Source organism: Cygnus olor, chromosome 1 (genome assembly GCF_009769625.2).
Source record: "Cygnus olor isolate bCygOlo1 chromosome 1, bCygOlo1.pri.v2, whole genome shotgun sequence".
Taxonomy (NCBI): Eukaryota; Metazoa; Chordata; class Aves; order Anseriformes; family Anatidae; genus Cygnus; species Cygnus olor.
In genome coordinates, this window is record NC_049169.1 from 116011304 (window position 1) to 116072251 (window position 60948).

The window sequence follows — 60948 nt, forward strand, 5'->3', positions numbered from 1 at the left end:
CAGACCAGACCTTTCTAAACTGTACTGATGCTTCCCAAACTCCCCTGGGGTGTCCTTAAAAGTGGCCTATATTCTGTTATATTAGGATGGGGATAATTGTGAGGAAAGAAATTCAAACTATAGAAAACAGAAGGCTAATGTAGCAGCTGGGAGCAAGGATGGCCCTTATGGCTCGGGTGTGGGGCTGGCTCTAGGTTCCTTTGCGAGACCCCTGGCTGCCTGTGTAACCTTTGGCAAGTCGCATCAGTTCTTGGGTTCTTGGCATCATTTTATAGATGAAGAGTTAGTGGTCCCAGCTTTCTCTTTGTTCCTCATGTCTATTTACAGAACAACTCAGACTAAAAACTCGTAAGAAAATAAAGATTTTTTCCTACATCTCCTATGTCGAGCATGCATATTGTTTAGAAACCCTGAGCTAATTCAGGTTCTCCCAGGAGACGCAGTGCTTGTTAACACATTGACAAAAATATGCTTCAGATAGCCTACACAGAAATGCCAGCAATTCTGAAATTGCATTCAAGCAATGGCAAGGCCGTTTAGATACAAAAAAAAAAAAAAAAAAAAAGCTTTATGACTGTTCCAAATACAACTTCCAAATAGTGGAAGACTGTTAACAGACGGGAAAAATTGGGGAGGTATCCAAAACCAGCAATCCACCCTGGTGAGAAATCCAGCTGCTGGGAAGTGGAATGGTGCTGGAATTCATACCAGGTTGTTGTCTCTGGACACCAGTCAATGGCCTCCATCTTTTATATCGCCCTCCCATTAGCAATAAGGATCCAGTGGTTTTAAACTCTTTTTCTCTTGGTGGCTGGGCAAGCAGAAGGAGCTTTTTCTCTCGGGTCCTGAGGAACCTTTCCAAAGCTGTTGTCCAGGGGACAAATACCACGGCTCTGCCCCGCTCCTGAAGATGGCTGTGGGGCAGAGACAAACCCACCAGCCTGCCCTTCCTCCAGCTGGTTGCACACTGCTGGGCCCTCAGCTGCTCACCTTCACAGCCTCCCTCTGCTCTGAGCATCCTTAGGACTTACCCCGAGAGTGCTTTCTTTGGCACAACGCTGGGGAAGCAGCCTGTTTGAAAACCTCAAGAAAGACACCCCGTCCCCCCCTGCAAATTTAAGGCAACTATGAAAAAAAAAGAGAACTAAAGAAAAAAAATAATTGGGAACGCTTTTCCTTGATGTTAGTAGTACATTTACGATTGTGGGGTGGTTTTTGGTTGTTGGTTTTTTTGTTTTGGTTTTTTTTTTGAGATTTTCTACATAGCCTTAAGGAACGGGGAAGCGCTTTTTCTGGATGTTAAGACTTCAGGTAACAACTGCACAGCTCCAGCTGCTCGGGCCTCGGGCTTTCTGATATTTCCCGGTGTACGCGCGCAAACGTTCAGAGACCTGGCAGCACTTCAAGCGACCGAGTGCAAGCACCGTGCTTGCTCCAAGCGTCCCCCTTGCCCTTTGGCTCCGTGGCGGCCGTGCCGCTGACCCCTCTGCTCCTCTTCCCTCTGCCGCGGCACGGGACGGGCCCCAGCAGCAGCGAGGAGGCGGCCGGCCGGAGGCTGACTTAGAAAGGCATCATTGCGTCGCGTCACGTCACGCTGGGTAAGTGATCTTTGCCGTCCGAAGGGCCAGGATTTTCCTTTTTTTTTTTTTTCTTGGACGGGGATGTAGATGCCGTGCAAACTGACTGCAGAGATTCTGCTGTATCAGCAAGCAAATCTTCCCCTTCATCAGTGGCGAGGTAGTTTTTCAGCCCTGAAACATAACGCACACTAAAAAAGATCTCTGCTGGACGCCTTTCAAATCCCCTTTAAATGAACTGTTTGTAACCTTGTTAGGATTTTTTTTTTTCATTTCTAATGTTTATATCATTCAAATGGAAATATTAAAACCAGCACAAGCAATAAAGACGGTTGCCAGTAAAATAAATAGTTTGGCCTCTGACTGCACAGAGGAAGCAGACCGACTCAAGAAAACATTTTCTAAAAGTCACTTTTCTAACCGTGAGACTACCAGAATATAGCTGTTTCATATTTAAAACCTGCACTATTTTGTAGCTTATTAATCCACACATCTAACTTAATGTGGAAGAGCATGTTAACTGACACTCCACTTCCTCAGCGACACTGAGGAAGGACACTAGACTGATATGTGAACTACAAAGTAAAAGTGAATAGGAAGCAATAAAGAGGTATTTCTGAGGCTCCAAAAAGAGTTTGCAAGCAACAGATAACGAACTAACATGAAATAATAGTTACATGTATATGGGATGCTGGTAAAATTCTGGCTCTGGATGAATCACATGGAAAAATTAGGATAGGCTTCTCTAATGTCAGACTTTTGCCTTGTCTCTTTAAAACTCTTTTGGTGAAACTCATAGGGAGGTATGTCTTGCCCAGTATGCATTTACTGTTGTAAAAGTATACGTATGTAGAAGACTCACTGGTAGGGGATCACATATGGGACTCTATCCTTGAAGTCACTAAGCCGGTGAGTGTATTTTACACCTATTTATGTTGAGCGTGCTCAGCAACTTGCATGAGGAATGCAATGTCCTGAAGGGCTGACTTTGTAATTTGTGGCTCTGTATATATTTCTTTCATGAACCCACACTTGTGTTTCTTTATTATCATTATTATTTTAAACGTTTCAAAACTCTTCACAACTCCCGTTCCTTGTTCCGTAAGCCCCGCTACCCTGTCTTTGACATTCTGACTTTCTAGATTTCAGATCTTGGCTATGGTGTTGAGGATCAGGTTGCCGGCTGGGGACATCTGGATAGGTTTGAGATCCGTGCATATCATAATCAAATCTCTTAGCTATACATTTTGAGTCCATGTTTTCATTCCTCCTCTGTATTTCTCGTTGTCTTGTATCCTCTGTGTTTGTACGAGTGTATCCAGTCTCACGCTATTATTATAGAAATGCTTTCCTCATGCACGGTATGATTTTTTATAGTTTTAAATTTGTTTTCTTTCTTTCTTTCCATCATATTTAAATAGGTAGAATAAGTTAGGTAATATGTACACAGGGACTGCTCCACCATGGAACGGAGCTTTAAGTATCTCTGTTAACACATGCTGCAGCCAAAGAAGTTTACAGCATGCAGAGGGAAAAGGTTATTGTTAGTGTAACTGAATAAGTATTAGGGTTAATATATAATGTATAGGTCTATGTAATGGATAGTTTTTATTCATCATAAAATGTTCAAATGACTTGCAGATGTATGACTGCTGCAGCTGTTGCAGACCTTGTAATGGCATTAGGCTGTGACTCAGAGCGCAGCCCGTTTGCCAAGAGATTCTGGCAGCGGCCACAGTTGTGATATTCCCATTGAAAAAAGTATTGTCAGCTGTGGAGACAGTGATACAAAACCGAACTGGTGTATGAGAAAGGGGCAAGGCTGGGTCTAGGTACGATGGGAAAACGAGGACTCTGAAGGTTACCGTTGTCTTGACGTTTTATTGTACCAGCAGTGTCCCGCTGCTACGTGGGGAGCAGCTGGAATTTATAGTCACTACAGGTTGTGGCTACAGGCAGCTTCTGTTACACTAATTGGGGGAAAACATAGAAAATACCAAACCTTTGATAATATGAAATGTTGTTCCTGGGTTTTAAAAAGAAAGCTACTGTTCCTAGGAGTAGGTAGAATTGCATCTCACTGTGCAAATGCAGTCTGTTGCACCAACTTTGCAGGACGAAAGCTAGGCTGCTTTCTGTCTTTGGAGATCGTATGGTCAGGGAATACACTTATTAGCTGTCAAAAGAATGCCATCATCCTGTGGATGCATGCAGTACTGTGAAACAGTACTGAGAAAGAAAAAAAAATGCATGTTTTGTGTTCGTTTTTGTAGGTCTGATTGAAATAACGAAAATGAGGAAGAATAACCTCTGAAATTGGCACATATTTTATACGTGGGATGTCATACTGAAATAAACATACCAGCCTGATCCAGCTTTTTGATCCCTGCACAACTGAAAAAGCAGAAGCAAGATCACTTTTAGAAGGCAGTGCCAGGGTGCAGTGACAATACCCAAAAAGTAGGAACAAGAGAAGCAAGCCCTAGGGACAAAGCTGAACTCTAAGTCTCTGAAACGGTGAGGGAACATAACCTATCCATTCAGAGCATATTTTATTGCTGCCTTTTCTGATGCTTTAAACTACTGATGGAGCATATTGGTTAAATACGAAGTGGACTGCAGTGCTGATTCCTGCTTTCCACCGACAGGTACAAAGTCATAAGCAGTAGTGTTTCTGGCACTTTCTGAAAGGCATCTGCAGTGCCGTATCTTTGAAGCTAATGCCACCAAAATATGCAGAATATTATAAAACTGATGCAATGTGTATGAACTTCACTTACTACGTTTCACAGAAGAAAATCCATCCCCTATGCCTTATACGTTAGTAAAAGAGAATGAGTTGCTAATACTTCTTCTCCAGGGCCTGAAATTCCCTGGATAAGACAGAAAAAGCTAGGCAGCACGACTGTGTAGGCTACTGGTTGGGGCTAGGAGCTGAGAGCTAGCTCTCCCCTATCCAGAGTAACTCATTTGGTCCTCACCAAGGTCTTCTGTGGAGAACTTTGCTGGGGTCTGGTCATCGGGAAGCCGTGCATGGCAGCAGCAGGCTGTTGGGCATGCCAAAAAATTCACCCTGCTGCAGGGCTGGGGATTGTAACAGCGAACCTCAGCTGCTTCCTAAGGGAATGATGTGAAGTGTGGGGCTTTCTGGTGGGTGCAGGATGCGGTTGGGCTTGGGTATGGGGAAGGAGAGCAATCAGGGCATGGTACGGGCAAATTTTGTTTCTGGTACGGTGCTGGATCAGACCTGCTTAAATAATCCTACAGAGCATTGCTTCATCATCACCTGCGCTGTTTAGTAAATATTGACTGCAATGAGGAAGAATCGCAGTAACGGATGGGTGCAGGTCCCGACCCTATAGCCGTGGTATGGAGCATGTGGTCTGCAGATCTGTGGGACTTCGTGCACCCCTTCTATGGCCTACAGTTTGGAGGTTTTAAGTCTCTCATTGCGAATCTGCACCCGCTCTGGGAGGTAAAAGTCACTGCCCTGCAGCCTCCAGGTGAGATCCTGCATGGATCACGGAGGTGGGTCAGTGTCCTGGGGCAGCTCAGAGCTTTGGGAGCAGGCCTCTTGGGACGAGCCCGTGTGGCACCAAGCAGCTCGGCACTGCAGATGCCCAGCCCAGGTCTGAACAGGCCAGTATTTCTCAGAGGAAGGAGCAGACCTTGGCAGGGGTACAAGCATGGATCCCACAAGCAGCAGTGCTGGCCTAGTGTAGCGCTCGGTCTCCCGCTGCCTCGCCTTGCCGCTCAGCCCACCAGCTGACCTGGGCACAGCATGAGGCTGGTATTACTCCTGCTGCTTCCAGAGCCAAAGCTATGTCATGCAGAGCCGGGGCAGGGATCTCTGTACCTTATTGCTCTGCAAGCTGTTGATATGTCCCTTCTTTCCTGGAATGCCTTCTCGCTAATAAACCTGGGTAAAAATGTCCGGGAAGTCTCCTGTACCTCCTCTTTCTTGTGAGGAGGGGCAGGCTTAGGAGTCTAACTCCCAGCTGGCAAAAGGACATTATAGAAACGCAGTCTGTAAGGGGGTTCAAAAAAGGGAATGGAGGAGTTAATGGTGAAGAATACTGTCAGTAGCTATTGAATGTGATGGCCTGATTGCAACTTAGGTTTCAGAAAAGGGCTGAACTGTTGATCCCCAGGAGCAACTAAGAGGCACAAGGGGAAGGCTGATCCCGTTGTTTCCATGTTTCTTACACTCATTCACCAAGCGTTTACTGTTGGACTCAAGGCATTTTGGCCCACGTGGTTGTTGTGATGTGAAGGTAGAAGGAAGCATTGACCTGCAGTTGAGAATCAGTTGCCAACGAGGTCAACCTGGTTTGTCACGCGCCCATGTGTCAGCCTTGTACCCCAGTGATAACAGTCCTCTGTGTGGAGGAAGAGCCTGAAATCTCTCTGTTAGTGGGAATGCTGCCCCAAACAACAACAGCCAGCTGATCCAGAGCCTGGTCCAGGTGCGTGACTGCTCCAGAGGAAGGGCTGTGGCTCCACGTGGCGGTAGGACCGCATGACACACCTGGACTGGTGGTGTGGGCCTGCAGGAGCTGGTGGTGTAATTTCTGCAGCATGGACCATGGCAGCCAGGCTTGTCTGCTTTCAGCCCAGGGGTGGGTGTGCGTGGCAGCTTCCCCTAACCCAGGCTTGGCAGGGAGGACGGGGAGCACTTGTGGATCGCTTCTGCCCTTGGCATTTCCTATTTGCTTCTAGCTCAGCGCGGACGTGTGTGTGGAGCTCGGCTTCTTTCGCTTTGTGCTAGGAGCTCAGGTATCTGGCTAGACGGTTGCATTAGGCAGCAAGGCACCTAATCCTCACTGAAGCCGCCTAATCCTCTCAGATTAATGGCCTTCTACTCCTTCAGATACTCCCGTCTTTATTTTTTTCTCTGTTTGCTAAGCAATTGCTTTCTTTCCTCTTCCACTTGCAAAAGAGTGTTGGGAGCAGGCTGGCCGGCCGGCCATTCTCCCTCCCCACTACTAACGCCTCTCAGTTCTTCTGGCCTCCAAAATGCAGAAACCCGTAAAAGCAGCTGGAAGTAAATGAGTAATGGAGAGGAAAGACAGGTCTCGATGGACTGGAGAAAGTGCTCTGTAGACCACTCCTTGAGAACCTCTCATTAATGCTTCCTGGTTATTTTTTCTGCATTTCGCTTTGCCGAATCCAAATCCTGCTCAAGCCAGTGGGAATTGTTCCACTGACTTCTGTGAGAGTTGGATCTAGCCCCTGGTCTGGAAGGTAAAACTAGTCTCACTGGTTTTCTTTTATTTCAGTTGGTTTCACTCTCTCCCTCTCAACTCCCAGAATAATGTGAATGCATTCATAGTCCTCCATGGTGGGATTCATATAACGTGTCCTTTTTACATTTTTCTTAAAAATAAAACAAATAAGGTGCGTATCAGCAATTCCACCTCATTCCACCTCTGTCCTTCTGCTTTTCTGCTCCTCAGTCCTTTTTTTTTTTTTTTTTGCCCCTTCCACAGTGACGTAAATGAAAATATATCTTCCTAAGTATAACACATATTTTGGAAGAAACTTTGCAGTCCAACGACAAGATGCTCTCAACTTTTGGCATCATTAAAAGCAGACCGTTTGCCCTCAGAAGGTAATCTGTTCATGGTATCTCAAGTGGAAAAAAGACACGTTGAGTTGTGAAAGATGTTTGTTCCATCACCATGGAACCCCCGGTGCAATTCCCAGGGCAAGGCATCGCACGAGGGGCGGCAATAGCGTTTTCCTACATCACAGTTCAGTCTTCAGCTTTTAAGCATACACTGTGCTTCAGTGATAAGCTTTTTTTCCTTAAAATAGAAGTTTGTTCAAATTAACATCTCTGGTAGCCAAAAGTGAGCGGTGAAGAGCGTGGCATTACAGAATGTACAGAAGGGAGCTTTATCTTAGAGAGCTTTGCGGTTTTATCCTCCAGATCTCCTAAAATTCTTTCCAAGCAACGTGTTAGATATTGGTAATGCAGTGACTCAACCATATAAACAGATGGAGTGAGTAGTATGCAGCCAGTGATTCAGCTAATGTACAGCTCTGGAAATTGCAATTTGATTTAACGAGAGGAGAAATGTTGAATAAGATATAGGATTTATCATTTTTCCTTTTCTGAAGGAGGTTCTCAGTAGTTTGCCTTTTCTTGTGAACAAAGAAGAAGGGGAAAACAATACAATAATAACTCATCAGAAAGGATGGCATCTTGATCCTGACGCAGAAACTCCTTGGAGTAGTACTGCACTGCAGTGCCAGCTCTTGGTCCAAGCCCAAAACCTGCTGTGGGACATGAGCTCTTAATTTCTCCAGAGGGAGCGTTCCCAGCTGAGTTACACAGATCTCCATGATCTAGCTGAAGCAAAGCTTGACATTTATTTCGACTGAGTTAACTCGTTAATTTCAGCTTTAAAATCTTAAAAGCCATATCCATCATAAAATAAGTCACACATTTTTCCCAGGCTCCTCCTATACCACGTAAAGTTGCGGCCGCAGATGTGAACGTGCTGTGCATGCAAACCGGGCACACAAAGGTTGCTTTTTGGAATGCTCTCCAAGCAGCCAGAGGACTACATCTAAGTCGTTGACACGTCTGGTTGCAAACTTTCTCCCTAAGAGTGATGAAAGAAGAAACTGGTTTGCTGTAGAGGCCTCCCATTGTTACGAGATCGTCGCTTAAAAACTCACCTGATTCGTATGGAAATCTGGGGAAAACCCTGCTCTGCTTAGATTATTCCAATCTCCTTGCTGCAATTACAGTCTTTAGTCAATAAATTAGGAGGGCAGATTACCGCCACCCGCATAGGAGCCCATCCCTTCTCTTCTACGTAAATGTTTCCTTTGAAAGCTTAATTATGAAAGAGTTGCAAAGCGCACCGTCAAGAGTAATGCTATGTATCTAAAATGAGAAATCTCCTCTTTCTGAATAGGTTGAATGCATATGAATGTTGTATTATGCACACAGTTGTAACATTTAGAACTTGGAAATTACTAAAAGGTGCCACAGTAATCCTAACCCGCCTAGCAACTGTACGTAGGATCCAGTTTTGCCCTCTGATACTTTTATGCAGTCCTGCTATCAGTAAATTGCAACTGAAAGGGTGTTCAAGAGAAGAGATCTGGGAGCGTGCTTTTCTCATTTGGTGAGACGGGACCTTAATAGCTTAGTGTTTGCAAATATTTGGTCCAACTGTGGGGAATGCTCTTATCTATCTGGGACAGTTCTCAGTAACCAGCTAAGGCCCTGACTCTACAAACATATCTGTGCTTGCTTTAAGGAATGAGCTGTACTTAATGAGCGTATTTAATATGCACAATGCGTAGAAGTAACAGCAGTTTGAGAATCTGAGTATTCTGTTATTTGCAGTTGCCAGCCTAAATATTACTGAACCTAATTTTTACGTGCTTGTAGTTTGCAAATACAAAGGATTAAAATGGCATTTTATTCAGCCTTCTGTGTAGCTTGTGCGTTTTCAGAAAAAAGCAGCAGTCTCACCATCGAACTGAAGCGAGTACGCCTAGACCAGTGGAAGTTCAGAGCACAAAACTCCATCAATTATGCAACAATCCTCACAAAATGGGTAGTGTGGAGAATTCCCTCCCGATAGCTGCCTTCAGTCTTGTGTATTGGACCCTCATCCTTCTGCAAAACCGATGAGGGACAACACACTATGTTTGGATGTTCAGAAATAAATAAAGAAAAGGATACCTATCCTTTCCTCTGGTCCATTTTTTTTTCTCTCTCTCTATTGTTGTTGTTGTTGTTTGCTTGTTTTTGTTTGTCTTTGAATTACTCTTCTCAATTACTTCATTCCTTTCCTCTGCTCCTCTCCTTCCAGTTCTTTCTGTTTTCCAAATGTTGCATGCTTCCCTCAAAAGCCTTGCCATTTGTAGTGCCCCTCTTAAATCTGCATCTTCTGGAGTCATTTCAGCTGGTGTATTTTTTAAAAGTAAGCTTCTTAGCTTTCAAGCCTGCAGAGGCTGTATCAGAGAGACTGGAAGATAAAATGAAAAACAGGGAACCTCTCATCAGTGGCTGTGAACAGTGAATTCAGGGGGCTTAGAGATGGGGGGTGGGAAGGTGCAAGTTAGATCAAGGGTCATTTTTGGGTTACTTGCCTATGGGAATGAGGTTTATGTGTCTATGTCATGTGGGTACAGGTGTATTTGGAGAGGTACCCATGCCATTTAGTTACATTTGGACCTCGCGATTTACTTCAGCACCGTAGGGGATAGGATTAAAGCTATCAGAATAATGTAGCTCCTGTAGCTTTAACAAAAATGAGTTATCGAGGAGAGATAAATAGGAATCATCATCCAGAATACTAGCTGGATGATGGGAAGTCTGCAGCGGAGCTTTTAGGCAACAGAGTGCACTGATGGAAAGAACCCTTATGTACAACACAGCTTCGGATGAGATTTCGGTCAAAGCTTGCATCTGCTTAGACCCTAAAGTTACCCAGTCGGGAAGCACACAGGTAGGGACGTAGGCTTTCTTTGTGCTGGTGCTTGGGAAATCACGTGAGTTAGGATCAAGGGAGTTAGAACGTGTATTTGTGCTACAGGAAGTGTAAGGGATTGAGAAGAAAAAAACATGGAATAAGCTTAATTACAAAGGAGACCACTAAACGGGATTACTGGGGTAAGGGGAAGAGAGCAGTGAGGAATTTCTACACCTGCTGTGTGTGAGGGGGGAGCTGGGGAAGAGAAAGTGGCAGGCAGGAAAAGAAGGACAAGTGAAGGGAAGCAGGAGAAAGGAAAATTAAAGTTGGGAAAGGCATCAAAAAAGGCTTTGAAGATACCTGGGAGAAGGGATTAAACAGAAATTAAATTAGTTCGAATTTAATCTGTTCTTTCTCAGAAGGAATCAGTGAACTCCTGTCCAAAGATGCATGGGCAAAGCAGATGGAGAACAAAGGGTTTGCAGGGTGAATCAAATTTGAGGAGAAGGCAGGTCCGGGCATGGGAACCAGTTAATGTGAAGCACTGTTTAGTGAATGTGTCACTAATGAACGTGTCAGGGATGGTGAGGGAGGAAAGTTGTGGTAGAAGAAGTCAGCTTGGCCACAGGAATCCTATTAGAGATGTTGCATGGTGCAAGACCAGGAATAGAGAACGAGGCTTTTGTGAGTAAGAGAAACTGAGGTGGCTTTTTTTTTTTTTTTTATAATCTTGTTTCTTTAAATGATTCACATGAACTTTTGAGCACCTTGGATTAGCCTGGTTCATTTTCTTTCCCACTTTCTCTGCGTGACGTACAAGTTCCTTCTGCGTTCGCCAGCCTAACGCTGCATGGTTTGGCCTGTACCAGGAGAAAAATTTCTCAAAACAAATGCCTGTGAGGGCTCTGGGCGGCCTGGGGAGAGGACGAAACACCCGCTTTGTCAGCAGACAAGTGGTGGCAGTGTGCGCAGCGATGGGATTCCTCAAGACCCAGAACAACTGTTGTCAGCTGGGCAGGGTCTTGACACAGTCAGAGAGGACTGAAGGTGGAGCGGGCTCGCAGGATCATTTAAGTAGATATTTCTACTGCCAGACTATTAGCCAGAAAGCCTGTTAGGCAGGCAGCCTGCTAGCCAGATCTCCAAGCACGTTGGACTAGCATAAGGAGCGGCGCAGGCTTCGAAAGCCATGGGGCAATCCCAGTTTGCAGGGGAATAGGTTTGAAGGGGAATAGGGGAAGGGTAATAAGTGGGAAGGGGAATAGGGTAAGTGGGTAGCTGCTGTGGCAGTCCCAGTTTGAAGGGGAGTAAGCGGGTAGCTGCTGTGCTGCAGGGGGACCACAAAGCCTGGCATTGAGCCTGTTTTGCTGTGGAGCAGTTTCCTAAAATGAGATTTTCTCCTTCCCCTGACCAGTCGTGCCTTAAAAGCAGGGCTTAGACACCCCGGGACATTTCTCCAGGCAGAGCTGGGAGCCCCCTCAGCCCTCCTGCCCGAGGACTCGTGAGGCGATGAGCCCCACAGGGCCCCAGAGGCCTCCGCCCTCACAGATCCCCCAGCCCCATCCTCCCGGCGGCTCGGGGCGAGCCCCCCCCCAGCGCCCAGCCCTCTTGGTATCTCCCTGCCCCCCCCCCCCCCCGAGGAGGTGGTTTCGCCTCCCCCAGCGGAGGGAGGCGGAGCGGGCGTGGTTTCGCCGCACGCCCCGCCCCCCTCATGCATATTCACGAGGCCGGGGCGCAGCCCCCGCCCCCCGGGCGGTGAATATTGATGAGGCGTGCCGCGCGGCGCGCTGGCGTGTGGCTCGGCGCGGGCGGCCATTGGCCCGGCGCGGGTGTGCGCGGTGACGCGCGGCGCGGCGGTGCGGGTCCCGATTGCTGCAGCCGCTTGTCAGTGTGACGAAGATTGGCACCCAGGTAAGCGCTGTCACTCAAACCCGCTCCCAGCCAGCCACACGCACGGCGCCGCGCCGCCGCCCGCCCGCCCGCCCGGCCGCCGCTCCGGCTCCGCTCCGGCTCCGCTCAACGGCACCGGGGGGAGGGTGGGGGGGGGGGGGGGGCAGCGGGCGCCGCGGCCGGCACGGGCGGCGGGGGAGGGGAGGAGGGGGAGGGGAAGGGGGGGGGGGGGCGCTCGCGCCGCGGCGGGGGGGGGGGGGGGGGGCTGAGGGAGGGGAGGGGGGAGCGAGGAAATTTCTGGAACCGCCGCCCGCCTTCGCCGCGCCGCTGGCGGGGGCGCGCGAGGGAGCGCGCGCGGAGGGAGGGGGGGGGGTGGGGGGAGCCTTAAAGGGCCCCGCCTCGGGGGCTGAGGGGGTGAGGGCACGGCTCGGCCCCCGGGGTGCGGTGCGTGGCACCCGCACCCAGAGCCTGCGCGTGTTTGCGGAGCTCGTCGCCGGCGTATCGGCCCGTAAATGCGTTTAAATGCGTCTTTACGGAGGGCTCCGCGGAATAAAAACATAGGATTTTCCTTCTCTGAGGCCGTCGGTGGCCGTCCACGGTCGTTACGTTTAGATTTTCAAAAAGGACAAACAGTAATTCCTTTCCGTTCAGTCCCCAGAGCCAGTTTCATGCCTCTTGGTATGTCGCTGGTTTTAATCTATCCAAAACGAGCAATTCTGAATTTCCTCATACCCAAAAGGAGCAATTCTGAATTTCTTCATATCCAAAACCAGTAATTCCGAATTTCTCCATATCCAAAATAAGTAATTCTGAATTTCTTCATATGCGTTTTGTCAGTTTATTACCAATCAAATATGTACGTATTTCTTCAGTGGACTGGTTACATATTTTCTTGTCATTTTATGATTAAAATACCCACACAAAAACTTTGGCGTTGGCTTTGTCGTGCTTTCTTCAGGTGAGCCTCAGTTGACCAAACGGTAGATGTTGTAGCTCCGTTTTCTGCGTTTGCAAGGCAGAAATAGGGTCGCACAGAGGATGTTACACCACACCCGGGCTTCAAACTCTCTGATAGTGCTCATTTTCACCAATCTGCATAATTTTGGGGCATGCATTTTTAGTCTACACCCGTGTATCCCCATCTACATAAACGGAGCGCTTATACCTGTCTCTCATCTGAAGCATGTCTCTCATCGTGTTATGGTGTAGTTAAACTGCTTTGCTGGACTGGAGTTTATCTCGTTACCGTTTCCTGTGTGCTAATAGGAAAAGAAAACCCTTCGAGTTTTTTTGTATGCTGCTGTTACAGTTTGGAAATACACGTATTTCCAAACGTATATATTTGGAAATTTCACTTCAGCATGTAAAACGTATCTACATGCCTTTAATATTACAGAAGTAACAGCTTTATTTGTATGATTCCTCAGTCTAGATACCATGTTAAGGATTTGGTTTGTTTCTTGAAGTATTCCTGTATAGAAGTAATGTTTTAAAACTAAGTCCTTGCAGTCTTCCATGAGTGCAACTAAAAAGAGCTTAGTTGAGTGAATGAAGTGTATGTGGTCATACTAAATTCTTGAGTCTTAGAAAGTGGATGTGCCTCCTGGAAGCTGTACTTTCTTTCTTTTTCATAGATTTGCTTTTGGGCTGTATTGTTCTCACACCTTTGCCCGTCCTGTATATGCAGTGCTGTAAGAAAGTCATGGCAATTCCGATTGCTACTACAGCAAATTCAGAAGCGTTTAAGAAGCAGACGAGTTTCCCAGAATAGAGCGACTCTTTCTTTCGCTGTTACTAAGCCTTGCTCTGACAGCCAGGAGCGAACGGCCCGCAAACCCTCTCCTGTGGTGGCCACCATCCCGCGAGGAGAGAGGTGTAGGCCGGCTTGGCTGTCAGAACGTGGTTCCGCGGTCCAGGAGCCTAACGCTGCCTCTGCAAAACCAGCACATGTGAAAGTTCAAAATAAAGCAGATTAGTATTTTAATTTCGGTGTAAATGAGGCTGGATCATTTGTGTGCGTGTGCGAAATTTAAAATTCCGCAAATGTTACTTCTTCCTTGCAGCAGCAGCTGGTTGCTTCGGTCTCGCTTGTTAAGAGTTTGGAGGTTTACAAATGATAAGTCTCTTGGGGGGTTGTTTTACCACAGCTCGATGCTGTACAAAATGTAAAACAACTTAGTGCTCTTCTAAGCAGAGGATTCCGAGAGCAAGGAAAAAAGCTGCTGATAGAGTGCTTTCCTTTGCTTGCTCGCTGCCAGATGTTGCCAGAGTATTTTACCCAGCCCATTACAGCCCTGCCTGAGATAATCGAATGCTAAAATATTCACGTTGGTTAGCGGATTCTTCACTTCGTTCAATAAGGCTGTTTCGTGTCATAACTGTGTGATGTTGGTAGCACAAGTGGAGCTAGAAGCGAGGCAGAAAATAAAGACGCCAAGAATCTGGGAATACCAATCTTTTTGTTGCTGGAGCATTGCCGTGCTTTTAGGAAGTTGGTAACGGGCAGCAACTTGGGTTCTGTGCCAGCAGCATGGGGATACTGGGTCACATATATTACCGAAGGATAAAAACAAAGTCAGCGTTGGAAATGGAAATAAAATTCAGGTCTGCTTGTCTTCACCTACTCGCTTATCATCCTTCGTACAAACACACTTATTTGTTTTTAATGCAGCAACTATTCCAGGCAGTGAACTCTCTCTCTCTTTTTTTTCCTCCCCTACATGCATGTGTAAAAGAGCTCTCTGCTGTTAAACAGGAAAGCCATTTAAATACATAAAACAGTCAAATGGAGATTTTTGAAAATGGGAGGTAAATGACTGTGATAATCCTGTACTGCCCCTGAGCCTGCTATTCAGACAAATGGGTAGAATATGGTAGCTTTCTGCTAGAGTACTGAACGGGGGAATTTTATTTATTTATTTACCTACTTATTTATTACCACTAAACTTCAGTTTATATTTTGCTTGTGAGCTTTTCAAATTCTCTGCTTTTTCTTGAGTACAGAGGGAAAATCTGGTTTAAAAAAAAAAAATCGGAAATCTGGCTATGGTTCACATCCTGCTTAGCTTTCTGCAAACTGCATAGCAAACAAAACAATGGGAAAAAGGGTATTATAACATTTATTACTGAAAAAAATAAATTCCAAGTCTTTCATGTTCAAAAGAAACAGAGATTTGTAAGACAGAAATCGGAGCTTTGTACATATTTGACATGCCTAGAGAATAGGGGAATGAACGTGTGTGCTGCGTTGTATGTTTAATAACTAAAAAACTTCCAGGTCTGTCTACGCTCATGTAATTCACATCTTCTAGTCCCACCTGCATGTGTTGTGGGCCATGACAACTTGGGTTTTTTATTTTTTTTAAGATGTTTTCAGTAGCGTATTTCTTAGTCATACTGAAATTTGCCATGATGTGTATATTTGAGCAGGGTTATTCCGGAACGTTTAGGCTAAAATGACTCAGCATTTTTGAAAAAGACATTAGGAGAAAGTAAATATGTTGACTGAAAGAGGAAGAAAAAGTGTTTGTTTGGCTCATTTAAGAGCATCTCAGCACTCGGGCTCTGGAGTTTAGCGCTGCAGAGGAAAGGGGAAGGAGTGTGAGCATCAACAGGGTGTGTGTGGCTGCTCCTAGGGAAACTTCAACAAGGTAAAAGCTCTTGGAAAAACTGGTTCAAGTATATTGCTTGGCAAATACTTACTAAATTGTCTGAATATCCTGTGTAACATGAGTGTCGTCCCGTCTGTTGCGCATCACCTGAGTGTGCAGTCATCGTCTGGACCAAGTAGTTGAGCATGATGCTTCCCGCAGCGGTAGGTGCTGGGTAAGTGCAATCCTGGATGGTCTTTCTTGAGCTGCACTTCTGCCCCAGGGTGCTTAGGCAGTGGCGGCACTGATGGAGGGATGAAGATTGGCGTTCACAGGGAGATGGGGACAGAGATGGAAGCTTGGTGGAAAAGCAGTAGGCCCAGGAGCATGGAAGAGATGGTGCTAGCAAAGCTACAAATGGTGAGAGCGGAGGGAATGAGAGGGCGACAGGTGGGGAAGAGGAGACCTGATGTGGAAGGAAGAAGGGGCAGGGTGGTACGAGGCTGGGGAGCACAGCGAGGTGGGTGGGAGAGGCAGGGAGCGTGGAGGGCACTGGCAGCAGCCCTCCAGCAGCAGAGGCTGGAGCAGGGAGCGTCTGCCTTGCAGAAAGTAGTCAGACTGATTGCCTCTGGTTAGCTGTGCTCGGCTGTTTACTGAGGAGCAGGAAAGGGAGAATTGTTGTTTAAATAAATGCCACTTTGAAAAGAAAACAGCGATTTGCTCCAGGGCTTGGAGTTAGTAGCGAAATGGGGTAGCGAAACGTTGGAGTCGAAAAGGGAAAGGTGCTGGAAGACTTGCTGAGCAATTGGAACCAGATCTGGCAGCTGCCGGGCTGGGATTTTGTCACTTCAGTTTATCAACTAGTCCAACAAGTTCACGCTTGGTTCATTGACAGGCTCACAAGTCCATTGAAAACTATTGGTTTTGAAATTGTCAAGGACATAAAAATAAAATCATTGACAACGGAGCATCTCGATGAAGTGTTTAAATGCCTGAAATGTATAGAGGGGGGGTGTGTTGCGTATTCGACATCTTAAGCCCATTTTAAAGGCAGTTATTAGCTCAATGAAACTCATCTTCCTTCAGTTGTACTTCAGTATCATTAGGGATTAGTCTGTTATAGAAAGAATCATTAGAAACTTTATTAGTTTTGTAAATAAGAATGTTGGAAAACTTACAGATGCTTATGAAGCGACATCCTCTATAAAAATCCTGCTAACGTTGAAAAGAGTAATTAATAGCAATAAAGGCATAGTGAGATCGGTTCTTATTCTGTCTTCTTTATGAAAATAACTATAAACACAAAACACAATTTCAGTCATAGCTTATCGGGTGCTGATAACAAATCTTGATTAAAATCAGACTCTGGGTTCTTTGGTTTAATTCATTTAGTTTAATTCATATGGTTAAGTAGGAAAGTTGTACCAGAAGCAGTTCCAGCTGTGTAATTGCTGGTACGTGTCCTCTGGTCTTCAAGGGTTTCGTGGTTGTCTTTCTAATGCGGTCCTCCTATCACTACAGCAGCAAGGCAGGCACTACACTCTTTTTGATATGAGGTCTAAAAGGTCACGATGACAGCGTCTTGGGTAAATCTTGAGGGGAAGAATAATTCTTCTCTGCCCCGTAATAAGTAGATAGGTATGCGGCATCATGATGTGCATGCTGGGATTCACAAACAAGGACCATAAAGTCCTTTAGTGTGCAGTGTTAAGAACGCAGGGGGGGAAAAATAGCTTAAGGAATTGTCTTTTACTGTGTGGGTAGTGGGAATGAATGAGGGAGTAATGGGAAATACTTTTGCTCCCTCCTACTCTTAATCCCACAGGAGTCTTGGAGCAATTAGAGAAGGAAGGTTTCCTTTCCCCCACATTTGGCTTTCCTTTTACCAAAATTTCCTGCTAGTCCCCTTAATTCCTTACTACTATTTTATGGAGCTAATAAACCAGCATTAAATTACAGTGTGAAATGGGTAGGAGAAACTGAGGTGCCGCAGGAAGTTTCTTGAATTTGAGTCTTAATACTTGGAAGAATGAAGTTTTCATGACCGTGAGGATTACCTTCTGCAATGCCAAGAGCTACCTGGAGCCAGGATGCCTAGGACGCTGAGACGACAGTCTTTTACAACTAGATTGGAATAGGATTTCTCATCTTTCTCGTTGTGAAGAAGCACTATGGTAAACTGGCAGTAACATGAACCATGATTGTGTGCACTTCCCCAAAAATGAGTTGGTGCAGACCCAAAGGACGTATGCAGAATTAAGGAGGTGAAGACCCAGGTGCCCTGAATTCTGCTTCCATTGCTGTGCCTTGAGAAATTTGTTATCTTACACATCCTTAATATCTACTTTATCAGTTACTGCATACGCAACTCTAGCTTGTACTACCGAAAAAAAGAGTGCTACTTTTTTATACAGTACTTTTTTGCATTTGGTACCTACAAAAGGGAGAATTTCCAGAACCCCTTTAGAATACAGAGGACAGAGTTTGTTCAACGTGTGTGAATTGCTAAAGGGACGCAAATCTTTTCATGAGGTGGTTTGTCGTTTATCATGCTGTGTGACAGTGCGTGGTGATGCTTGGAAGATAAAGCCTTTGATGCAAATTCTTTGTATGCCTTGTTAAATTATCACATGGGATGATAGGAAAAAAGGAATGCTATGGGGAATTAACAGGACAAGAAAGCAGTACATACCCTATTGGAGTGGTCTTGCTGAAGAAAGTCAGTGTTACACAGCATATACATTCAAAATCCTACATGCACAGAGAGGTTAATGATAGGTTGCAGCTTGTATTTCTGAAGAAATTCACCTTTAGGAGTGAATTTTAATTTATTTTTAATTTTTGGTTTCTTAAATTATAAGCTGCATTCTTTTTTAATTTAATCTAATCTTTGTTCAGATTAATATATAAATAACTTTATTGCATCGCCAAACAATAAAGGGAAAAAAAGTGACACAAAGTAAATCTCATTTTACTGCAGTAGAAAATTGGTTTGGGGGCTTTTTTAGGGCTCGTCTCCCAGGGAAATTGACAGAGTAGCTGTTGTGTAATAACTGTTTAGCTGTATCCGTGTAGTGTAACTCCCCCAGGCTGGTATTACATTCCTGAACAGGAGCATCATCTTTCTGAAAGTGTAATATTTCTAAATAATGAGCGTACTTCAAAAGTACAGAAGACAGAGGAAATGAAAGCCGCCTTGCTACTGAATACGGCCTACGTTCTCGTCAAGTGCAGTTTTAATAAACGTGCATGCATCAACTTCACGTTGGTTTGGTTGTCTTAATTTTACTAACTGTCTCTTTGTAGGCAGGTTGATGGAGATAAAGAACCATTGCAGCAAGGGTAGAACGAATTTCTGCTGGCAAGTTGTCATATATACTCTACGTTTTGCTGCATTACTATTATTTGAATCCATGAACGTGTAAATGTATCTCGCCCTTAATGCATGCTAATATTTGTCTATATGAATGTATGCACAGGTCTTTGCTTCTTACTGACATGCAAAATGAGCATGGCTGAACAGAGGCTTCATTTGTGCTTGAATGAACAAGGCCGTATTTTACTTTGGAACAAAAAACTTTAGCTATGATACAGTTTTTAAATGACAAAGCAAGCAGTGGTCTGTTTTGGTGTTGTAGCTAACTATCTTCTCTACGTTGATAACATGACTTCAAAGCTCATCTGTGAGAGGAGAAAGAGGAAGAAAACATGTTGGCAAGAGTAATTCTAAGTTTAGGCCCCACAGTGCCCTCGTATTGCCCCCATCCTTTAACAGCCATGTCTTCTCCCTGTTCTTGCCTCCTCTGACACAGATGGGAGGACAAAACAAGCAAGCTCGGACCTCGATCGTTTTCTCCTCTGATACATTTTAGGGTAGACTGTAGTCTCTCAGTCACTCTCAGGTGTCTTTTGGAAGAAAGCAATAAGAGCGCTATGTTCTCTGGCTCCTCAGCCGAACCTCTTCCTCTGTAGCATCTTCCACGTGGGCCTGTGTTTCTTCAGTACTTCCTTCCTTCTGCCCTCAATCACCCATATGCACTGTCTGGAAGCTTGCCCGTGTAAGATTACCAGCTGAAGGCTTTGCAAGGAAGGGCCACTTTCTTCTTCGTACGTGAAATATTTTTTGAGTGATCCAATCTGGCAGCAGTGGCGCGCGGGGTTCTTTGCTGCGGTAGTTTCTGAATGGAAGGAACAACAGGCTCTTCAGACTGACGATGTGTAGTACTCCTTTATGTCTGAGCAGACACAAGGCATGGAATAATACCCATATATCTGGCAGTGACCTACATTCAGAAGACTCTGTGGATAGTGAGAAGTCCTTTGTTTGAAAGTAGCCCCGTAAGTTGAGGTAGATGAAAATGAGTAGCAAAATGACAGAATGTGAACAGTGTGTGAAGAAGGGAATAAGAGGTGTGGTGTCTTCTCATGGCAGAGTTGAGAAGTTCCAAAAAGGAGAGAAGGCCATTCCTGGGGGACACAGGTCTTTGACAGCTTTAGAGAAAGTGGTGAGAACTAACACCTCATCTGCCCTTCAAGGCTTCACGAGTGGGTACACAAGCATGGACTGAGACTCCTAGCTCAGTATTTCATCTCTAACCAGTGACCAAATCATAGACTGCCTTACAGCTCCCCTGAGTATCTTCCCATGTCTTCTAGAGCTAGGTTTCATGTACTAGAGATGGCATCTGTATTGGCTGGCCTTCAGTATTTTGTTTTTCTGTGAACTTGCCTGAAAAAAAATTACTTGTACACTACACACAGGTAAATTCTGGTTCTCAAATGTAAATACAAACTTCATCTCGCTTTCAAAAATGTCGTTATCTTCGTTACAGTTTTGATGCAGATGGCAAAACTGGGAACACGAGAACTTTTTGTGAGAAAGGGAGATAGTCCAGTTCAAGACCTCAGCTGTGTGTTTTAGCCATCATATTGTTTCGGTTGGCCTTTGTACAACATTAGTGCCAGGAACCTCCCCTGAGATAGTTTTCAAGGCTTGCTTTAGTGCTTTCCAGCAGTTGTGTTTTCTAAATTCTTTCACTATCCTTGCTGCTTTGCTTGCACAATCGTTACTAGTCTTTAAAGTAGCTTTAACATGTCATGTAATGTGAAATAAAATAATTAAATAAAAGTAATTTTAAGTGATATTTTTTGAAAGCTTTTTAAAATTGTTGAATACTGTAGCAGAACCTGCCTTCTCCGAACATACGGTACTAATGATGGCTCATGCTCCTTCGTATGCTGTTAGTTCTTACCTTGTAGTAGATTACTTGATTGTAGCCATCATTAGACTACATTCCACAGTCAAATCAAAGCATGATTATGAAGGAGATTTACATTGGGGAAAAAAAAGTCTTTGACCTTTCTTGGCTTCATGCTGAATTTTTACACAGAACTTCCTTTAAAACACTGAGTTGTTCCTATTTGCATTTTGTAGTTTTATTTTGGGATGTGTCTTGTCTAGTCTAAGCAGACAGACAGTGAACCAGAGAGTAAAGAATTCAAGTAAAGATTCAAGAGCAAGCAAGTCAGCAGTCCAAACACAGCTTTCTGTTACAGGCATCAGCAAAGATGAAGAACGAATGTAATAACATCAGGGACTACTATCCCCGATGCTGTGGGACAGTAGGGGGGGGTTACAGGTTATTAAAAATGCAGAAAAATTGCAAAGAAAAATTCCTCTCATTTTACTTCTTCCTTGGGTGGAAGAAAAAATAAACCCAAATATTTCCTTTCTTTCTGAGGCTGATTATGAGGAATGTTTTATGTTGTTGTCTCCTCCTGAACCTTTCTCTGTTGGTTCCTAGGTTCCTGTCCTGCACCTGGTACGTCAGTGGGATTCACTCTGCCGGGATGAGATAATGGCGTCTTCAACCCACTGAAGGAAGGAGAGGGGTGAGCAGCTTTCTCCCAGCCGACTTTTGAGCTCTTTTAGAAAGCAGTGTGCCATGGGAGCAAATATCATTATGTATTTTGATGCCAAGCAAAGCCAGTTCTAGATGATTTTTGTGCGTCAAACAGGCTTGCGGTTTTGATTCTGTTTAACTTTGTTGAATTGACTGTAAGGGTGTGTGTTACACAGCAAACGCCAGGACTAAAGTTAAGAATGAACGAACAAATAGCCATACTGATTCTGCCAGTTGCCCGTTTCTCTCTGAAGTACTTCAAAAGAACGTACATAGGGGAAAATTAAAAGGAACAATTACGTGTTAACAAGTCAGTTGGGTAGTTTCTTCACAACCTTAAGACAGTTAGTGGTTGGTTTATACCCTGAAGCATAACTATTTATATCTCTTACAAACATCTGTTGTAGCTTGTATATGTTAAAAATGATATTACTGAACTCCCAACAGCTTACTTGCACCTTCTGTTAACATTGCTGGGTGGTCCCTGTGCTCTTAATTATGAAGGAGTAAGTAGAGCAAGTGAGGAGTGATGGACATGAAGTAATCACTTTGAGTACGTGTTTCAGCTCACCTTTAATCATTTTACTTAGATGCTCTTTAACTTGCACAGTCTGCACATTTCTAATTATGATCACCCCTCTCCATTTAGCTTCCTTTCTACTCTACTTTTTACCTCCACACTTGTTTTTATTTAAAGGCTTGAATTGTTTTCCTTTCACTTTGTTTTGCAAAACACAATGCTTTCACAAATTCCCTTTCGCCGCAGATGTCAGTGGGGTTTCTGGTTGCAGTTCATGTGTCAGCTTCCAGTTTACATGAAACGTTTTCTTGCGTTTTGTTTTCAAAATAAATAAAATGAGGTTAATTCTGTTCTGCGTGAAGCAGACTGGCAGACCCTCTCAGCCGCCAGTTATTTTTGTTGTTTGTAACTCCTTGAATGTAACACAACTGCACTGTTTTCCTTCTACTCTCAATTTCTTTCACAAAGAATAATTGGAATTTTTAAAGCTGAGTTGGCCAGGAGTCATGTGTGCATAGGCCCGCTTCAGATACCTTAGGCCATATAGCATTAGGCATAGCCGTGCTGGTTAAAGATGGTCCTGCTGTGAGTTGATAATCACCACACATGAACCAGAAATTACCACACTCATAGGTCAGCCAAGAGCAGGGGTTGTGTGAGTGCACGGCAATGTGCTTGAGACAAAGTCAGCTGGTTTGCATCATAGCCACCTTTAACAGTGGGTTGAACTAGCCTGGCTGACTTTATGTAGAAGGGATCAGACGTCGTTCACGTGCTCAGTGAGCTCAGGGGTAGGGCTGTGGAAGTAATTAGCTCTGGCAGGGTGGCAGTGATAAACATCTGGGAGTGATACCAGCTTCATCTAGCATCGCTGCTTGCAGAACGAACATCTGCTTAGGCTGTGTATCTGCTAACTAGCACTGGATGCTGGATCCTAAATTAGGTTATAAAAGCCAAATGTGTAAATACCTTTTCAGTTCTTTTTCTTGAAGTCTAACACAGTTTGTTTCTAACCACTGCTGGATAATGAGGAGATGTTTCTCTTTAGTGAACTAAAGTAATTCCTCAGTTAATTGCCTCAATTTAAGTGTGTCATTAGCTCAATTTGTTCTTCTTGATTTGCAGTAGTTGTCTTCAGTAAATCTCATCAGTTGCTATCTTGCCTAATAGCTTAATCTTCCTCTACTGTAATTATAAGTCAGAGGGGAAGCTCTTATGGGAAATGAAGAATATACCCACGTAGAATGCTCTCCAGCTATTCCACTGGGAGAGAATGAGGCTTTTTGGAGAAATTGTCTGTGCATCTAGCTCAAAGCTGAGCACCTCTTTCTTCCATCCTTCACGTGGACTGAGGGATTTCCAAACACAGAATGTCTCTTCCTTCTGGAAATCTAGAAGGAAGGGTCAGTCCAGAAATTCTTGCCATTGTCTATTGTCTTCACCTCTTCGGATGTGTTATCTGTGTTGTTTCCCTCTTCGGGGTGTTCTTTGTGTCGTTAATATTAGCTCTCATCTTCACTAAATCTAAGGCATCCTAAACGTACACTTCTTAAACTGTTTTACCTTTTCTTATTTCCTCATTTCTAAGAACTTATCTTTCTCCCACAGTCAGACAATTTCTTTAACGACATTTTGTGAGCGAAACCACTTCTAAAATAATCACCAAATTGTGTTTACTATTTTTTTGTTGACTGATGAGTATGCTCTGCTCAAATGTTCTGTTTTGATTTTGAGGGTAGTCTGGTGTGTGCTTCTGATATCTCAGTCAGAAATGAAATATGTACCTTTTGGGGGAGAAAAGCTGGATGTTGCATGTGCCTCTTTGTCAATACGGTCAATCGTTAACGCCCTGGTTGTAAGCTATCATTTCTGAAAAAATAAACGCTTAAACATAATGTAGATGCTTACAGGGCTGATGTTTTAGCCCTTATGATATGTTCCCTTAAAGTTCTCTTGGAAAGATACCTACGCCTAGATATCTGATTTAACTTTAACATGGAATGATTCATAGCTATTTAAAAAAAAAAAAAAGTCTAAGGAGAAAGTGTGGTTTTGTAACACTTGTGTAAAAACTTAAAAGGTATTCTTCATGTTAGTGTCAGCATGAGATTAGGGATTATGGGGATTGAGGATTTTGTTCTGTTGATGGTTTTTGTCTTTATTAATAAACATAAGCTAAGCGTTTGTCATGAGGCACAGACAGACTAGTAAAGCCATGTGACAGAAAAGATTTTGTATCCTTCCCCAGGGCTTTTTGTATAAAGAAATACAGTATTAACGTTTTGGCTAGAGTTAGTTCACTTCATGTGTTATGTTACAACCACACACAAATGCCATGTGAGGCTTTTGGCTCGTCGTGGCACGACTTCTGGCAGGACATTTCGGGATTCCGCCGCTCAAACCAAAACACTTCAGAGAACTTGGCTCTTACGGGGCGCTGGTTGCCACCAAACCACAACCAGACAACGCTTGCCTTAAAGCTATTAGAAAAAACCCTGCATGCAGTCTTTATTCTCTTCTTCTGTCTACTGTATTCTGAAGAAAAAGATACTCTAGCATAGGAGTTCCCAAACCCCCGCATACCTTTTAGCTACAAGGCTGCAAGCTGCTTCAGGCAATACGTGCGTGTTGTCTGCAGACAGAAACTTGTTCAGCCATGCCATGACCCTGTGCCAGAACCGAGCTCGAAGAAGGGTATCTTGAAATTTGTCCTGTGTTTCCTAAACGAAACCTTTTACGTGTGACTGATATTATCTGCAGGAGATACAGCTTTCCAGAACTGTAGAAATTACTCTTCAAAATGGTCATATATAGTACTAGTATGCAATGGTTAAGGAATGATTCGAAAACAGTTTAAGCATTTGTAGTGATTGAACTCATTACAAAGAAAATAGTTTTCATTTCAGATCTTAAGCTAGTCAAAATTCTAATACCTCATTCTCCAGTGCTGATAGAAGCAGAAGAGAGCAGAAAACCTGGAATGAATACCTGGATGTAATCATTTTAAAGCATGAGCTCTGTCTTTTTTTTTAATATGACTGTTTTTATAGTAGCTAAACATTAGGACTCCTACACATCAAGAGAAATTGAGTTCTATGGTAATATTTAATGGTAACAGCTTAATGGATTATGTGATTTGTATTGTAGTGCCTGCTAATCTGACAAGAAAATGAAAAGTAAAATAAGTGTGATGGACTTTTTTTTTAAGCTCATCTAGTTACCAAATTCCAACTAATTCTTAGAGGGAATGACAGACATACATTTATTTGTTTCATAAATCTCACTGAAATTAATATTTCCTAAAGTATTAAATGTCTATGAAAACAAGACTTGTGAATTCCTAAGTTGTTTTTCAAAGCATATAACTTCACAGGCCCAATTGTTTAAAAATAGATGTTGTTCCATCCTTTGGTGAGCCTTCCATGACTTGGATAGTAGATTCCTTATTTCAGAAGTGATTTGAGACTTAGTTTTCCAAAAGTAATTTGGGGTCCTGATTTTAGAATATAGGATTCGTACTCATGAGTAAATTGGCATTCCTTAACACTTCCTACATTTGCTTCATCACTGCTAGTCTCAATATGTTTTTTCAGTTACGGGTCAATGTGGAGTTTGTTAGCCGTTATAGAACAAAGAAACAAATCTTTGCTGCTTTCTATATTTTGTGTGTTACCTTAGAATGAGCTAGCATTTATTTTTGCAGTGCTTAACTAAAGTTTACCTGAACTTTATGAATGTAGCAGGACCTCATCCTCTGATTAAAAATCTGATGTTAAAATAAGGAATTACAGAATGGATGTTTTAGTGATGAAGCCTGTTGTGATTTCCTATGTGGCGTTTCATTGAGAAAATACATGTAACTTTCATTGTCAATAAAATCGCTGATTTTTTTTGGTGTTATAACTCTTAATCTATTTTATATCTTTTGCAACTGGATTCAATGGTCACTTTTATAACTGACTTTTTTCTTTTTTTTTTTTCCTTTTTTAAAGAATAGTTGTTCATACTTATGATGATTTGACATAATTAACATATTCTTAACCATGATGGCAACACAGACATTAAGTATAGACAACTATCAAGATGGACAACAGGTAAGTGTGTTTTTCTTTCTCCATGAACTAATACAGTTAGCAAGAGAAGGACATAGTTACTTTAATGCCTACTTTGGTGTTATTTCAGTATCTGTTGTTTGTAAAAACAAGATCTTCAAAGTGACAAGCTAATATTCTTTAATATTTGAAAGCTTTTAATAAAAGCTTTCAATTAAAAGTTGATCTTTGCATGACTTCGCATAACTTCTGGAAGAATGGGTAGGTAAGGGGTTTTCTTCTGATTCTGCTGTAGATTGTGTGCTGTAATGCTCTTATTTTTAGGAAAGTCAGGTGTGTATCATTAATATTTTGAGTACACGATTCTTTGGTGTTCCTATGTGTCTGCAATTACAATAGTCAGATGACATTTAGGCAGCCATAGGCTCTTGGTCTTGAGCAACGAAGAATAAATTTAGTTATCTAGAACTATCTATAGAACAATATGGTTATCTGGAACTATCTATAAATTTAGTTATCTAGTTATCTAGCATATCTGTTATATGCTAGTTTGAATTGTTGCAATTATAATGCACACTGAAAACTGATAAAATACTTCAATTACTATAAGGAGCTTATGGATAAGAATTGCTCTTCCAGTCTATTATTTCTGTTAACAAACAGCTAGAATTAGGAAGCATAGTAGGATATGTCTGGACATGATGTTTCTTTTTTGTACAACAGGCTGTGTATTGCAACAATTTGAATTGCTAAATTAAAATACTGTTAATTGGAGACAAGCCATGCCAGTGGCCTGTACTCTGAAGACCCATTTTTACATTACTGTGTCAGCCCTAAGCAGTAAATACCAGTACTTCTGTCAGCAGATGGCAACAGTGGTGAACTGTCAGAAGAAAAATGGCAACTTTTTCCATCTCTTTTATAAAAGAAAAATGTTTATCTGAATGCAATCTGAGATTATTGCTTTTTTGTTGTTGTCTGCTGTTTTTATTGCAATTCTAATTTCTTTCTCTTCTCACCTGTCTTACATCTTTTACTTTATTCCCTCAGCAAATACATGCCACTCTGTGTCACTTCAGTGAAAGTAGGATGTGGTTTTGTATAGAACACATTGGGAGAGATCATTTTTTTTCCATTTGTTTTGTGCTTTCAACTCGGTGACCAATATAGGCAGGTAATTTTGGTGCCTGCTTCTTTTGTAATGTAGAAATGGCCCACAGAAAATAGCTCACAGTTTGAAGTGAGTTCTTTCTTTTCTCTTCCTAGCAAGGTAGAGCCCTAACTAAACACAATCTCCACCTTCAAAGTCTGCAGATCTGTGGCTCAACATTTATAATCACTTGTAGGAGTCACCCCCTCTTATTTTGCTCCTCCTTCTTGTCATTAGCCAAGAAATTAGTTCATTAAGTTGCATCATTTTTGCAAGCATTCTGGTTTAAAAATCATCTCTGCTTGCTGAGGAAGCTTTTTATGAGGTAGGATGCTGTACTGGGTTGGATACTGTGTCGTCTGCTCAGGTTCCTATTTTGCATGAACATGTCCCTGACAGGTAATAAAGCACACACCTTTCAGTTCTCTCAGGCCCTCATTGAGGCGGTGTAAAGGCCTTTTGCTTACCTTGTGTGGAAATAGATGAAGTTGTGTCAGAGTCAGATTCTCTGATAGTTCCTGGCGGGCAGCTCCCCTCCCTCTCAGAGGGTTCCTGTGACATGTACATATATCAAAGGGGAAAGAGGGCAGAGGATTGCAGTCTTAAGTTCATTTCTAAAGGTGTCAATTCTGACTGCATGGTGATACCTAGCATCTGTCTCTGCTCCAGATAAAACTTGCTAGGGTTAAAGTAGAAAAGATCACAGCAACTTATTTTGTACAGAAGCTGCCAGTGCTCAAAAGGGAGAAAACCAAGGCATTGGGTTGTGGGGGGATGACTATGACTCCCCTTTAAGGTACCACTTACTCTGAGAGATATTTAGCTGGAGACGATAGGGAAAACCACTTCCACCACCTGTGAAGGGCCCCCAAGGCATTACCAGCCACCCAGTGCAATGCAGGATGGGCTGGGTAGAAGCTGTGTCTGTACGTTGTTTTTCCAGTGGTGGCAGACTGTGGTGCTGTGCTCCGAAATACAGCTGGTGAGGCAATCGGGGCTTTGCAAACAAACAGCTGAACGTGTGGATGGTAACATACAGGGAGGGTGGAGGCAACGGGCAGGAAAAAGCCATAGGGAAGCAGAAAAGCTGTCCCCTGGAAGACAGGTGTTCATCTGCAGCCACGCCGCTAATGGAACAGCAGTGTGGAATTCAGCAGTTGTTGACCCCACAGGTGGGATCAATAATGGTAACGTGAGGAGGTATTTCACACAGTCATGGGGACTGTGGAGTTGTTCAGTCTTTTAAGTAGTTCCATAGGGCTTTCTATTTTTTTCTACCTTTTTGCAGTTTTTTCTTGCTCTGCTTGCTTGCAGACCATCAATCCAGACAGATTTTTTTTCCCTCTCATGGAAATTTATCGTTTTAGACTGACAGCTTTTACAAGAGGTGACTAAATTTGTTGTGTATGAATATGTGAATCGCGTTTAGATAAACTGGCAGATATATCTTTAAAAATATTTCTCAATGGTAGGTACTTACACTCCCCCCCCCCCCCCCCCCCCCCCAACAAAATTTGTCAAAATGTTTTTGTTAATTGGAATTGTAGAAGGAGTTATCACTGGTTTTTCCAGGAGCTTGATATTCCTAAAATAACTTCTTATCTCAACATGTAAATTTGAGTGGTGAAAGTTACGCTCCTGATAACTGAGAGATTGGTAGGATGATATTTTAGTTTTGTAAGAAAATGTGCGTTTTAATTGGTAATAAAGACTTCAGGGTCTCTCTTTTCCTGTATCTTGATATAATGTACAATAAGAAATAAGAACACTCAGAGCAGAAGCTTTTCTTTTCTGTTGCTTCCATCCTAAACGATTTTTATGTGGACATCCTTGTAAGATCTTTGGAGCAATGGAGTCTAGCCTGCTTCAGAAATCACCACTTTGAAGACAAAATGCTTTAACAATTTACTAATATCTGTAGCTCCAATTTAGAGCTGAGTGCTGAAACTTGAAATGACCTTTATACCACCTATCAAAAAGTCTCAAGGATTAAAAGAGCTTTTTGTTACTGCTGTGGCTTTTTGTGTAATTGCCAAGTCATACCAACCTTCTGGCAATTTAGTAGCCCTTTGCATTGCTATTTCCTTAGAAAACAGTACACTTATTTTATGTCAAGCATACAGATCTACAGTAACTTATCCTTTTTCTACAGATGCAAGTAGTAACAGAGTTAAAAACTGAACAAGATCCCAACTGCTCTGAAACTGATGCAGAAGGGGTGAGTCCTGCCCCTGTAGAATCTCAAACTCCAATGGATGCAGACAAGCAGGCCATTTACAGGTAGTAATGGACTCACGCTCTGTCTTTTGAAGGGTAAAGAGAGGTTTGGTTTTTTGTTGTTTTATGGTTTTTTTAATAATATAGGCAGCTTAAAATCAGATGATATCTTGGCTATCTGCCTCAGTAGTAGTATCCAGGGAAAGAAGGAGATCAAGTTAACTTCACTGTTATTATTTATCCAAAAAAAAAACAACTTCCCTTTATTGTGGGATTCTTTCTATTTCAGCATAGTTCTAAGGATATTCTAAAGCTGGCTGCTTTTAAAGAGCAAGTGCAATTTAGTGAGCGACTGTTGAGTTGTGCTCACTATTTGTTATACTGTGCTTTTCATTTTTAATGTGGGATTTTATTGCAACTAGGTCAATCTTTACTCCATTTTCTTTAGGGATTATGATCTATTGTCCAGAAATTAGCTCAAACTGAATTAAATGTGGATGTGTAAACACAATAATTTGAGGTTTTTCTAGTGTTAAGTGCTGTGCTGAGCAGTACATTCAGTTTTGATGAATTTAAATGTTCTTTCATTTTTCTTCCATTTTAAATGCTTTATAAACACACTATTATTACCAGTTTGCAGGTTAAAAAAGTAGAAAGACATACCCACTTGTCTGCAGATTTGTGCTGACAAAAGCGTCTTCTGCTCTGAGCCATTCTAACCTATTTTATAGGAGGCCTCTAAGTATAGTGTGCACACTGTAGCCAGTGCTGTAATGTTATTTGTGACGTAGAAATAAGGCCCACATTGAAGAATAAATGATTTATTTATTCATTTTGGACTTTAAATAAGTTTAAATCTCTATTCATCCTATTTGTAAGTCTTAATCCCCATTTCTAATGCGTTGTATTTAATGTATCTCTTGCCACTCAATTACAGTAAATGAAATAGCATGTCACAGCTCTTTAGATTGTGATTGTTCTGTTTGTTTAAATAGACTTATTTTGCTGCTTTACTTGCCTCTAGGTTGTGTGGTAAATCAAAACGGAAAAACAAGCTTTCATCGTGTTCTGCTGTAGCCAGTAATGTTATGTGCATTCTCCTCCAAGACTTGTCTCTCTGTTTCTTGTGAGAGTGACTGTTACCTTATATGAGCTAGATAGCTCTCTTTTTAGTAGCGTACATAAGCAAAAATACTTATTCATATATTTTAACTTTCATTCTAGGCACCCACTATTTCCCTTGTTAGCACTATTATTTGAAAAATGTGAACAATCTACCCAAGGCTCAGAAGGCACAACTTCTGCAAGTTTTGATGTAGATATTGAAAATTTTGTAAGGAAGCAGGAGAAAGAAGGAAAACCCTTTTTCTGTGAAGATCCAGAGACTGATAATCTGGTAAGTGTAAACTGTTCACTTTATTTCTGAAAGAATCATCATGTTTGTTTCTTTTTCCTAATTTCATGTGGCAACTGGTGCTTATAGCTTCCCCTCAGTTGTTTCTTCCTATAAAGGATATTTTTTTATTATGTTAAAGCTGAGAAACAGTCCCTTTTTCTTTCTCCTTTATCTGTAAACTTTTATTAGATCCTTCACAGTTGTTTCCCATATGGGTTTCTAAACTGGCTGATCAATGTATTAGGGATGAGCAGAAACATCTGCTTTCCATAGCCAGGTTGATGCTGCAAATCAATTTTAAGTTGTTGAGCATATGACGTATATCAAAAGCATACCATGGGTGTAAGTTTCTTCAACTTTTTCTTAATCAGGATTCATATAGTTAATGTGGGAGCAGAGCTGTTAGTAAGATGAGCTTAAAAACTCTTTGGCATGTAAGAAAAATGTCTGTATGTTGTTGTCTTCATTAAGATTTCTGAAACTCCTTCCTGTGGTGAAGTCATTTCCCTGGTCCCTTAGTCTCCCTCTTGAATCATATTCTCTAGAGAACACCTCTCTTGGCTCGCTGGTTTCTAAACTGTCTACTTGCCTTCTTCACTTTAGAGTCATGTCGCAAATCAATTTTATCATGTTCAAGAGTTGCTAGAATTATAGGGGTCAAGTGTTTACCTACAGGGCTTCGTTTTGTTTTGGAAAACCTTTTCCTTTAAGGTGACTGTGTAATAAAACAAGTCTTTGTCTTTGAGTCTACTTCATAGGAGAAAAAGCTACTTAAACTGTTGAAGTTCACAAACAAATCTAAATGGACTGTAATTGTAAACAACAATTGGAAAGAGTAATGTTTTAAAGCTGTTATTTAGAAAGACTTATGTGCACAATTAATATCCTGTGTGGGAGGCTAAGATAACATACCTGGAGAAAACCTCTAAACAGAACCAAGGCTTAGGAGATGCTGTTTAGAAGTGGCAGTAGTGGTACTGTGAACAGCATGTAAGGAGGGGTGCATAGGGTTGCAAAACAGGGCTGATTTTTGGCTGTTTTTTTAGGCAGACTAAATAGTCACTTTGTATAACCTGACTTTGTTCCAAGCACTTTATGACTTATAGACTGATATTCAGTGCACTGAAGCTCTGGGAAGGCAGTATTTAAATATCGTCATTGAAAGTAAAGCTGCAAGAGTCTCTAGGTATGTTTAGAGCAATGTGAGAGAAAAGAAAGCAGAAGGCAGCAGGCTGCAGAATGAGGCAAGCTTTTACGACAAGCTAAAAAGGTATAGGAAGTTACCTTTCTCAGCTATTTGTTACATCCTTTTCATTGTAAGTTTTACAGTGCCTGGGATGGAAATAGCCTAATGTATCATGTTAATGATCTTAATCTATGTAAATGTAAAGTCACCTTAGTTTAAATATTCTTTAAGGATGCATGAATTTAACACAACTCACTTTGCATTAGTCCATCTTCAAGAGTGCTTTTACAAAACTCTCTTACAGCTTGGGTTGTGGAGCTGTTTGTTTTACAGAGGCTTTTGTTTTCAGTTTGGAAACATTCTGAGGCTCATTGAAATTCAAATATGCACTTCAGATGGGAAAGCAGGTAAAGGAGGGTGCATAACATGATACATAACGATACTTTCAGTATTAGTGTAAAGATTCTTCAGTTTATAAATGAAGAATTGAAGAACAGGCATTGGCCACTTCGACCAAAGCTACAACTAGAACAGAATTGAAACCCCAAAATCTCAGTTTCATGGCTTAATCATTAGATCTTTGATGCAGCTCACTTGAGAAATACTTACTGATAAAGACAGTGATTTAGTTATCTAGTTAGAAGGAATTATTGACTATACACATACTAAAACAGTTTCATGGATAAACCCAGTTGCAGAATGACTGTTGCCTCTGTAGGAAATAAAAATAGAATTTGAAAGAAGAAAAATTAAGGCAAAGGGAAAAAATTATTCTCTTTTTTAGTTACTGCTCTGTTGTGAGAAGCGGTGGTATGGGGTGCTTTTTTTTAATATAATTTGAAATTTCAGTGGTGTAATATTATGTTTATGAAATACTGGTAGCACGATATAATGATTGTCTTATAGGTAAGCGGAAAATAAGTACTTCAGAACAGTTATAATGAGACTGCCAGTGAAGAGTATGGCTCATTCATTGTGGTGGAGAAATCTTTGGCAGCTGTGGGGCACTGGTACTATCATTTCCGATTCCTTTTGAACAGGAAAGCATTCATATAAATTAATAATAATAATAATAATGAAGTGGATTATTGATGAATAAATACTTTAAAGGGCCATTACTTTCTGAGGAGGACTAAATCCAAGGTAAAAACTGCAGTTCATAACAAATACTATTTTGCCGTGTACAAAATCCTGTGGGACTGTTGGTTGTTAAAGAGTCAATTGCACATGAAATTCTCTAAATAATGTACCAGTTTCAGCATCTTGTTAATTGACACAGTTATATGAAAAGCTGACTACCAGGAATGTGTATAATTTTAGAATTGCTTCTTTATCTTGTTTACTCTGTGGTATGTTAATTGTTTTTCGTTGCTGCTATCAGTGGCATCTCTTGCGTGCTGTACATTGGCTGTGAATTTAAAAACACCAACACAAATCTCCATGTCTTTTTCTCCAAAAACTTTTGTAAGTATATTTGCCTCCACTACTTCCCTCAAAATGAAAATGAGAATTAGTTCTGTTTTGCATTAAGTGGGTCTGCTAACTTGCTAAGTTTCAGTTTTTTTCTTTCATGACTCAGAGTTCAACACACATGCTGTTTTCCCTTATCCCTCTAATCCCAACTTTTGAGAGTGATAGAATCACAGAATAGTTTGTGTTGGAAGGGACCTTAAAGCCCACCTGGTTCCACCCCCTGCCATGGGCAGGGACACCTCCCACCAGACCAGGCTGCCCAAAGCCCCATCCAGCCTGGCCTTGAGCACCTCCAGGGATGGGGCATCCACAGCTTCTCTGGGCAACCTGTGCCAGTGTCTCACCGCTCTCATAGTAATTGATTCCTTCCTTAGATCTAATCTAAATCTACCTTCTTTTAATTTAAAGCCATTACTCCTTGTGCTATTACTATGCTCCCTGGCAGAGACCCTCTCCTGCTTTCCTGTAGGCACTGGAAAGCTGCTACGAGGACTCCCGGACTCCCCAGAGCCTTCTCTTCTCCAGGCTGAACAACCCCAGCTCCCTCAGCCTGTCTTCATGGGAGAGGTGCTCCAGCCCCTTGGTCATCCTCGTGGCCCTCTTCTGGACTTGCTCTAATACTTTCATGTCCTTCTTGTGCTGGGGGCCGCAGAGCTGAACGCAGCACTCCAGGTGGGGTGTCACAAGAGCAGAGCAGAGGGGCAGAATCACCTCCCTTGCCCTGCTGACCACACTGCTTTTGGTGCAGCCCAGGATACAGTTGGCTTTCTGGGCGGCAAGCGCACATTGTCGGCTCATGTCAAGCTTCTCACTAATGAACACGCCCAGGGCCAGCTGCTCTCAAGCCATTCTCTGCCCAGCTTGTATTTGTGCTAGGGACTGCCCCAGCTCAGATGCAGGGCCTTGCACTTGGCCTTGTTGAACCTCTTGAGGTTCACACAGGCCCACCTCTCAAGCCTGCCCAGGTCCCTCTGGATGGCATCCCTTCCCTCCAGCATGTTGACCACACCACACAGCTTGGTGTCATCGGCAAATTTGCTGAGGGTGCACTCAGTTCCACTGTCCGTGTCACCTACAAAGATTTTAAGTAGCGCCAGTCCCAATACCGACCCCTGAGGAATGCCACTCATCATTGGTCTCCACCTGGACAAGGAGCTGTTGATCACATCTCTCTGAGTGTGACCATCCAGCCAATTTCTCATCCACCGAGTGGTCCGTCTGTTAAATCCATGTCTCTGGAATTTAGAGACAAGGCTGTCATTTGGGATGGTGTCAAATGCTTTGCCCAAGTCCAGGTAGATGGTGTCAGTTGCTCTTCCCCTATCCACCAATGCTGTAACCCCGTCATGGAAGGCCACCAGATTTGTCAGGCAGACAAATCTGAGACGAATATCTGAAATCTAATAGTTGGAATCTAGTAGGTGTAGCTCAGTGGTTGAAGAGAGAGCAATGCATGTGGTTGTGGTTTATTTTGACCTCAGTTAAGACTTGACATGATCGCCTGTAATATTCTCATAGACAAGCTGATAAAATACGGACTAAATAACTGGACAGTGAACTGGAATGAAAACTGGGTGAACTGCTGGGCTCAAAGGATTGTGATCAGCAGCATGAAGTCCAGTGGAAGGGTAGTTGTTAGTGGCATACTCCAGGGGTTGAGACCAGGACCAACACTGTTTAACATCTTTGCTAATGACCCAGATGATGGGACAGAGTGTACCCTCAGCAAGCTGGCAGGTCACAGGATCATACAGAACTTGAAGGAGTGGCTGGGGCACCAGAGTGCTGTGTCACCATTCACTTTTACAGTTTGAAGAAATAGGCCAACAGGAATCTGATGGAGAGTTCAGCAGAGGAAAATGCCAAGTACTGCACCTGGGGAAGAACAAACCCATGTGGAAGTACGTACTGTGGGCCAACAAGGTGGAAAGCAGCTTTGCTGGGGGGAAAAAAAAAGGCCTGAGTGTCCTGGTAGACACCAGATTGAACACGAGCTAGCAATGCATCATTGCAGCAAAGAAATTCAACATCCCTGGGCTGTTTTAGGAAGTACGCTAGTGGTAGGTCAAGGGAGCTGATTCTTTCCCTCAATTCAGCCCTGGTGAGGCACATTTGGAGTGATGGGTGCTGTTCTGGGCTCCTCACTACTAGTCATAAAGATACTGGGGTGAGTCGAGCGAAGGACCGTGATGGTAGTTAAAGGACTAGAGCATCTCTCGTACAAGAGAGGCTGAGAGAGCTGGGATTGTTCAGTCTGGAACAGAGAAGACTCAGAGAGGATCATGGGGAAGTAAAGAAAACAGTCTGACTCTTTTCAGCGGTGTCCAATGAAAAAGCAAGAGGAAGTGGATTTAAATTGAAATACGGGAAATTCCATTAAGGCATAAGGAAAAAAAAAATACTGTAAGGGAGGTTGAATACTAGAGCAGGTTGCCCTGAGAGGATGTAGAGTCTCCATCCTTGGAGACAGTCAAAACCTATCTGGACATGGTCCTGAGCGCCATGCTGTAGTTGCTTTGAGCAGGGGTCTGGATTAAACAATTGCCAGAGGTCCCTTCTGACCTCAACTATTCTGTGAGCCTTCAGAGGTCTCCTTCCCAAAGATCCTGAATGCTTCAGCCTGCTTCATGTGCTTCTGGTTGTAGATAAACATTCTCTTAGATCTAGCTTACACTGGTTGTAGATGGGTCTACGGTGTTCAAATATTCCTTCCTCCTGATTTACCTGTTTCTGATTTTAGTGGTCACAAAGTCTCTTGGTTTATGTAGTATTTTCTGTTATTGAAGGGCTGCATGAATTTGGTTGACTTTGCTTTAAGAGGATGAGGAAGTATTTGTTTATGCCTTGTGTTCCATGGCCGCTGATACCAGTACTGTTTGAAACTGGAACCAAGTTGCAAAATCAACTTACCTTTGGCATTGAATTCCTGATGTGTAGTGACATTGTTAGCTATGAGTTGCTGTTACTAGATACCAAACGAAATCTGAGTGTGACTTCCCCTCTGCCTGTCCTGAGGGCCGGGGGCTCTGCGCAGCTGGCATTCTGTCAGGCCATTTGCTTTGTCAGGGGCAGCAGGCAGAAGAGTTTCTGTCAAGTTGTGAAATACCTGGTACATTCTTCAAACTCTTCAGCTTGAATTATTGGTGGTTGCATAGAGAAGACTGTAGCTGGGTTTAGTGGCAGGTTTTTTTCTCCCTTGTGTCACATAAATTTACACATTTTAATATAGATTGAAAATTTTGTAGTAGAGAGGGACTCTAATACGGTGCACCTTTGTTATGTCTTCTGTTTTTGCTGTCCTTTTTACCTCCAATGTTAAATAAACCATTCACTTGAAAGAATAATCTAGCAGAGACTGATAATTGGAACAAGCCAGAAGGGTGGAGCAAGGAGGCCAGGTGACTACTGGTTTTCCACCTGTGCTCTTATCTGACTACAACAGAGTCAAACAAATAAGGTATAAATGCTTGCTCGGAAGCAATCATTCAACTTGGAGCCAGAACTGAACTGAGACGAATCGACCATTATAGTGCTATAAAGACTTGCGCTCAAGTCCTATTAGAACAAGAGTCACAGGCCTGACTCAAGTAAGAAAATTGGACAATTATTCAGCCAGTTTATTTTTTTTTCCTCTTGCTCATTTTAGGCAATGGCATGCAGAACTAAACTGCTCCACATAGTTGTTTTGTTTGTGACAGAGGTTTAAACCAACGGCTCCAAAGCAGCAGAATGTCATTTCAGTGTCTCTACCAGCCTTAACTGGCCCCATTGCTGCCTGTATACCTGATACCAGAAGTTTTGAAGTGTCACATATACTAGTTGTGGGGGCTCTCATGATCCTTGCAATGATACATGCTGCGCACACACTTGAAATGCCTTGAATATTCCAAAGGAAAAGCTTGTTTTTCATCCAGAGGACTGCAGAATGTTAATCTGGAAGGCATGGATATTAGATCAATTTGACCAGAAAGCAAGTTCATTAAGAGCAGTGTTAGGTTGTTCTACCTTCAGTAGTTCTTAGTAAGCTAAGGTCTAGATTACTTCTTGCTAGTTTGGCATTCTGGTTTCCATTCTCCATTAATCAGTGGTTTCCAGCATTTGTGGTAGCACAAAGGATGTCAGCACTGAGAAATACGGGTAACATCCACACAAGTTTTCATTTTAAGGATTTTCTTGTCTCATATATTGCTAGGTCTGGCCTCTAAACCATATTTCAATCTTTTTGATTCACTATGTGAAGGGCTTCTGTTCTTCATATTAATACTCTAACTTGTGGTTAGCACTGATGTGGTCGGGCAATTGGACTAGATGATCTTTGAAGGTCCCTTCCAACTGAAGGGACTATTCTTTCTAGTTAACCACTCCAAGACCTTTAGTTGGTGATCTTGGAACAGCGTGGCAAAGGGTTATGGTCAACACAGAAGTAGTAATAAGCTTGGAAACACTAGGCCTTTTATTTTTGCAGTGTCATGCGCAAGTTTTTGTCAGACACATTGTCAAAATAGAGAGCTGGCAGTGAAAGGGATGGCAGCATTTCCATTAATATTGATGGCTCCTGGATTGGGTCAGACCTTGTGCAGATGCCTAATGCCAATTTAAAAGAGCAAGAATTTCTCAAAGAAGAATTTGGGAAGAAGAAGGGAAATGGCACTTCCTCATGGAACATTCATTAAATGAATTTTTAAGGTACTCTGTGACATGGACTGGATTAAGCTTTTTTTTTTTTGTATTTGACTTTGCATGGTTATTGCTATGTTCCTGTTCTTTTTCTTTATGTGCATTTATGTGATAGAACCAGACACGATTTGTGTTCAAAAACTGCAATGCTTAAAAGAAAGAAACTCAAAGCTCTGTTATGGCTCCCCTGAAGCATGAAGTGCCAGTCCTCTCTTCCTTCGTCCAAGAGGTATATGAGATGCTTTTCTTCTTTCCAAGGAAGAGTGCATCACAGGACAGTGCAAAGTTCAGTTCTAAGATCTATTGAAAGAAACCCAAGAATCTGTCAGCTCCTGGACAGATTCTATCAGCTTGCCCTTGGATCTAGGAAGTCTTGACATTTTAGCTATGTCTTTGGCTTTAACACAGGTTCCATCTTCCAGTCAGAAGAGGTAGTTGGTTTTGGACTGACACTCTCCCAGGAGTTCCAGTCCATCCCTTTTGAAAACGTAAGGAAAGTGGCTTTTCTTTGGTGGCTTTTGTGTTTGATTTTCAAGTGCTATTGGCCCCAAGTAGAACTTTGAAAATTTTCACTTCCACTTTCATTGGCTCTACACAGGTTAGACTACTCAGGGAGGTAAAAGAGAGAAGTACAAGGTTATGGTTTCATGCAATAAATATAGCTCTTCTATCCATGTATGGCACACGATATTGTTGAAGCCAGAATTATCCTCTATCTGAAAACGTCTTTTAGACATATTTTAGGTTTTCAACAGTTTTGTTTTTCTTTCTGATTTTTGGTCACTCATTCTGACCATTTCTTCAGCGGTCTTCTCTGAACTTGATTTAAGTGCCAATCATCTGCACAAAGTGTTGCAGACCTCCCCTTTTCAAATCCTAGTCCCAGCAGGAAAGAAGCAGAAGCTGATGGTCATGTTTGTATCTAACTTGCTAGACTGGAATCCTGTGCTTTCTTTCTCAGAGCTTTAACTTTTTCCTCATCCTTGGACTGTTGCTGTGTGTTACACCTTAGTCCTCAGGTCAAGTGTCAGCATCAGAAGAGATGTTTGCTGTCAAGAACCACAGATCTTGATGGTCTGTGTTTCTAGACAGACATTCCCAAATGCACCTGCTTCTCTCTGAAAGAGTGCTCAAAGGTATCCTTATACTATGGAGTGTTATCTATTGAAGCTGCTTACACTTGGCATCTCCGTCTCATTTTGACAGATAGAAAAGTTCTTTGATTTGCTAACAGGACAATGAACCATCCTCCCTTTGTTCTCCTTTAGCCCCCTTTTGTTTTTGCAATGAACATGGATGGATTCCTCCATATCTAAGTTGTTCAGCATGAATATTTGCAGATAATTTTTAGAGCTTTTTACAGTTACGTTTTAAGACATTCAGAACTTAACACTTTTTTGTTGCTTGCTGTTAACCCAGTCATTGCAGAAACATCACATTGCTTCAGGAGGGTTCCTATTTCTTGAATAGCTTCAATTCAGAGTAAACTCTTCCGATATATGGGTGTTATTCTTGTTGTTGTTTTGGTTTGGTTTTTGTTTAATTTCACCACGTTCATAGGACCATAGGATGATTCATGATGGATTAGGAGCTCAAGAACACAGGAGGTCTGTAGTCCAACCTCTTGCACAAAACAGGGTCAGCTGTGAGGTCAGAGTAGGTTACATAAAGCTTTATTCAGCCTAGAGATTATACAAAATACGATGTGTTACATATGTTCTCACTTTTGTATTTGAACAGGACACTGCCCTTTTTGAAGACCCCTGAGGTTTTTTGTTTCATTTGGGGTGAGGATTTTTGGTTCAGTAGCCTGTTCTGAAAGACTATGCTATTGCATTTTCAGTTGTCAGGAAAAGTTGTAGTGGTGATGAAACCAATGGATGTCATGTTGATATTCTCTCTGAGGGTACAAGCCATATTTTTGAGTTTCTTCATCAAACATTACTTTGGTAAGGCTTCACAGACCCCTGGCCACATAGCTGGGGACTCGAAACAGGAGAGAGAGGTTATCAAAACAAAACAAATGAAAACCAAATGCCACCTGTGCCAGACTTTGTGTTCTTCCCCTGAAGACCTAAATCCCTGTATAAGGATTTGCTTGGGAAGCCAGATGAACTATGAATGGACATATGGACATAATTTAATTGCTTTTGAAATGAGAACAGTTATTGAATGAGAAGGTTGTTTGTCAGTATACATAGGATCTTTCAGATATGTTGTCTACATATATATTTGCCATATGCCTGTACTGTATCCCTTGAAGTCCATAAAATAATGTGGGTTTATGTTTTACTTGAACAAGGGTGATCTGGGGATAATGACTAATGCAGTGCATAGTGTATTCTATGCCCCTCTGTACCACGTGCTTAAGGCACTGAAAAGACAGGACAAAGGCACAATCTAAACCATTTTAGAACTAAAGATGTTTCCAGGTAGGTTATATTTATACGTGAATATGCTCTCAATAGCAGTTTTACCAAGAATTGTAAATTTTTCAGTAATTTTTTCTTTCTCTGCTTAGTAGCTTACCATTGCCTTTATTTACAACAATATTGACAATATCCCTGTATCTAATGTTTACTTACGTATTTCTGCATTTCTCTGAGGTTTATTTCTCACAGCTGAAAAGGCTGAATCAAGTGGCTTTTACAATTTCTTAGTGCTATGGCAGATTCTACTCAGTAGCACTACACAACAAAAGCATGGTTTTTGTAGAATTGAAGCTACGCATTCTTAGAAAATGAGAATGAAATATTGCTGCTGCTGTGATCTGTCTGGAGGCATTCCTTTGTTAGCTTTGTTCAGTGTGGGTGGTTCTATCAGAAGTTTTTAGTGGTTCTTTTTTCGTTTCAAGGAAAACGTGAACTTGAGGCAGCAAATGTAAATTTGCTCCACCCGTGCTGCAAGAGACAATGAGCCGTATGGCCACAGTTAGTGTGGTTGTAAATAAGTCCTGGTGACAGGCATGGTGTATTTACAAATTTCTGTTTGCCTTTCTAACCACAGTAGCACAGCTTCCTCTAAGAGTGGTGTGGGTCTGCAGAAACCTGGCTATTGTTGCTTAATCCTTGGTTTATGGTTAGGTTTGACTTGAATTCGGTTTTCACATCAGATATCAACCATCTGTTTGAAACTCTGTTCAAGTTCTTATCTTTTTTTCCCCCCTGCAAACAAGTCCCGATACATAAATAATACAGATATGGGTAATGATTTAAGAAAGGAAAAAAAAAATCTTACTAAGCAGAAGTAATTCATCACTAATACTCTCAAATATTACATGCCCGAAGTCATATTTTTGTTGCCTCAGTTTCAGCCCAGCAAAGGGAAAATGAGATACGTTAGCCAGAAACAGATTTTATTTTAACCTATGTTCTCTGTGTTGTTCTGCCTTTTATAAATAATTTTATAATTCGAGATTTTGGTCTCTGAAACTATTTGGCTATTGGAGCATTACAGGAAAATTGTTAACAATGCTGAAAGGACCAGAATGTATTTAAACATAGATGACCTCTGTTTTGGGTTAAAATCTAGATAATTTGGATAGTTTAACTTGATTGTGCTTAAACACAGTTTTAAAGGCAACCACTGCTGAGGGCTGCTCTAGAAGACTGCTGTTCCGTATACCTCAGCACTCCGGATTTCAAAGGGTTTTGGCGTCAAAGGTCGTAAGGGTTACTAGATTTTAATTGTAAGGGTTACTGGATTTTAATGTGAATTAACTGCCTCAAGTCTACAGCCCTTTTTTTTCTGCAGCTGGGCTTTTAAAGTTTTATTTATTTATGTATAGCCCTTAGAAGGGATAAGATTTCCTATTTTGTTCTCATTTCGGGTTTTTTCTCTAGTTTATTTTGACATACCATTTTCTTAATTGGGTGACCATCACACAGCTGGAATACCTTCTACTGAAAAAAACAGAGAAAAGGTCTGTCATAATAAAAGCTGAAGTCATCATGAGGGAGGGGGGAGCATACCCAAAAGTTTGCCTGCCTTGATCTCCTTCAGGTGCTTTGTATAAAGGCTACTTAGGCTCCCAGTTGGCTTCTTCACTTAGAAATAAGTGGATGACTTAGTAAGCTATCATTTCTGGTCATTGTATTCAGTGCTCTGGCCAGGTAAATGACCCTTTACATATGACAGGTTTTTCCAAATAATGCTAAAATCAAGCTCTGCGCTATGTTTCAAAATTATAGTCTATTCAGATCCATAAAACTGAAGGATATATTTCTTGCAGATCTAGCATAGCAAGTAAATGTTGGAGATGGTACATTGCATTAAAAAAAAAAAGAGGCAGTTATTTTTCTGATAAGTTATGTGTGTATTTGAATGTCCTGTATTTCCTACTGCATCATCAAAATTTAGGCCATCTGGATTTGGCTTTAGCTTTCGATCTTCTGCCATGACCCTTACAATCACCTAAGCTATTTTTATGCAGTATGAAATACCATTAGCTGTCCAAGCTTACATGTCTTTTTCTCGCAGTAAGCATAAGTATTCTCATCACGTATGTACCTCCTGTGCTTCAATTTATGTTTAAACATGGATTTGTTCATTGGTTTTAGTGCTCTTTCATATGTTTCAGAAACAGTCTCTTCACCCGAAAGTTCTCAAGAGATTCTACCCTAGAGTTGTTTGTTCATATTTGACATGCAGTTGCAAAGGAACTTCAAAGCTCTAGGATTGAAAAACTATTTTATTACTTTAAGCTTTGCTGAACAAGATGACAAATTTTTAGACCTCTTTATTAATTGGGCTCTGGCTTTCTAATCTGACACATGTGACAGAGGCAAAGATTATACTGTAGTTGTGTTTTGCATCTCCTGTATCACAGTTTACTTAAGCAATGTAATGATACAGGTTTTGCATGCAAACACATTCCTTTCACCTTTCAGGAGCATAGTGGTCAGAGCATGATAACTCTAGTCAGCACTCAGTAGCTCTGTTTTAATCCGATGGTCTTTGTTACTGGAAAGTAGTGTTTGCTTAAATTTCATGTTGAAAATAACTTAATTTCAAAAATATTTCATTTCGTTTCTAACTTTTTTCCCAATTCACTCCCTAGATGGTAAAAGCAATCCAAGTTCTACGTATCCATCTGCTTGAGCTAGAAAAGGTTAATGAACTCTGCAAGGATTTCTGTAGTCGCTACATTGCCTGCCTGAAGACAAAAATGAACAGTGAAACTCTATTAAGTGGAGAACCTGGAAGTCCTTATTCACCTGTGCAATCTCAGGTATGTTTCATATACTATTAAGTATATTTTTGCTTAGATTTCCATAGGGAGTTATAAATATATTACTATTAGTTTGCAAACAATTTCTGCAGTTTCTCTCACTTTTAAAAAAAAAAAAATAAAATAAAATAAAATCTGTTATTAAGATTAGAAGTAGTTGGTTTTTTTTGTGTGCACCTGTGTGCCACTGCCTGATGAACAAATGTGTTAAAATATACCAGAAATTAGCCACTTTTTTTTTTAAGTCAGTCTTCCTTGTATGATTTGCCTCAGTACAGCAAGATGAGATATTCAGAATAGTCTGGATTTGCAGTTTTGTTGGGAAGAGATGCAAGGAAACAGAATGGACAGAGGGCGGAAAAAACCACCTTATTAGGAAGGTCTCCCTAGTCTTGTGTGCATCACTGAAGTATTGAGATGGCTGATACTTTTATAAACAGCCTGTATTCTGAAATGAACAGATAAATACAAAGCTAATCCACCAGATATTCAGACATATGTCTTTGCATATCACCTGTAATAACTTTGTAGTTATGAACAGTACCCATATGTGTACTTGTGAATATCAGTTTATATACCACAGACATACCAAAATGCAATAGCCAATTGTATTTCGTAGTAAATTGAGAAACAACAGTTGTTACATTATGGTTGATGTTTCTGCTCTTATGTGCTGGAAAATGTGAGCCCTGCCATCCCGCTATGTACTAGACATACAGTCACAAGGGATGGTCCTTCTCAGGTTTATGAATGTTTTTGGTGCTATGTATTCTGGAGAGTCTTGATGACTCTTAAACTTCACTGTCTGGGCTCCTTATTTAGGTTTTCATACCTGGAAGTGTGGAAAGGAGAGCCTGGAATCAGACAAAAATCTTCTTTTAAAATGTTTTTTTTATGTGGCCATTACAGCCTTACTTCTGTAGAGATGGGAGGGACTGAATCTTGCATTGGGTAACAATGGAGATTTTTCATACATGTTAAGGAATGTGCAAGAGTTTGCATGGTCAGGGTTGAGAAGGAACTATCCTGAGCAGAATAAAACGTATTGGGTACCTTGAATGCGTAATACATTATTTTGGAATTGGAAGGAATTAAGGTAATAATTAAAAAGCTAAATTCTAAAGCTTTGATGCTTGTAATAAGAGCATCAAAGGTCCATTTCATCTGTCCTTTATCCCTCATGCCTTTGGAAACCTTTTCTCTTAGTATTTATATACCTCAGGATCATTTCTCTCCTAAAATTTCTCCAGATAGTTTAATGTCTTTTCTAACCGTTGCTTTCATGAGGGTTTTCAAAGATAATGATTGGTGATAATGAGAAAGTTAATGTAGGTAATGATGAACCTCTAATGAAGTCTCTTTCTGTTTGAAGCTAATCCTGTGTTTAAGCTCCAAATGTATTTTTTAGAGCCAAAATTACACAAGCATGCTTTATCTCCTTTAAAAAAAAAAGAAAAGAAAAAAAGAAAAAAAGATCAACCAACTAATTGTTTTATTTTTCTAGCAAATTCCAAGTGCCATTGCAGGCACACTCAGTCCCCAAGGGATTATGGTGCCAGCATCAGCATTGCAGCAGGGAAATGTAACTATGGCAACAGTGGCAGGTATGGCACAGTAAAGAAAAACTGGCACCTTGCTCTTCATTTTGTTTTCTTTTATAGTTGTTACAAAAAAAAAAATACACAAATACTTCATAAAATGTGTTTGAATTCTAATACCTGAAAAGTTGTTGTTTTAATACAACTGAGTGCCTTAACAGTTTTTGAGTGTTGGTTTAATTTCTATGTATGCCAGGTATGTACATGTGAGTGGAGGCTGCAGTTTAAGTACCATATTAAGAGATCTTTCTGTACAACACCATTTTAGTTAAATAATTTGAGACTGGAGTGTTTTACTCTTTCGTTCTGTTTTGTGGATTTTTGCATATAGAAAAAATACGAGATGTGTTCTCTGCTACACTAACATTACTAGAATAGAATAATTGATATATTGTCAGACCTGTGGTATTGTCTACAGTGATGATGTGTTTCTGTGTTGAAAGAGAATATTTGAAGAGCTTTTACTTAACTATATATTTTTATTTTTTTTAAGGGGGGACAGTGTATCAGCCAGTCACTGTGGTCACTCCACAAGGTCAAGTAGTGACACAAGCACTGTCGCCTGGGACTATTCGGATTCAGAATTCTCAGGTGTGTTTCACAGGCTTCAGAGAATAGTTTCATGGGTCCACGTACATGTCATTGTTTTCAAGAGTTTTGGTTTAAATTTGATACGTTGTCAGTGTAATCTATGTGTGCACACATAGTAACTAATGTAAAATTAACGGAAGCACTGCTACAGGATTTACAAGTTTTCTAATATGGCATAACGTCCCAGACAGATCTCCTTTGCAACATCAAGTCATCATAGTTACTACATGTTAAATATTTTTCTTTTTTTAACTGATGGAAGAAAATTACTTGTACATGGATTAAACAAAACCAACCACCAACAAAAAAAAAAAACACTCTGAATTAAATAGCAGACAATTTTCCCATGATTAAAGCTTTTCTAACTGTTGAACTAGGTTTTTGGCAGGATAGATTTAAATACTGCTTTATGATGTTACGCTATTGTTGTCGTCAGAAGTTTTTCTTCTTAACAAGATGGCAACCACCAGCACTGTGAAACTATATATTTCAGAATTTATGTTGAGAAGCATTTTGCCATAAAACTTTCAAAATACTGAGTTCGGGCTATAGAGCACCACCATGTTAGGCTCATTATATTACACCGTGAAAGATAAGGGCCAGCGCTCCTTTATTTTTCTAGGGAGACTCTTAAGAGTTGGGTCAGGAGAGCTCAAAGAAATAACTGAGGAAAAGGAAACATGAAAACTAGACCATCTTGAGTTAAGGAAAACCTTGCTAGCTTTCTCTTGGAGCAGAAGATGTTAAATCTTCCAGGCATGTGGAGATGATTAAAAATGTGAATGAGGAGCTATCCTCTCCACAGCATGAAGTCTGTTGGTAATCATGGACTTGCTGTTGTCTTTTCTTCCCTCTACTGACCTTCCAACTAAAAAAATATGCTTAAAATACTTCTATCTTGTTTTTATTGGTAGTAGCAAGTATGTATTTACGCATTTTTTGCCCTAGAATACATACAGTTCTGTCCTCAGATACCTTTCAGAAATATGTCTGAAATTACTTTCCTAGACTGAAGTGTTTGTGAAGAAAAAGTCTCTTTATTTCCAACTCAGCATCTTTTTTTTCCTCCGGAGGTTTAAAAAAAAAGTCCACAAATAATAAAAACAAACAAAACATAGGTTTGCACTTCTGTATGGATCTGTGGCTTCTCTCAGTGTTAGCTAGAATCTCCAAACCCACCTATACGTAAGTTTGGGCCTGTATGCCTTCTCACCCACAGGAAATACCTCTTTGAAATTCTTTTTCAGTGTTCCACAGTGCTGTGGCTGTAGACAAGAAATAACAGGAGAGACTTACTGAAAGTTCATTATAAAGCCTCCATATGCAGACAGATTATTTAGAAAGTAAAACATTACTTTGCAAATAAAAGTATGTTCCAAATATGTATTTGTGGTAATTGAATAACTTAAGCTTCAAATGTCATTTCTGAGCTAGGTTTGTTTCATACAGGATGTAGACATAATGCCTGGCCTGAAGAAATTGCTCCCTGTTGTTTGGAAAACCTGATTTAGAATGATATGAGTTATAATTGTCTGAAATAGAATATAAATTGCATATGAGATTTGTGTTTCTCATTATCTCTGCCTAATCACTTAAGAATATATCCCCTAATGTTCGGATAACCAGTAGGCAAACAATTTGATATATCTATAGAAAGCGAAAAAGAAAGCAAAATTATGAAACTTTACAGCACTCCTACTGTTTTCCTAAAGTGAATTAAGAGTTCTAAAGTAGCTGGAACCTTTTCCCCTTGTTAGTCTTTCACATGTATCTTCTTACTCCTTGAGAATTAGATTCATTTATTTAGCAGGACCTTAAGCACCTTTGGTTGCAACTCAAGTGTTATAATTAATTTTACTTTAAGTCCTTAGCTTAAGTCGTAAATCTTTATTATTTTACAGCCTTCATAGTTGCTTATGCTTGCACATAGTGGGTATATTCAGCATTACGTTTTTCATGTGTTCTTCATTTGTGCAAATGACTTGGTAGTCAACTTATCAAAAGTCAATCAAGACTCTAATGTAGCACAAATCAGTACAGAGGATCAGTGACCTGACATCTAGCTCATGGGTGGGCTTTGTTCTTAATTACAGCAAATCATTGGCTCTTGCCACAAGATCACATACACGTCCTGGTAACAGTTGTAATTCTTAAAACAGAAAAGTTACAGAAAATGTGAAAACTATAGAAACCTGATACATCATTTTCCCTGGATAAAGACATTTTGGAGCTTTTTAAAACTTTTTTATAATAAGTATGCTTAAAGCCTAATTTCTTTTCACTCCTTATCTAAATGACTTATTCACATATTGATACAAAATACTGCTATTACTATGCTAACTTTCTTATTTCTTTTAAAATTGTATATGCAGCTTCAGTTGCAATTAAACCAAGATCTAGGCATCTTGCATCAAGATGATGGCTCATCAAAAAATAAAAGAGGAGTTCTTCCCAAGCACGCTACAAATGTGATGAGATCTTGGCTTTTTCAGCACATAGGGGTAAGGACTGAACGTGATCACGGGTTTTTATGTAACTCTTTTTATGCGGCCTCTTACGATTTTGCTTCATAAGGAAGGTGAATTTATTGGTGTCGTTTGTGTAATCCCAGTTCAATTTTTCCTGAAGTCATTTGGAGTAGTTCCACAGAGCCTAATGTCAGTTGATTTTATTATTATTTTAATCAGTATGTTACGTTTGTACCCTGTGAGCTCAAATGTTTTTAAAAGGGATCTTTCTTTGTTTCATTGTGTTGAGAATTTAATGCTCTCGACACCCTGGTCCATAGCACAAGGAAAAATATTTCCATCTGTGGCTGTGGTTTTGTTTTGTTTGTTTGTTTTGTTGCTGCTGCTGTTTTTTGTTTCTGGAGGAGAATTTTGATTTTTTTTCTGGCTTTTTCTCCTTTTCAACAACCCTTCTAATATGTACCAAGTGTGTTGCTATCTACTTGTACGTACAGTAGAATGTCTTTTTTGTATAAATATTTATTCTCAAAGGATAAACAGGTCTCAAGCTATATTCCAGTGTTTTGTAGGTTGATATTTTCAGTCTTTAAAACTATTTCAAAGCAGACAAATTGAAAGAGGGAAAGTTCATGTACATTTATGTTACGTATGCTATTTTCACACATTGAGTTGATAGAAGCTTATTTTAACTAGAAAGGCTTGTCAGTACTCTCATATGACATTGCCTTTAGACCGCATAACTAATTGGATCATATCACATGCTTGTTGCCTAGAGATCACATTGTTGAATAAAGGTTGTCATCCATGAGAATTTTTTTCTTCTGATTTAAACATCAACGGTCTGATGGTATGATATATTCTTTCAAGGGTAAAAACAGTTTTGTGTAGTAAAGCCCATTTTGTTAAATGATTTCTATCTATAAAAGTTTGTGAGGTTTCTGAAGGTTGTTGACAGTGAATGAGATAGCTTTAGTCTAGCTGCTGTAGTCAGTTGTAATAAAGGAGCCCTTATTTTTGATGGGGAAATAAAACAGAAGGTTATGCTTTTTTTCTCTTTTTGTCCTGTTTAGCATCCATATCCAACAGAGGATGAGAAGAAACAGATTGCAGCACAAACAAATCTGACACTACTCCAGGTTAATAACTGGTAAGAGCAAAAACTCTTCTTTAATGTCAGTTGTTGTCCCCATGTCCTTGCAAGACAGAAATACTTAAGAGTATGACTTAGGCATTGGGGTTTGACTTTGTTCTGTGCTACATATATGTAAAGACTAATACATGTATAAAAATACAGGAATTATGTATCGATACACAGGCACCTTATTTTTTTATAATGTAAAATAATGCTTGTACCACTTAAGTTATGTGAGGACGTCAGAAAACTTTGCAACATTAAGAATTACATTCTGTTCTACTGCTGAAAGAGATGGAAGTACTCTCACATCTCTTCTGCAAGTAACGAATTTCAATTTTAAAGGGATTTGGTGATTCGAGGCTCTGAAAAGTGTTCCTGGTAATTATGGCTGCATATTTTAAAGCTATTACTGTCAACAGATCTTCATTCTGCTCTGCTATCAAATGATGCTATCCCCTAAACAGTGATGTCCAAATGGAAAGTGTCAACTGCTATCTCAACTACTCTATTTCATGGCTCAATGTGTTTTAGTATGTCTTAAGTGCACTACAGAATTAAGATAATAGGCCTGCCCTTGCAGAAGTGGAATGAGGGTGCCAACATGCATCCTATTCTGCTTACGGTGTTGGTTCCTAAAATCATTACAGCGAAGTCCAAGAGGGATCTTCCTCAGGTTGCAGAAATGATGCTGGCTGCATGACTGCAGAGGGGTTCAGTGGGGAAATACACAAGCTAGTGGCAGTGCAGTGGCTCCAGAAGTGGATCAATGTAACTGTGTCTGCATGGCGTAGTAGTAAAGGAGCTCTGGGCTAAAGTCTCCGCAAAGCTTTGCGGTCGCTATGTGGACCTGCCAACTGCACTCTGCTTCCTTCCACCGCAGGTAAAGACATGTCCTGGATGTGTTTTGTCAGACTTAGCAGGAAATGCTATCCTCAGTCACAGCTCCTTCTTGCCACAGCTACCTACAGTGAAATTAATTTGCTTAACTGCTAGTAGCTAAGTGAAGTGTGGATTAAATATTGTCTTGTTCACTAGCAGAAAGGGGAAAGAGTGATAATTAGCATGCTGGAGTGAACAAGCGGAAATCAGGGAATGAAAAGGAATTGGATAAGATATGAAAAATGTGTTTAGTATTGTCTCCTGGATCAGGAACCAGGCCTGGGAAAGCCAGTGAGCCTATAAAATAATTAAGTCTGGAGCTTAGGGAAGTAAATGAAACCAGACCTAACAAACTAGGTTAGAATGGGGATAGATTTTAGGTGAACCCTAATGAGAGGAGTATCAGCTTTCTGAATTGTGCTGTCAGCAACTTTTCTGGTGCTTAGCTTTTAATAAGATCTTGAAACGTACATCTGTCAGGCTGTCTGGAGAGTTTCCGTATCTGAGGTCTGGGGGAAAATGCTGCTAGCAGCAAAATGATAAAAGTACTTGCTTAGCTAGTTTGCCTGTATCGAACGATGCCAGTGCTCTAGGAGTTCTAGTTTTACATGCTAAAAAGAATGTCAAGTGGAGCTGGGAGGGAGAATTGACACTTTGCAGTTTTCATACTTCTGACTTTTTTTTCCTCTACTTCACACTTTCTAAATCCGAGAGAGAGAACATTCACTGCCTTCAGGTTAAAAGTACTTCATACTTTTGATTGTGTTTAGGTTTATTAACGCTAGAAGGCGAATTCTTCAGCCAATGCTGGATTCCAGTTGTTCTGAAACTCCAAAAACAAAGAAGAAAACTGCTCAGAACAGACCAGTTCAGAGGTTCTGGCCTGACTCCATTGCCTCAGGAGTTGCTCAGCAGCAATCTAATGAGCTCACAATGTCAGATGGTAAGGAGAACTGGCAAAAACACAGATAATAGAGTTAATTCCTCTGTACCAGGGAAATGAAGGGGTTGATACATCTGGTGGGAGAACTTCTTGATATTTCAGCATGACTACGTTTTTAATCTGGAAAAGCATAACAAAAAATGTGTTCTTTTTTCCATCCTTTTTTGTTCTGGGTTTGGGGTGTATTTTATTAGAATCTATGTTGTGAGACCGTTGCTTTTATTTCAGAAGTTATGAAATGACAGAGTGAAGGTTAGATGCACAAATAAGTTCTCTCAGTATGTGTTAGGTACATCGCTAGCATTCTGTTTGACTAGCAGTACTGGACTGCTCTTTCAGCTTCATGACTCCCCATACAGTTTGCATTCCTTTCGCTATTGCTAGAGGGGCTGAGCATCTGCAGTTCTATATATGCCTCATGTGTTTCAAGTTGAGCATTGGGAAGCAGAGAAATATAATAGTTTCCAAAGAATTTGACTGAAGTAACTTCCCCTAGCATCAGATCAAACAAATACTTCTCTTTCTTAAATTGATTCTAACTGCTTTAATCTCAGGACCATCCTTTCTTTCCTGCAGCCTGCTCCTTTATTCGTTACAATCTTGTAGCAGCTTTTCCCACAGCCTCTGCTGAATCTAACAACATCTTTATCCATTTAAGTCACCTTGGATCTCTATGAACACTCCCACTTTTCTGCAATTAATTAATCTGGAATACTCTGCAGAAATGATCTTGTGAAGACTAGATTGGAGAATTCCTGTAATGAGTGTCCAGAACACAGCTACCTTTAAGATTCTTGGCCAACTTAATTCTGGCATTTCCTAACATTTAAGTGTAAAACAATCTGTTTAGCTTTTATTCTAATTTCATTCTTTAGCTTTTCTTCCTGTCGATTAGAAACAAAATCTGTTACATATAAATATGTGTAACTTAAACTGAGAAACAAAGAAAGATGCTAAAATTCTATGATTGTGCTTCTCCAGGTGCTGTTGTAACAATTACAGCTCCAGTCAACATGAATGTAGACAGTCTCCAGTCCTTGTCATCTGATGGTGCTACTTTGGCTGTTCAGCAAGTTATGATGGCAGGGCAAAGTGAGGATGAGTCTGTAGACAGCGGTGAAGATGATGGAGGAGATCTCTCAACGACAAATATCAGTGGGCTGGTTTTGGATAACAGCGATTCTCTGCAGTAGGAAGCAAGAGAGTGTGACAAAACGTTTAGGAAAAAGAATGGACTGACTGACTGTTTTTATAGTTTGCACAGCAAACATTTTACACAAGTTTTATTTCTAATATGTTTTATATGTAGATATAGAAGGGTGCACTTTTTTGTATTTCATAGTAAGCTTAAAGAGTGTTTTTGCAGGTGCAGCAACTTCTTTCAAATGTGTTTTTTCATTTCTTTTAATTTTCTTATTTCAGAAAATTATATCTAGTAATATAAAGAACCACGTAAGCACCCCTTTATTCTCTGAATTGGAAGTGCTGCAGTTTCTAAAGAATTATGCAGTTTCAATTAGTGCTGTTATTTAACACAGCTCTTGATGGGCAGGTGATGTAAATTTGAAGCATGTGACACTAGTGTGTGGAAATTGATCATTAAGTTTGATGCATATATTTGAAAGATGCTTCTGCACCTTAAAAACTGCTAGTCTGAGGTGGACAGCAACACACACAAAAAGAAAATGGTGATGTGTGATTCGGTAGCGAATGTATGGCAACTTAAGTTTAGTTTCTCTCATAGTCCGTGAGCCTGTTTATCATTTGCTATAAAAACTCCTATTTTTACCTTGCCGGGATTATTGGATAAAAAATATTTTTATAAATTCATTAGGAATTGGGATGACGACTGTATTACGCAGGAGGGAAAAAAAAAAAAAGAATTTCCAGAGGGGAAAAATAAATGTTTAGTATTCCTATTTGGAAGGTTTGAAAACTGACCAAATTTAATAAACAAGCCTATACTAGCGTTCTATGATTCTCAGCTATCCCACAGTGATATAGTATATTTGATAATAGCATAAGAAGGGCCCACTGTTTGATGGGATTTTGATATTGTCAAACATTGATTTATATTATGTGTAAACTAATATTCAAATTACATTAACTCTGTATCTAGACTTGTATCTGAAGATATTTGCTAAATGAGTATTCAGGTAAGTAAATTGAAATGCCTACGACACTTCCAGTTATTAGAGAAATTTAAGAGTTTATAGTTTGTACATCTGATTCTGAAAAGTGAAAAGATATGTACTATACAGTCATGAATTCTGCTATCACTATTTCATTGTATTTGAAGTATTTTGCCCCAGTACAAAAAGTAGTATAATTTATGAATTTCTTTAAAATTTTTTCAAATCTGAAGGTCACTAGCAGAATACACAGCAGGCTTTATTAGAGTAGAAAATCCTTTTGTCATTTAAGATCTAAGAGCTAATGATGGAAACATTTTTTGTGGTAACAGTCCTTTTATTTTTTTCCCCCAAAGTTTGGAGTCTTTCCGTTCATCCAAGAGTGCTCACTCTTGGAACTTCATGTTTCCCATTGTTAAATAGAAATAACAGATGCCAAGAGTCTTCACAGTATGATCAACTTCCTCTCTTCCCGTCCCTTTGTCCCTCTGTCGGATTAGATCAAAACCGGAAATCTCTTCTTGTTTAGATCAAATCTAGTTGCATTTCTAATATGGCAGGGAAAAGGATGTTAGCTTGTGGAAGCTTTAGACATTGTATTTGAGCAGAACTCTCTAGCAGATGCAAATATTTAATTGAATACTTAAATTTCTGTTTCACAAAATACTCAGGCGTATGCTTAGGTCCCATTGATTTTAGTGGGATTTTAAAGCATGTACTTTTTTATATGCTTAAATGCTTGAAAGGAGGTCTTTGAAGACTGTCTTACAGGTCATGTTTAAGTTGGTATGAAGAAAAACTTCAGAAAGAAATGTCTGTAACACTGGCACACATACAAGGAGAATGATACTAGTTTTAAGTGACTGGTAGCTGTTTTGAAAACCTGGGCTTTACTCATCACTAGTGATGTTTCTGCAATAGCTTTCATTTATTCATGACTGAGGATTTTGCTTCCTAGTTCAAAGACTGTAATGATCTGTTCCTGCTGGAGTGTGATAATTTCTAAAGAATTTTTGTTCTTCTAAGTTCTCTCCTTTGCCACTAATGTGACATGTTTGTGAAGAGCATAACTTGCAAATGACTCATGTAAGATTTAATTAGGAAGATTTTGACAAAGCATAACTATCCCAAAAGCTATTGTCAAATCCAATTCAACCCAAAAATACTTCTAAAAGAAAGCTATCATGTACAGATCATGCTCCTCTGGAAACATTCAACCTACTGCTCCTACAAAGGATACCTAAGATGACTAGAACTGAGAGACAATTTTTTTTTTTAAGACTCTACAAGTACTTCATCACCCTCACAATTTCCATTATGTAATTGGCTATGCTTTTTGATTTCTTTGGGGGGGATTATTCAGCTACCCTTCTTCACGTTTAATAGTGTGCTAAATTTTGTATCCTGTAGGCAGCTGAGTAATGAATTCTCAGTAGGTACAGGGCTACGGTCAAATCTGTGCTTTTCCAAATCAGCCTATAGTAGAAGAACAAGTCATTTCTCACTGTCTCCTTTCCCTCCCTGATGAGTTATCACTGCACAACAGCAGCACTTTCCTCACCAGCTTGAAGGTATGCAAGGAAATGGCTCGGCGGCAGATCTAGGAGGGTAGCAAGTAGCCAGCACCAAAGGGAAGCATGAACTAAACTGGGGTTTGTAGATCATGTGGCAATGGGTATTTGCGCCCGCTTTAAGACTAGCAGAACTGACCTATGTTTAAAATAAAAAAAAGGTATTAAAACAACTTAATAACTGCACAGCTGGCTGGAGTATGTACAGTTGATCTGCCATCTTGAACTCAGTTAGAAACAGGCATCAGGTTCTGCAAACTTCCAAAAGCTTATTTTTTCAGGAAGAAAACATTACCTGGTTAGCTTCTTCATTCCCCCTCCCCACTCACACATTTTACCAGAAGCTACATGCTGAGACATTTGTGACCTTGTCTTTAGTTGGTTGGTAAATACCTGGAAAGTGAAGCTGATGGAGGCTGCTATGAAAGGGAGAATATGGAGTAGTTCTACTGTCAAATTAGAAACACAAATGTGGTCACGTCAGTTATTAAAATTGGAAAAGTTACCAATATAATCCAAGAGATTACTTAACATAAGGAACTCAAACTCTTTTAATTCGGTGAGAGTAGGGGGTATGAGCTGCCTAGACATGCAGCTTTCTTTTCACAATCTGGAAGGAAACGTGCTTCCTTTTTTGCTGTGTAAGAAAGACTGTTGGTTTAAACAAAGCATCACTATTCTGTGGTAGTTGGAAAAAAAAGTGTTTACATGAGACAGTTATGTACAAAGTTTTTATAGGGAATCTAACATTAAACCCATGTATAATTGCCCCTTACCCCCAATTAAAGTTGTATTGGTAGGCAAGAGAAGAGCTAACTTGGTTTTTAAATTACTGCAATTCTTATGCAAACATAATTATTGAAACTTTTTATTTTTTCCCAATGCAATCTAGATCACTAACCCAAAACAGAGTTTTCAGTCCACTTTTCCCAAGACTTCTGTGACAAGCAAGCTGATTTGCCATTATTTTTTAACTTTAGAAACAACTTTATTTAGTAAATCAACTCCAAATTGGTCAGTATGTAGTTTTAAACGACTGTTCAAAAAAGAAATGTTGGAAGACATAATTGATAGGCATGGCTCTGGCTCTGCAGAGACTTTCCTCAATCTGGATATTGGGTCAAAGTGGAGTCCAGCTGACCTCAGGGAAACTCTGTAAGGGCTGCATGTTGGGCTGCATTTACCTGCAAAGGAATTGCTTCCCTCTTCTGGTCTCTGATCATGATTAGGGACCTCTTGGAGAGCCCTTCAGCTTTCTTCTGCCTGTATGCCTAGGTTTTCTTCCAGAGGAAACCAGCTTGTGGGTGAAGGGATTAGAAGGGAAGAACTTCATGTGGTCCTGCTGTGCACAACGCATCATTTTGATGTCAAAACATGGCCAGAAGACAGACCCACGCTGAAGGATTAGAGTTCCCAGTTCCTCTGTCCTAAAAGTAGCTTCAGGTTTATGGATCTTCTTTTGGAGCAGGGCCACAGAGACTTACTGCATTGAATAGTAGAGCTATTTGTTTCTCTAATCACGTGGGGAAAAAGAATTAGAAGGCAGTTCAGCGTCCTGACCTTATGAACTTGACAGCCCCAAAGGGTGAAACAGTCTTTCCAAGGGATGATAGCTTCATAAAACTATTAGACTTGTAGCAGCAGTTAAAAAGAAAATAATGTATTTTGAAAAACTGAAACACATGCATTTAACTGTAATTAAAGTTGATTTAAGATTTATTTTTTGAAGCTGAGTTTTCCTGAGGAAAAAAATGAATAAGCATTTGTCTATGCAAGACATGAATGTCAAAAACATTGTGTGAATCTCCCATTTTTAGGTGCTATATCGTTGTTGTCTTTCTGGCTTCTGTTACTTCGACTGATCTTTTAAACCTTTCAGCCTTATATTCAGCTTGGTTTTCAGAGTTGAATAGGCAAGAAATGTAGTTTTGGAATCCTGTTGGAAATGTAACTGAACTTCGTTCCCTCATGAAAACCTTGCATGTTAAACAATTACCTGAAATGTTTTGGTTTCCTAAGAATAAATTCGAACTGTCACCACCTCCTAAAACCAGAGCATGTCTATGACAATGCAAGTTTAATTGTAATGTCAAATCATCAGTCGTGGGCTGAGTACTCTCAGCTCTTTACTGTTCAGGGTAGCTGGATAGTAAGTAAAGCTGGCTGGTTTTGCCAAGCTCCCCCTCGGTGTGGATTCCACACGCACCCCTCCTTGGCTTGCTGAGCTCTTTCAATTGGTTCTGGGTTGTTTAATTTTAAGTCCTAAAGTAACTCGATCATCCAATGTAACGTGTAGTGAAATTGGCACTAATGTGCTCTCAAGTGATTGCCCAAATCATGTTATTTGTTCGTTCTTGTCACCTGGAAATATAAAAATGGTTTTTTTTTCCTGTGACTCGGTTATTTAGGACCTGCTGAGTGATCACAGCTGTTTTTTGCCAGCGAAAAGCAATGTGCAAGAAAGCAGTGAAATGCCTTACCAACTTTGTAGAGTACTATAAAGATCTTTACCTTGCGTTAATCGAATCCAGTGTTTTCAGATCATGACAGAAGTGGCCCATAAATCTGCCAGTGGGTTGGCAATGTTTGGTCTATACGATGGACAATCTTTAAAATGTAAACCTGTAACTTTTTTTTAGCCCTTGGTTGTTAAGAGACTTCTGAAGCAACCAATCTATCGAAGGATAAAATTAAAAATCAGAATGTGCTTCATGGATGACTTATTTTTACACTACTGTTCTCTGTGAACTGGAAAAGCACATTTTTAAAGCGAAGCATTCGCATTACTTTAGCAGTATTGTTTGGCTGAAAGACACAGTTTTGAGAAATCTTGAGCTAAGTTTCAAACTATTTAACCAGTTTTTGGCCAGGGGCAGTCAGTCTTGGGCCTTTTTGTTTGATTGGGTTTTCTTGTTCATGCAAATGAAGAAAAATGTTTACTAGTCCTTAACAGTATGGGGATTTTTATTATGCTTTTGTAATGCAGGAGCAGCTTTGATGAAAGAAATAATTAGCAGGTAAATAGTCCATAATGTGTGTGACTTTGGGGTTTCTTTTTGTTGTTGTTTCAAAATTGTTAATTAAAATGGCATGGACATCAAACTTTCAATAATGGTTCCAAGCATATATGGTATGTATACTTATCTGAAAAGGATTCTTTGGTACGAGCCCCATGTGCTGACTTGTTTAGCTGGGTAGACTGTAACATGTTCCTGAAATGATGTCCTCCTAGGTCAGGAATCGTCAGGAAGGGAGCAGCAGCCTAATGATAGATAAGATAGCACCTCCTCTCTAGCAAGAAACTCAAACTCACTTGATGTGCGCGTCTTACTTAGCAAACATGAAGACAGACAGCCTTCCTTGCGTGGCTGTGCCTTGCTTGGCAGATGTGTTCCCTTGAGTGACAGCAGGATGGAGGTCACAGCAGGGTGTGGGCACCTTCAAAGATTCCTGGGAATCTCATGGGCCACATCAAAACTGCTCTGGTGACCAGGCCAGGGCCTTCATCTGCTCCATGATGCACAACAGCTGTCTTCCTGCACTAAAGAGCATGCAATTCTGGGCATAATTGGCTGTTTTCAAGGAAAATGGTGTTTTTACACCTATCTACTTACTCCAAAATATGTCTCCAAGGTGTTTTGGATGATATATTGTTCTGGAAGCGTTAATCTGTGATTAACTGCATAATGTGTGTTCTAGATGCAGGGGTATTTGAACAGTTCTTTGTCTGACGTTAAAAGAGTGCCTGTGAGTAGCATAACTCCCCGTGATATGACGAAATAATTTTAACTCCACTCTTCCCAGGGAGCAAATTTTTCCTTATAGAGAATAAAACAAAACCAAAAAAAAATCCAGAGGAGATGCACTTGAATTACAGCCAGAAGAGCATGTTCCTCGTCTGTTGATCTCAAATTCCCCAGCCAGATGAAGGCGTGACAGGGATTGGAAACATAATCATAAGTAGCTGATTAGCATGTTTACTTTTGTGGAGCACCTGTTTACAAAATGCTAATCCTTTATTATCCACCTTAGGGCTGTTTCTAAATGCCCCTCTTTGTAGAAAACCAGAGCAGTATCTTCAGTGCTAAAAGGAAGGAAAAACCACGTGTGCACTGTAAAATGAGGATACTGCAAACAGTATCAGAGAAGGCTGGGACACCAGGCATTATTTATTCAAAATCCAGATTGAAATTCGTGCATCTTCAGAGTGCTCAAGGTATGCAGCATTATGCCTGTGCTTAAGAAAATTAAGAAAAATTAAGAAATTAAGAAAATTAAGAAAATACAACAAAACTCCACCATTTCACTACCCTATTAACTTCTAAGGGCAACGCGCCCATCCTAGGTCAGGCATGGCCTGTCTTCCTGATGCAACTAAGATGTGATCTAAAGCTTATGGAAGAAATTGGGGGAAAAACACGGTTATTTATCTTCTCTGTTGGTCTTCCGACTTTTGCGTCACCACCAGCACAAGGCAGAAGGTTCAGTCTGACGGCCTTCTGGCCAGTATTCCTAGCATGCTTTTTTTGCTAAATCTATCACTGTACCCTAAATACAGACTGATGCATATACTAAATGTAAATGTTGTAATAAAATTGAATTCAGAGACGATTTTTGTTAAGCTCCAAACATTTTTAAAACTAGATTTTCAATAGTAATGAAAAATATACCGATCATACATAAGAAATCACAGATTCACTTATATGCTGTTTTTTCTGTGCCCCATAACCTTTCCTGTGACTTCCTCCATCTGCAGCCTTTCACTGTGAGCTGCTAACTTCAGAGGCTCTCCTCAACATTTTAATGTCCATCAAGTTATGTTATACATTTCTGCATAACTCAGTTTGGAAATTTGTTTCATCATTAAGATTTAGGCCACTTTTAATTTCAGGCAAGGGGACTTACTATGTGTGATTCCATAAACAACATTGATTAGTGTTCCGGTTGCTTTTTCAAAGATGTGGATGAGTACATATGTTTCTATGAGTAAGATCCAAATTAGGGCCAGAAAGAAAATTTCTAGAGGGTGTTGTTATTGGTGTCTCACTGAATTTTTGTATTGGAACAAGAGTGTTTGGCCAAAAATCTGGTGGCCTTCCATGACGGGGTTACAGCATTGGTGGATAGGGGAAGAGCAACTGACACCATCTACCTGGACTTGGGCAAAGCATTTGACACCATCCCAAATGACAGCCTTGTCTCTAAATTCCAGAGACATGGATTTAACAGACGGACCACTCGGTGGATGAGAAATTGGCTGGATGGTCACACTCAGAGAGATGTGGTCAACAGCTCCTTGTCCAGGTGGAGACCAATGATGAGTGGCATTCCTCAGGGGTCGGTATTGGGACTGGCGCTACTTAAAATCTTTGTAGGTGACACGGACAGTGGAACTGAGTGCACCCTCAGCAAATTTGCCGATGACACCAAGCTGTGTGGTGTGGTCAACATGCTGGAGGGAAGGGATGCCATCCAGAGGGACCTGGGCAGGCTTGAGAGGTGGGCCTGTGTGAACCTCAAGAGGTTCAACAAGGCCAAGTGCAAGGCCCTGCATCTGAGCTGGGGCAGTCCCTAGCACAAATACAAGCTGGGCAGAGAATGGCTTGAGAGCAGCCTTGAGGAGAAGGCCCTGAGGGTGTTGGTTAGCGAGAAGCTTGACATGAGCCAGCAATGTGTACTTACAGCCCAGAAAGCCAACCATATCCTGGGCTGCACCAAAAGCAGTGTGGCCAGCAGGGCAAGGGAGGTGATTCTCCCCCTCTGATCTGCTCTCGTGAGACCCCACCTGGGGCACTGCGTTCAGCTCTGGGGTCCCAGCACAGGAAGGACATGGACCTGTTGGAGCGAGTCGAGAGGAGGGCCACGAAGTTGATCAAGGGGCTGGAGCACCTCTCCCATGAAGACAGGCTGAGGGAGCTGGGGTTGTTCAGCCTGGAGAAGGCTTAGCGGAGACCTTATAGCAGCCTTCCTGTACCTAAAGGGGGCCTGCAGGAAAGCTGGGGAGGGAGTTTTTGTCAGGGAGTGTAGTGAAAGGACAGGTTTTTGTGATGTTTGCTTTTCCCCAGTTAAAGGCCTTAGGTGTAGAAATATGCATATTTTAATACTCTGCATGACAAAATATACACTGGTTAGGGAAACATACTTTACATGATTTACAAAATAGTAAATCATGCACATCTTTAATTTAAAGAAATTACCCAATAAATGATTGGAAAAAAAATATTTTTTTGAATTTCAGAAATAAAATATATGCTGTATTGAGTGCATATTGGTTTTGCCCTGAAATTCCTGCCTGCTAAATCCCTCTGCTTATGCAGCCCCTCGCTTGC

The 60948-nt window shown here is 40.9% G+C and overlaps 1 protein-coding gene across 5 annotated transcripts; it reads left to right on the forward strand.

Annotated features, from left to right (window-relative positions):
• The first annotated feature begins 11783 nt into the window (after positions 1-11783).
• Positions 11784-59227, forward strand: PKNOX1 (PBX/knotted 1 homeobox 1). Of its 5 annotated transcripts, none has more exons than XM_040545409.1 (12): positions 11784-11929; positions 21303-21390; positions 25919-26015; positions 29276-29403; positions 30565-30736; positions 43132-43302; positions 44807-44906; positions 45394-45491; positions 47864-47992; positions 49030-49106; positions 50744-50916; positions 51898-59227. In XM_040545409.1, the coding sequence occupies exons 3-12, from the start codon at positions 25965-25967 to the stop codon at positions 52107-52109; spliced, it is 1311 nt and encodes a 436-aa protein (XP_040401343.1). In that variant the 5' UTR covers positions 11784-11929; positions 21303-21390; positions 25919-25964; the 3' UTR covers positions 52110-59227. The 5 variants fall into 5 exon arrangements, with proteins under 5 accessions (XP_040401343.1, XP_040401340.1, XP_040401344.1 ...); XM_040545406.1 differs by having other exon boundaries at positions 11786-11929; positions 25914-26015; XM_040545410.1 differs by having other exon boundaries at positions 11836-11929; positions 21303-26015.
• Positions 59228-60948: the final 1721 nt, after the last annotated feature.

What these genes read in the sequence shown, in the direction of transcription:
- PKNOX1 (XM_040545409.1), top strand. Translation starts at nt 25,965, where the DNA reads ATGATGGCAACACAGACATTAAGTATAGACAACTATCAAGATGGACAA. An exon ending in TTCGGATTCAGAATTCTCAG is followed by an intron (nt 45,492 to 47,863) that starts GTGTGTTTCACA and finishes TTGTATATGCAG; the next exon opens with CTTCAGTTGCAATTAAACCA. An exon ending in TGAGCTCACAATGTCAGATG is followed by an intron (nt 50,917 to 51,897) that starts GTAAGGAGAACT and finishes GTGCTTCTCCAG; the next exon opens with GTGCTGTTGTAACAATTACA.